General features: G+C 46.0%; 2 protein-coding genes across 4 annotated transcripts; one reads left to right on the forward strand and one right to left on the reverse strand.

Annotated features, from left to right (window-relative positions):
- The first annotated feature begins 2935 nt into the window (after positions 1-2935).
- Positions 2936-30859, forward strand: VWCE (von Willebrand factor C and EGF domains). 3 transcript variants are annotated; one of them, XM_074231359.1, is made up of 20 exons: positions 2936-3089; positions 8830-8924; positions 9072-9161; positions 10954-11082; positions 12820-12936; positions 15085-15201; positions 16902-17030; positions 20412-20875; positions 20951-21044; positions 22192-22274; positions 22905-22992; positions 23871-23956; positions 24227-24344; positions 24524-24609; positions 25501-25597; positions 27307-27389; positions 27685-27775; positions 28503-28585; positions 29172-29262; positions 29868-30859. In XM_074231359.1, exons 1-20 carry the CDS (start codon positions 2974-2976, stop codon positions 30482-30484), a joined length of 2874 nt encoding a protein of 957 aa, XP_074087460.1. In that variant the 5' UTR covers positions 2936-2973; the 3' UTR covers positions 30485-30859. The 3 variants fall into 3 exon arrangements, with proteins under 3 accessions (XP_074087460.1, XP_074087459.1, XP_074087458.1); XM_074231358.1 differs by lacking the exons at positions 2936-3089; positions 8830-8924; positions 9072-9161 and having other exon boundaries at positions 10583-11082; positions 24227-24589; XM_074231357.1 differs by lacking the exons at positions 2936-3089; positions 8830-8924; positions 9072-9161; positions 10954-11082 and having other exon boundaries at positions 11089-12936; positions 24227-24589.
- A 4788-nt stretch (positions 30860-35647) lies between these two features.
- On the reverse strand, positions 35648-42918 carry LOC141518945 (pepsin A-like). Its single transcript, XM_074231365.1, has 6 exons — positions 42549-42918; positions 40290-40489; positions 39695-39811; positions 36644-36788; positions 36423-36521; positions 35648-35930 (listed from the first exon to the last, which is right to left on the reverse strand). Exons 1-6 carry the CDS (start codon positions 42579-42581, stop codon positions 35793-35795), a joined length of 732 nt encoding a protein of 243 aa, XP_074087466.1. The 5' UTR covers positions 42582-42918; the 3' UTR covers positions 35648-35792.
- Positions 42919-61801: the final 18883 nt, after the last annotated feature.

The following is a 61801-nucleotide window of genomic DNA, read 5'->3' on the forward strand; positions in this document are numbered from 1 at the left end:
GGACCAACCCTCCTCCCAAGCTGGGGGAAATGCTTTGTCACTACTTTTTAAAATATGCCATTTGAGAACACAAATGCCTTTGCTGAAGAACTAACTGGATATAGGTGGTGTAGTGAACTCTGGTGAGAGGACCTGAGTTCAGTCCAGCCTCAGACACTTGCCACTTTCTAGCTGTATGACCTTGGCTAAGTCACGTAATGCTGATTGCCTCATATCCAGGGTCATCTCCAGTCGTCCTGATTCATATCTGGCCACTGGACCCGGATGGCTCTGGAGGAGAAAGTGAGGCCAGTGACTTAGCATAGCATCTCTCACTCAAATTCAATTCACTTGCTTGTCATGGCATCAACTCCCTGATGTCATGGTCTTCTAGAAGGAAGGACAAACATCCTCCTCATCACTGTAGAAAGTAAGCACCCTGAGGGCAGGGATAATTTTGCTTTGTCTTTGGACCCTCAACCAAAAGTACAATGAGGAACACTTTGTAGGAGCTTAATATTTACTAAAACTTTCTCCTCTGGAACCATCTGAATCCAGTGGCTCCAGAGGAGAGTGAGGCTGGTGACTTGGCACAACCCCCCCCCCAAAATTCAGTGACATCACTTCCCTGATTCCATGGCTTTCTTCAAGAATGAAGGACAGGGGCAGCTAGGTGGCACAGTGGATAGAGCACTGGCCCTGGAGTCAGGAGGACCTGAGTTCAAATCCAGCCTCAGACAATAATTACCTACCTGTGTGACCTTGGGCAAATCACTTACCCCATTGCCTTGCCAAAAAAAAAAAAGAATAAAGGACAATCATCAACTGGATCTACTGGTCGATTGTTAAGAGGGAAGCACACTGGAGTGGGGCAGCCACCATGGGGGTTACCTTTAGAACCCTTAAAATAATGGCAGTCATTGATGACAAGTAAGTTGGTTACTTAACTCTGAAGAGGGACCTTCCCCAGGTACTCTGCCCTCATTCTACCCCAGGCAGAGTAGTTTTTGGCCCCTGGCAAAAATAGTTTCAGAGGACAGTGGCCACCAGAAAGGAGTCCATGGTCCTAGAATCCATGGGAGGTCTAACCTAGTGAAAAGACTGAGGGAACATGGTGGTTGGAAGAGGAATTCACTTTGTTGTGTTGAGTCTACAGACCACAAGTACGGGCTAGCTCTAAGTTGCTTGGAAGCCAGTTTAAGCTTGAGGCTCCTTCCCAATTAGAGCTGTCCAAAGGGCAGAGTGCTGCCTTAGGAGGTGCAGCTCTTGGAGTGCAGGCTGGAGAGAACCCAAGGTGATGATGAGAATTCCTTCGCTGCTTTGGTTGGCCGACAGGTCCACTGAGGATGCCCCTTCCAACTCTGCAAGTCGGTGGGACGCCATGGTCTTTGGCTTCTTTCCAGCTCTAGGTAGATCAATGATGGAGGTTTTACCTGGGAAAGGGGAAAGACTGGAGAGTGGCCACATGGAAAAAAGGAGCCAGCTAAGGAGTATCCTGGGCTTGGAATCAAACTGTGCATCTCCTACTGTGTGACCCTGAGCTGCCGTTCATCCTGACCCCATTTGGGATGTTCTCAGTGGAGATATTGGAGCAATTTGCCGTTTAACTCTCCAACGCCTTTTTCCTCAACCAATGAGGAAAGAGAAGCAAACAGGGTGAAGTGACTGGCCCAAGGTCACACAGGTAGTAGGTGTCTCAGGTTGGATTTGAATACAGGAAGATGCCAGGCTCTCTGTGCGCTATGGCTTCTCCTAGCTGCCCTAGGAGACACGAGGCCATGAGCTGGTGCCAAAAAGCACTGTGGGCATGCTATCATTTAGTTCAATTCCCTTGTGTTACAAATGAGGAAACTGAGACCCAATAGCTTAGCCGAAGTCAACAACAGAGCCGGGGTGAAAGTGGGGACCCACCTCCCCATCGTGGGCTCTTTCCACTCTATCGGGGTCTAAGCCTCAGTTTCCTCCTCTCTGAATGGAGGCTAAACTGAACGATCCAAACCCCCCTAAGTTTCGGAGTGGCAGGTTCCGGCTCAGTGGAAGGCAGGACCTTCGGCCGAGCAGCCCTTGCCCAGCCATGGACTAGGCTGAGGTGTGAGGCAGTGAGCTGCCTGTCATTGGAAGGATGCAAGCAGAGTTGAGTCGAGCCCTTCCTACTGCTCCTCCCTCTCCCTGGGCTCCCCGGTGCCCGTCTAAGCCACCGCAGGGCACATTCTCTGGGCACGGGTGGGGGGCGGCGCTCCTGGATTTGCCTGGTCCCTGCTCCGACCGAAGGGGCAGCTTCCCGGAGGGGCCCCGCACCGTTACTCCGGACAAAGGCTCAGAGGGCTCTTCCTCCCGGTAGCCCGGGGTCCGGGTCCGAGGCGGCCGCGGCCTCGGGGGGGCGCCCCGGAGGTCTCGGGGGCCCCAGCTCCTTCACCTTCGGGGACAAAGAAGGCGCTGCCCAAAGGGGAGGGCGGGGTTTGGCCCCACGCGGCCGGCGGGGCCGGGGCCGGGAGAGGGGCGGGGATGGCAGAGGCCAGCTTGGCTCCCTCTCGGGGCCCCCCGGGGCGGGCTGGGGCCCAGGAAACGGGAGGCTCCCGGGGGGGGGGGGCGCCGAGCTCCCCACTCCCGGCGCCTCCCCGCCCCACGCGCCCTTGTGGCTTCAGCGCGCCCCCGGCCCCGGGTCCCGGCGGGGGCTCCTAGCCATCCCCCATCCCCCTCGGGGCGCCCCCCGCCCGAACTCCGGCGCCTGCCCTTTGTGCTCGGTGGCGCCCCCCGCCCCCCCGCGGGATCCTCCCCCTCGGCCTAGGCCAGCCCCCCGCGCGCCCCTCGGCTCCCGGCGCAGCCCCCGCGCCCGGGGGGCCCCCGAGGCGCGGGGCGGGCCAGAGGAGGGGCCAGGGGCCGGCCGGCCCGGCAGCGCTCCCCCAGCCTCCGCGGCCCCCCCAGGCGCCTAGCGAGGCAGGGGCGAAGGGAGGGCGCGGCGGAGCCGAGGGGAGCCCCGAGCCGAGGGGAGCCATGTGGGCAGGGCTGCTCCTGCGGGCCGCCGCCGCCGCCGCCGCCGCCGCCTGCCTCGCGCTGCCCCGGGGCTACGCGGGGGGCAGGAAGAAGCCGCTGCCCTTCGGGGCCGAGAGGTGAGGGGCCGGGGCGCCGGGGGGAGGGGGCGCGGGGCCGAGCCGGGGGATCGGGCCGCCTGGGCGGAGGGCGAGGACCCTGGGGTCCTGGCCGCCCCTTCAGGAGGGTGGCCACTGGGGTGCGGGCAGGCTGGATGGCAGGGGGAGGGCTCTGCTGTCTGGGCTCCCTGGGCGAGGGCGCTGGGGTCCAGAGGGTACTGGGGGCTGGGCAGGAGGGCAAGGGCGCTGGGGTCCAGAGGGTACTGGGGGCTGGGCAGGAGGGCAAGGGCGCTGGGGTCCAGAGGGTACTGGGGGCTGGGCAGGAGGGCAAGGGCGCTGGGGTCCAGAGGGTACTGGGGGCTGGGCAGGAGGGCAAGGGCGCTGGGGTCCAGAGGGTATTGGGGGCTGGGCAGGAGGGCAAGGGCGCTGGGGTCCAGAGGGTACTGGGGGCTGGGCAGAAGGGCAAGGGCGCTGGGGTCCAGAGGGTACTGGGGGCTGGGCAGGAGGGCAAGGGCACTGGGGTCCGGGCAGCCGCAGGGAGCCGGGGAGGGAGGCCGCTGGGGTCCGGGCAGGCTGCGCGGACCACGGAGAGCACTGCTCCCCTGGCATGGGACTTGGGGGTCAAAGGGTTGAGGGAGCCCAACGGCCCTCCTTCCCCACCTGGCCCCGTCTGCGCCGGCCCCCTGCCGTGGCTTCCCAGGCCGCGTGCTCTCCTGTCCTGGGCAGCCCTAGCAGCCTCTTCCCCTTGGATGGGAGGATGCCACTGGCAGCCCCTGGGCCACCCCAAGGACTACGGGGAGCTTAGGGGAGGTTGGGGGAGGGGGTCCAGCCCTGTCTCTGTCCCTGCCTGGGCCACGTGGCACTTCTGGGTCAGGTGGCCCGAAGAGCAAGCTGTGCCCCCCGCTTGTGCTTGTCCTGGCTGCCTGGGGCGCAGCCCTGGAAGCAGCCGCTTCTGTGGGAGGAGAAATGGCCCTGGGGCCTACCGGGCTCCAAGCCCATACTTGGGGACCCTGGACAAGTGACTTCCCTCAAACAAGCTGCAAACATTTTTCAGTTACTTCTGCACCAGGCTTCCAGAATAGGAGGGCGAGGGGCAAGGAGCTCTGGCCCCAGAGCCCCGGGGGCTGGCATGGATAGACGACTGCGGCTATAGCACAAGTAAACAGTTCAATATACCACGAGAGTTTCCTAACTGGCCCTATTGCCAACCCCCGGGAGGTGGGTGTTATGATCTCCAACTCACACTGGAGCAGCCGGAGGCAAATAGGTTAAATGACTGGCTCAGGAGCACACAGCACTGTTCTGAGACCCAGCTCTCCTCAGCCCCATGCCTCAGCTATACATCATTATGCACATGGGAGCTAATTTGGGAGCAGCAGGACTCAAACAGCTGGGCCAGGGGCAGAGCAGGAATGACTTCCCCTCTCCCCTCTCCGCCTTTGCCCAAGCTTGGAATTCATGCCCCCTGCACCTCGACCTTGGGCACTGGGTAGTTTCCTTCAAGGCTCATCCCTTGGATGGCTCTACAGGGCTTCTGTGTGTGTGTGTGTGCGTGTGCGTGTGTGTGTGTGTGCGCGCGCGCACGTGTGTGTGTGTGTAAATGTTGGTGGAAAGTCGCTGGGATGGTCCCTGGCAGTGTGGGGTGGGGACTGGTGTCCTTGATCTTCTAATCCTCACTGGAACCTCTCCGGGCAAAGCCTCTATTCTTTCTGGGGATAAGGAGGACCAAAGAGAGTTTAGAGGAGCTGTTCTCTCGCTTCTTTCTGGCTCCTTTTAATCCCCATCAGAATGGGAGCCCCTTGAGGGCAGGAACCGTTTGGTTCTGCTATCTGCAGTGCTTGCATCACGAAGAGCAGCTGTTTGGCTGCCGGGACGCCTGAGGGGCCTCTACGCCTCTTTAATAACGCAGAGGGGTGGGAGGCGGTTTCTCCCAGCAGCGCCTTCAAACACAAAGAGCCCAGCTTCTTTGGGAAAATCTTCTCTAAGGAGTCTACGTCCGGTCTCCAGGGAACTTCTCCTTTTTGCTCTCTCCTCTTCCTTCCTTCTTACCTTCCCTCCCTCCCTCCCTCCTTTCTCTCTCTCTCTCTCTCTCTCTCTCTCTCTCTCTCTCCTTTCTCTTATTCTTCCTCCCTTCCTTCCCTCTTTTATCTCTTGAGCTGATCCTGCCTTTTCCACTGGGCTTGCCTTGCCTTGCCTTGCCGGGCCTCCAAGGGTGGGATCCAGCCCACCCTTGCTAGCTTGTGCCTGTCGTGTGCGTGTGTTGCTAGCTCCTTGTGTGAGAACACTGTGTCAATCTGGGGGCTTCTGGCTGGGGGCCAGGGATCTCTCTCCTGCACTGTCCCCTCCTGGGCTGACGGCTTGCACCTGTGTTGTCTCCCGCACCGCCTCGGGCCCTTGGCTCCGTTTCAGGGCCTGCTGTCCACCTGTCTCTCAGCCAGTTTGTCGGCACGTCTCCGTGGGGATTTTCCACTCCCGCCTGCCCTGGCAGGATTTGATTGGCGAGATGAGCCTTTGAGTTGCATCTCCTCTGTGGCATCCCTCTGGCCGGTGTGCCCCCATCAGATAAGACATGTGTAGTCTGGCTGCCTGAAAAGACAGCTTCCCCACCAGCTGTCATCCTGGAGCTTGTTCCTGGGGGTAGGCGTGTTCTGGGGTGGAGAGCAAAGAACAGCGTTGCCAAGGACCCCTGGAGAAATTTGGGAGCTTCTCTTTGACTGGGGGTAGAGAGGGTAGAGAGGAGGCTCAGATGAATTCTCAAGGTTGCTTATCCACAGACCTTACATAGAAAAACTTGGTGGGGGGTTCAAATATCACTATTGAATCATCTTGAGTGACCCAGCCAGGTCACAGCCAGGTAATCATAGGAGCAGGAGGGGATTTCAGAAGTTACCTCATCCAATCCCTTCATTTTACAGATGAGGTAACTGAGGCAGGGAGGCCCAGTGTACCCAGGGAGTGAACTTCAGAGGCAAGAGTTGTACTTAGACCCTCTAACTCCAGAACCAGTATTCTTTTTATTCTACTAGACTCAGTTTCCTCCCCTGTAAAATGCACTAGATAAACTGAGGTCAACTCAAAATCTTTGACACTCTGAAAGGGGTGCCAGTGTGAAAATGTGCACAGAGGGAACTCTGATTTCTCTTCCTTTCCATTGGGTTTAGGACTATAAGGACTTTGGTACATTATCTAATAAAGTTGAATCATTTTTTAATAGCTGAGAGTACCCTAAGAGAGGCCCCTAAGAAATTCAGGGATTCTCCCCAAGGCTGTGCAGCATAGACCAGCTTCTGACTCTTCACTCTCATTCCCTGGATTTCCCTTTACTCCCATCCAGGGCTTCAACCAGCAATGCCCTCTTCTCTCCATGGATTACTTAATTCACAGGCTGCTCTCTTGCTTACAATTCCCTCCTTCATCTTCCTCCTTTTTCTTTGCCCCTTCTTTGCTTTTCCTCCCTCTCCTTTCTTCTTTCTCTTCTTCTCTTCCCCCCCACCTCATCCTCTCCCTTCCTAACACCCAAACTCAGTTTATTCTGAGAATCCACTTCCAAATCCAGTAGGAATTGTAAACTTGATAGATCGTCTCCTCAACCCCCTCCCTCTTTGTTTTGTGAAGGAGGAAATAGGTCAAGAGGATGGAAATGACTTTACCAAGGGCACACTACCTGTGGTAGAGCTGGGATTAGAGCCTTGATCTCCTTTCTTCTGGTTTTCCATTCCTTACTGGACAAGCATACAGGGAAACAGCCCTGGTTTCAACTTTAGGGGAGCAGGATTGAAAATCCAACTTTGCTGCTTCACTAGTTGTGTGTCCTTGGGCAAGTCCTTGCTTCAGAGTCTTCCTCATCAAAAGCGATAATGAGTTCTCATTCCCTGCTCACCAGGGGAGTTAGGAGTTGTTTGGAAAGGGTACGTGTGTGTGTGTGTGTGTGTGTGTGTGTGTGTGTGTGTGTGTGTGTTGAGGGTGTGGAGAAGGGGGTGCCCTGCTGTGCACATTCTTCGCTCATTGATGTCTCTCCAGGTTAGAAATATATTTCTGACTTCTCCTGAGTCTCCTCTTGGAAGCCATCCAGTCCCTAGCATGTCTTTTAAAAATGGGACTTCTGGTATGGGAAGCTCCCTCCATCAGCGCGGACTATCCCTGCCCTTTAACATATGATGTTCCATCTGGTCTTCCCAGATTGTGTCCAGGCTCTTCCTGGAGGCTGGAATGAACTCCCCTTTCATCCTTGCCTCTGAGAATCCTTGGCCTCCCAGATTGAGCTCGTCCACCATCTCTCATGGGTAGCCCATCACTTAGTGAACACACACTTAATAAGTGTGCAAGGCCGCGTGCTAAAGACAAGTAGAAGCCATCTTCCCAGGGGCAGGACCTCCATTCAAATGGGGAGATCCTCTTCAATGCTGCTATTTCCCCCAGGAGATTATTCCCAATTTATCTTGTATGTGTCTTGTTTCTACATGATCGTTCTCGCTCATTAGATTGGGGGGGGGGGGCTTTAAAAACTGCCCAGTGCACACAGAAGGTGATTAATAAATGCTTATTAACTATACTGTAGACATAACACCAAGACAACTATGTATGTATAGGATCTATACCACAGAAATGGAAAGCGGTCTCAGAGGGGAAATGTTGGCTATAAGGGCTGGGCTGGGCTGGGGAAGGATGGGAACCAGAAAAGGCAGGAGGAAGAGAGGATTGGAGCTGTCTTGAAGGAAGACTGGGAAACTGAGGAAGGAAAGCATTCCAAGGATGGATGACCACTACTGCAAAGGCATGGAGAGGGAGACAAGGACAGCTGGACGGCCAGTGGCCCCAGACTGCAAAGTCAGGTGTGAGAAAACTGGAAAAGTGGGGAAAAACCAAGTTGGGAAGATTACATTTGAGCCTAAGGAGATAGGGAGCCAATGTGGTTTATTGAGCTGGGGAGTAACATGGATGCACCTGCACTTTAGGAAAATCACTTTGGCATCTGAGGGGAAGACGAGGGCAGTAAGGAGAGATAGTTCCAATGAGAAGAATCAGGGACCCGAATTAAGGTCATGTGGGGTGTGATTGGAGAGAAGGGGATGGAGGCGAGAGATGTTTCAAAGTGCTTCTTCCCTCCTCAGATTACCTTGGCTGCTTGATTTTGGTATGGTGTACCCTCACTATACAGCTAGACAGTGCAGTGGATAGAACGCCAGCCCTGGAATCAGGAGAACCTCAGTTCAAATCTGGCCTCAGACACTTGATAGACCTTGGGCAAGTCACTCAACATTATCTCACATCCAGAGCCATTTTCAGTCATCCTGATCCATATCTGGCCACTGGACTCAGATGCCTCCAGAAGGAGAAACTGAGGCTGGTAACTTAGCACAGCTCCCCCCACCCCCACTCAAATCTAATTCACTTGCTTGTCATGGCATCACCTCCCTGTTGTTATGGTCTTCTTTAAGAAGGAAGGACAAGCATCCTTCATCCTCACTTTAGGTTGTAAGCATCCTGAGGGCAGGGATGGTTTTGCTTTATCTTTGAATCCTCAGCCAAAGTACAATGCAGAATACTTTGTAGAAACTTAATAAATATTTACTAAATTAAACTCTGAACCTGAGGTGCCCCAATATACAACCAAGATCCAACCTCTAAGCTAGATTCACCTCAAGGGGCCACCTTCTGGTGACTGGCCAGTTCACTGACTGGTTGATTGGTTTCCATTGTCCAGTTGACTTTGGTTTCTCCCTTGGTGTAGAGAATCCAAAACAATCTCTCTCTTTTCAAGACGCCGCCTAGGACCCCATGTTTGCCTCTCTGGGTTCGGAAGTGGATGCTGCCCTGGCTGGCTGCCCTCCCTAGGCAGTGGACAGTGTACCCTCCGTAAGTACCTTTGAACTTCTCCAAGTAATGGGGCTCTTGGACCTGCGGGGTGTGGGGTATGGGAATCAGAGGAGCTGCAATGGAGGATGGGCTGTCCAAAGGGTCCCCAGTCCTTTCTCATCTTCCCCCTCGGTCTCTCTCCCCTAGCCCTCTGCTCCTTTGGTTGTGGTAGCGGCTACTGCATCGCTCCCAATGTCTGCTCCTGCCGGGATGGAGAGCAAGGCATCACCTGCCCAGGTAACTGAGAGTGAGGGACCTGAGTTCAAATCTAGTATATGAGTGGAATGAGTCCTTGCTAACAATAGTGATCCTTCCCCAAATTAATGCACATTGTGTTTATTATAGGGAGAGGCATATTGTACAGAGGCATCCTTCTCATTCTCCTTTTCCAGAACCATTTCACTCTGTGACTGATTTGATAGGAAACAAGACTTCTGGTAATGGTCTAGATGGTGGCAGTCTCTTAACCGTTGAGTTTGGTTTCATGTCCTGTGTCAGCGAGGCCTCTCAGTGGTCCTACCTTGCTGGGCAAAGTACCAATATCTGGGATCGGGCATCAAGCTTGCCACAACAGGTTGTACCCTAAGCTACCTCTCGATAGGCTAATCTTTAGCCCAAGCTAGACCCTTCACTCAAAGGTTGGAGTGTTGACTTTATAGGCCTGGGGTGGGCACATGCTGAGCCAGTCAGGGCAGCCCTGGGCATTGGAGGCATCCTAGACCTGTTACTGCTCAATCTCAGGTGGCTGAACACCACTTCTCCCTGTAAGAAGTCCCTTCTCCCTTCTGGAGAACTCCCCGGAAAAGGAAACCAGATCATTTTTTTTTCAGCTTCAAGACTGTTCTCAGACTCAGCCAGCAAATAGTACATGATGATAGATTCTTTGGAAAACTTTTTTTATGTTTATTTTTTATTTTTTCTCAATTGCATATAAACAAGCATTTTAACATTTACTTTTTGCTTTAAAAATTTGAGTTTTAAATTCTCTCCTACTTTCTCTCCCCCTTTCCTTAAGAAAACAAGCAATTTGACATATATATATATATATATATATATATATATATATATACACATAATATGTAGAGAGCAGCTAAGTGGCCCATTGATTAGAGACTTACTTTCCTGAGTTCAAATCTGGTATGACCCTGGGCAAGTCCCTTCACCTGGTCAGTCTCAGTTTCCTCATCTGTAAAATGAGCTGAAGAAGGAAATGACAGATAACCAGTATCTTTGCCAAGATGTGACCCCAAATGGGGTCACAAAAAACAACTGAACAGAGACATAATGTATTGATATTGTCCATAGACAGTCATGCAAAGCATTTTATGAATATACTCTTCTCAGAGATATGGTGGGAGACAGGATATGGGTCTGGGAGGCTGCGGGTCTGATGACCTCCACAGGGATCTCACCAGAGCCATGATGTAGCTGCAAAGAAGGGACTGAAAGACCTGGTTTCGAGCCCTGGGTCCATTCTTTAAGAACTTAAAAGAAGACTTGAGCAAGTCATTGTGAGTTTTGGTTTCTTTCTCTGTAAAATAAAGTAAGAGTTTTTGCATTTCCAGGACTAGCATGAGGAAAGGACTTCTCAGTCAAGTATTACTACTTAAATGTATGTGATTATTATAACTGTAACTAAGGCTGGTCCATCAGGGCTTTGACCCAGGTGGGAAATTCAGAGACACTGTCTAGACATGTGTTTCCTTTTCTGCCTAGCTCCATCTCCTGCACCAACCTCCTTCAACAGTGCAATCATTTCTCCTTCAGGTGCTTAGAAACTTTAGGGTATTCCAGACCATACTTTGTTTCTCAGTGGCCCACCCTTTTGCTCAGCCTCCAGGAGTGTCCAGTCTTTCAACATCACAGAGACCTTATAGTCTTCTGGGGTGAACTTCCTCTCTATCATGGACATCTAACAGGAGATCCTCCTTGGTTTGCTGTCCCCACGATCCAAGGGGCTTGACCCTGGGGCAAAGATTGTCCTCTGGCTATTGATATCATTCTCATGTTATCAATGTTTTCATTTCAGAAGACCCTGGACCATGTGGTGAGTATGGCTGTGACTTGGCCTGTAACCATGGCGGCTGTCAAGAGGTAGCCAGAGTCTGCCCTGTGGGGTTCTCCATGATAGAAACAGCCATTGGCATCAAATGTACAGGTGAGAATGCTGGGAGAATGCCTTTCCAGGAGGCATGGGTATCTTTCTACCTGTATTGGGTCTCCAGGCAGAAAAACAGACATGCTTCTCACTCTCTGTGTGATTTGGGGCAAGACCCTTCCTAATTTGTGAGAGAGGGTTGGAGGAGATAAATCCCAGGATCTGTTCCATCTCTCGGTCCTAGTCCCTATGGTTCCTAAGTCCTGTTAAAAAGTCCAGAAGAGACTCATAGGAAGATGAGAAGGAGGGACAGTGCTGTAGATGCTTCCTGATTCTTCCTCTTTCCTCTCCTATGATCAGAGACTTACACCTCTAGCACTGGAAGAGATCTTGGAGGCCATCTGGTCTAAATTCTCTGTTTTACAGATGGGGAAACTGAGTTCCAGGGAGGTGGAGGGATTTGTTCAACATAAGAATTGTTAAATAATTGTTAATAAGAACATACAAATTGTTAAAATACTTCTGTGGTATTGGTGGGAGATCATTGGACCTGGAGTCAGAAGGGTCAGGTATGTGGCCCTGCTCTGCCCCTCACTCTGGTTATGATTTGGGGAAGCTCACTTTCCTTCTCTATGAAAGGAAAGGACTAGATGAGGTGACCTCTGAGCTCTTTCATAGCTCGGACATTTCATGACCAGACTTAGCCCTTCTTCGGATTCTGCGACTTTGGATCAGTTCTCTTGCGTCTTGACTTGGTTACACGATTCCTGCAGTTTTATGAGACCAAGTGTGTGACTTTCCATATGAGCATGTCCCTGACCTTGTATGAGCTTATTTTATTGGTGGGTGGGTGTTTTCCTTCGCCTGCCGTGTGGCTGGCCGTGTAGGCGTAGGAATGTCTGGGGGTTGGTTTCCGTGATGTAGTGGAAAGAGCGTTGGGCTGGCAGCTGGAGGAACTGTGGTCAGATCACAGCTGTACCACTTATTACCTGGGTATCCCTGGCAGAGTGACTTCACCTCATTTTACAGATGAGGAGGTAAGGCTTTCATTAAAATTGCAGATTTCCAGAGCTGGAAGGGGCCATGGGGGGGCCCAACCTGAGAAATACTGTCTACGACATTGTCAACAAGTGGTCGTCCAACCACGGTTTCCCAGGATGCCCTTTCTTCCCCCATTTTGTTCTTCTCTTGAGACCAAGTCTTCCATTTAGCCATCTTGAGCCTCAGTTTCCTCATCTGTAAAATGAAGGAATTGAACCAGATGGCCTCTGGGGTCCCTTCCAGCTCTGGGTCCTTGGTTTCCTGGTTACATTTCCCCAGTTAGGGTCAGTCTCGTGTTGTATGGAGCTTGCCGAGCATTTTGGAATTCACATTAGCCATTGCTCCAGGTCTTGTACCATGAATGGTTGAAAGATGAATCAAGGAACACTTATTAAGGACTGACTATGTATCTGTACTAAGTCCTGGTGCTAGAAATACCAAAGAGTGGTCCCTGCCCTCCAGGAGCTTACCTTCTAAGGGGATTGTCCTCTGCAAATTTGATGAGTGTTTCATTTATCTCTTTATCCAAGTCATGGATGAGAATGGGACCCGATGCAAGATCAAGGACAGGTACAGATCCCTGGGGCACTCCACTGGAGACCTTGGCTTTACTCAACCAGTCCAGAACCCACCTCACTCTGCCTCTAAGACCAGCTCTAAGTCCTTTGAGTCCAACATGGGCCAGTGTCATTATTGTGACTTGTCAGACATTTTTCCTAAAGGCCACAAGTTCCCCGTGTTGTTTTTCCTTCCCAGACATTGATGAATGCCTCAGCTCCTCCTGTGAGGGCCTCTGTGTGAACACAGAAGGAGGGTTTGTGTGTGATTGTGGACCCGGGATGCAACTTTCTGCTGACCGACATAGCTGCCAGGGTAAGCCCCCCAAAGAAGCAGCTGGGAACCTTGGGGGAGCCTGTGGAAATCAATCCAGGAGATTAAATGAGGGCTGAGATGAGGGCAAGAGAGAGGACAGTTTCCTCCCAGAAGCAAGGGCCATAAGCCAAGGGGAGCTTGAGGGGAGGCTCGACCCCTGAGGAGGGAAATGGGGCAACCAGAGTAAAAGGAGGCTCTGCTAGTGATAGAAGCTGGGGAGGAAGTCAAGGCACCAGATTTAGAGTCAAACCCAGAAGTCATCTTGTTTAACTAACCCATCAAGCAAGCAAGCAATGAACATTTATTAACTCAGACTATCTGCTGGGCTAAGACCTGGAGATACAAAGAGGCAAAAGATAGTTCCTGCCCTCAAGGAGTTTAGTCTAATGGGGCAAAAAAAAAAAAAAAGCCAAATATCTATGCAGAGCCAGCTGTATACAAAATAAATAGGAAGTTTTTAACAGAGGGAAGGCACTAGGATTAATAAGGGTTGGGGGATGCTTCTAGTAAAAGGTGGAAATTTAGTTAGGCCTTGGCTAAAGGAAGCACAGCAGGCAGAGAAGAGGAAGGAGACCATCCTAAGCATGGAAGACAGAGAGAAAACCCAAAGTTGAGAGATGGACACAGTCAGAGAGACCAGTGTTAGTGGGAAGTAAGATGTAAGAAGCCTGGAAAGGGAGGAGGGGGCAGGTGATGAAGGGCTTTGAATGGCAAAAAAGCATCTTGAAGCCTAGAGTTCGTGTGTGTGTGTGTGTGTGTGTGTGTGTGTGTGTGTGTGTGTGTGTGTGTGTGTGAGAGAGAGAGAGAGAGAGAAAGAGAGAGAGAGAGAGACAGAGAGACAGAGAGAGACAGAGAGAGAGACAGACAGACAGACAGACAGAGAGAAAGAGAGAGAGACAGAGACAGAGACAGAGACAGAGACAGAGAGACAGACAGAAAGAGAGAGAGAGAGAGACATGGACATGACTGGTCTCATGCTAAGGAAAATCACTTTGGTGACTGGATGTGAATGAATTGGAGTGGGCAGAGACTTGAAGCAGACAGACCCACCTGCAGGCTATTGCAGTAATCCAGGTGTGAGTTGATGAGGGTGTGCAACAGAACAGGGGCAGTGTCAGAGGAGAGAAAGGGGCATATTCCAGAGATGCTACAAAGGAGGAATCGGCTGGCCAGGATTCTGCGTCAGAGATGAGGAAGGAGAACAGGCTAAACACGGGACCCGGTCAGAGCAAAGACAGAGATGGGAGATGGAGCTGTGTGTGGAAGGAGCAGAAGGAAGGCCAGGTTGACCATAATATGGGGTACAGATGTATAATGAGGCTGGACAGATGGGAGTGTGTATTGAATCCTGAATGTTGGAGGCAGCCCCTGGAATTTGCTGAGTAGGAGAATAGGTCAGTCCTATACTTAATAAAAATTACCTCATTGAGGAAAGATTGGAGTAGGGGAGAGGTGATGGGGGTGAGGATGAGGATGAGATTTGTCCTTCATTCTTGAAGAAGACCGCAGCATGCGGGAGGTGCCTTGACATGCACATGAACTGGATTTGAGTGGGGACCTCCTCCTGAGCTATCTGGGTCCAGTGGCTAGAAATGGGTCTGGATGTCTGAAGCAGACCCTGGATGCAGGGGGAGACCCTGGTTTTTTTTTTAACAGCGAGGTGTTTCCCAGGTCTGACAGAAGCAACACTCATTCAGTATTTAAGGTTAGGTAAGAGGGAGATGAGAAAGACCAAGAATGAGGAGTGATGGGGTTACAGTGTTGGCTTTGGGAGTGGAAACTTAAATAGAATGGAAGCTCCTTGAGGGCAGGCATGTGTTCCTCTTTTGTCTTTGCATCCCCAAATGTTAGGCTGTGTGAACAGAAGGGGAACCAGGAATGTTTTAGCCTAGGTCAAAAGTAGCTAATGGGCAGGAAATCTGAGCCAATGGAGTTCTGATCTGTCTCCCTGGTTTGCCATGAAACCCAGTCACTCTTGCCCACTCCCAGCATGGACTGGCAGAGGACCCAAAGTGCATGGACTCCCTCAGAAGGGTACCCCCATCAGAGATCAGTGTCTTGGACAGAGTCCAGGCTGCCGGCCCTGGTTACATCTCCAAGCATTTGGATTGGATGTGCCTTTGACCGTCTCCTGCCTTTCCCTTCCAGACACCGATGAGTGCTTGGGGGTCCCTTGTCAGCAGAGCTGTAAGAACAGCATCGGCAGCTATAGGTGCTCTTGCCGAACGGGCTTCTACCTCCATGGTAACCGGCATTCCTGTATAGGTGAGGTTTGGTGGGGTCAAGGGGGGTTCGTCATAGCTCTCCTTGCTTTCTTCACTCTCGGCTTCTTCCTCTGGAGGGTGAATAGACAGACTTCTGGGGAGAGGGAAGAATAGAGCTTTTCTGTAAACTGGGGTCTCTGCTAACACTACCCTTTGGCCATACAAAGATAGGCAAACTCTGAAGGGGCTCCCAGGCCAATGGAGGATGGAGTGTAAGAGGGTGAGGATGGAAGGGGGCGTTGAATGCCCCTGTCCTCCTCCCCAATAAAGATGAGAAAAGAAAGCTAGGAGCAACCAAAGGACACTACGGCAAGCTATGTGGTAAAGTTGTTTGCCTAAGAAGAAAGAGCAAGGTAACCAGAGATTCCTATTTTCATGTACAATTCTCTGCGATTTTGCATTTATATAAAATTGGGGTTTATTAATTTTGGGGAAAAATGTGAATAAATAAATAGGAGCGAATTGAGCTGAATGACCCTTGAGGCCCCAAGTCTGTGGGTCAATGGCCTTCGATAACTTTGATTTCCTCCTTGGCCTTGATACATTCCCACGCTGCTCCTGGGCTCCCTCCTTGCTGGCTATGCTTGCCCTCCATGCTGATGAGCATCTCTTTTGAATTCAGAATCTAAAGAACTGTGAGCCAGGTGGTTTCTTTTTTTTGATGCAAAGAAACTCAGAGAGAGACCTAGTGGCCTTGAGCTCCATTCCATGACTCTAGAATGTGTCCAAGCTCCCCATGGAGACTGGGTCCCTTGTCCTTGAAAAGTGTCCGAGCCACTTTTCAGTCATGCCTGGGTGAATCCATGTTTCCAGTAACCTGGGAGTTTAGAAATTCTCCTCTGGGGATTGTTGGCATTGTCAGAGGGAAAAAACTGGGTGGCGCACTATCTAAAGGGTTAGACTGGGGCGGGGGTCAGGAAGAGGAGTTCGAATCCAGCCCCGGACACTTAGTGGCCGAGTGACCCTGGACAAGTCACTTAACTGCTGCCTGCCTTTGTAAAATGAGGGTCTTGATAGCATCTGCTTCACAGGCTGGTTAGTAGAATCCATCAAGATAGGGAAAGTACTCTTTCAATGTAAATATTGTCATTGTTATTTGACTTGCCCCCAGTCCCACAAACAGTACAGTCAAAGCTGGGATTTCAGACTCTGGTCCCATGTTCAGGGCTCTTCCCTCAGAACTGTGCTGCCTCTCCCAGTAGATGCATCTTCATGTCATGAGAAAAAGCACCATATCTAGAGCATGCCTATCATATGTTGCATGGCTGTTAGCTAATGTTAGCTTACGTTTTTATACTACACGCTCTGCACCAGATACTGCTAAGTCCTTTGCAATTATTAGCTCATTTGATCCTCACAACAAAACCTGGGAGGTAGGTCCTATTATTATCCCCATTTGACAGATGAGGAAACTGAGGCAGAGTTAAGTGACTTGGCCAGGGTCATAAAGTTAGTATCTGAGGATGGATTTAAACTCAGATCTTCTGGACTCCAGGCCTGACAGTCTCTCTATTGTACTCAGTCACTAAGATAAGAGTGTAGTTGAAGCTGTTTGGATAGAATCCAGCATCTTGGAGTGACTTGACCAGCAATGGTGAGGGTCCAGCCCAATACTGGCCATCTGGGGCAAGGAAGGGTACTAGGAACAGGGACTTCTACTTCTCCAGCCCATGTAGGGGTGCTTGGGGGGGTCTTCTGCAGATGTGAACGAATGTCGAAGACCCCCAGAGAGGCGCATCTGCCGTCACTCCTGCCATAATACCGTGGGGAGCTTCCGCTGCACCTGCCGGGCTGGCTTCCGACTCAGTGCAGACAGGGCATCCTGTGAAGGTAAGCATTCTTAGTCTTTGCTTCTTGCCCTTCTTTTTCTGAAGGCCTATTAGGTGAAAGGGTGATTAATTTTGTTCTGCTTGACCCCAGGACACAGAAGTAGACACTGGGTGGAAATTGTACCAAAGATTGAGGTTTGACCTAGGAAGGGCTCTATAAGTTTGAGGAAATCTCCTTGAAGGCTAGAACCCTTTCCTTTTTGTTTTTGTGTTCTTAGACCTAGCACAGTATCTGGTATACAGTAGACACTTAATAAATGCTTATGGATGGATGGATTGAATCAGAAGATCCAGAAATGGAATGAGTGCTTATGGAAGGATGGATAGATTGAATAAGCAGATACAGAAATGCAATGAATGGTCATGTATGTCTGTATGTATGGATGGATGTATGGATAGATGGATGGAATCAGAAGATCCAGAAATTCAATGACTGCCTATGGATGGACGGCTTGGATAAGGAGATTCAGAATTCATTCCATTTTTGGGTCTTCTAAGTTAACCCATCCGCCCATAAATATTGAATTTTAAGTACCTACTATGTGTCAGTCATTCTGCTTAGTCCTAGATTACATGTGTCAGATTCTTAACCTCTGCTCTGCGAATGTTTCAAAACACTCTCATTAAATGTAATTAAATAAAATGCTTTAAATTTTACAAATATTTTTAGGACTATATTCAATATCTACAAACTTCCCTTGTAATCTTATACATTTAAAAACATTCTGAGAAGGGGCCTACAAGCTTGTGTGTGATACATACAAAAGGGTGAGGAATCCTTACTCTCAAGGGATTATTGTTCATACACCGGTTGGGGACTCATTGGCTTTTGGGGTCCCTCTTGACTGTGAGGCTGGGTGGTTTAGAAAGTTCCAGGAGGAAGGGGACTTCATTTTTTCTAATCCCCTGTGCATTTGTCCTCTCCCTCCTTTCCTCATTTTCCCTCTTAATTTTTTTTTTTTGAGACAATGAGTATTGTGACTCACTCAGGAGCTAGTATGTATCTGAAGTCGAATTTGAACTCAGGTCCATCCTGATGCCAGGGGCAATGATCTATCCATTGTGGCACCACCCAGCTGCCCCTTTCCTTCTTATTTTGAAAATATTTCTATTCCATTTCTTCTCTTACCCCCTTTTCCTCATCCTTTCATTCCCTCTGTTCTTTCTTTATCCCCCCCTTTTTGTTGCAAGGCAAATGGGGTTAAGTGACTTGGCCAAGGCCACACAGCTAGGTCATTATTAAGCGTCTGAGGCCACATTTGAACTCAGGTACTCCTGACTCTAGGACCAGCGCTCTATCCACCGCACCCCCTAGCTGCCCCTATCCCTTTCTTTTAAAATGTTTCCCTTTTCTATTATGAATTTAAAGGTATCGACATAGAATAAAGAACAGAGGAGAGGATTATTTATAAAACCACGACTTTCTGTTACAGTGTTTTAAAAAAATATATAACAAATTTACATAGTAGCAAAATTGCCCTATTTGTTTGTACCCCTTTCTGAACTTTTCATTTTCTGTTTTTAAAAAATTAAAAAAGTTTTATTAATGATCTTTTCTTCAACTTTAGCTTTAAATACAGTCAGAATAAATGCTTACTGTTTCAACTTTTTAAAAGCTGCACCTCTCTTCTTCCCATTAACTCACTTTCTCCATCTCTCCTTTGTTCTCATCTACTTCCCCTTTCCCTGATTTCTACCCTCCTTGCTCCCTCCTTCTTTCCCCTCCCAAGGTGAGGGCAATGAGACATGAGACTCTTCTGGGAGGAGGTAGCTGCGGGGGTCGGTGGGAAGCCCAGGAAGGGGGCCAGGCTGCCTCCCCTCTCCTCCTCCTCCTGCCCTGCTTCTTGGTGTGCCAGCTCTAGATGCTGGATTGGGGGGAGTGTTCCTGAGGAGACCCAGGGGCTGGGGCCCATCTGGAGGAGACAGTTGGACAGGAAGAACTGGTGCTTTTGTTTCTTTGGATCAATCCCTGAACTGACCTTTTTATGGGCAAAATCAGTTAGGAAGGTAGGCAGGATAGCAAAGGGCCGGGTCTAGAGACCATGCTGTTTGAGGATTGGCCGGAAGAAATGGAGATATTTTTCAATAAGTCAACAAAATTTTTGTTAAGCACCTACTTTGTGATAGATTTAAAAGGGGGAAGGGACCTTAGAGAAAACTGAGTTAGTGCCTCCCCACCTTCTCATTTTACAGATGGGAAGAGTGAGGCACAGAGAAGCTAAGTAATTTGCTTAGGTACATATAACTAGTAACTGGTAGGGGTGAGATTTGAACTCAGATTTTCCTGGCTCTACATCCATCACTTTCTCCTCTGCACCACCTGGAAGCCTCTTCTAGAAAAGGCAACAATCCCATCTCGTAAAAAGCTTCCATTCTAAGGGTGAGAGATGACCCTCAAATTTTTTGTTTGTTTGTTTTGCAAGGCAATAGGGTTAAGTGACTTGCCCAAGGTCACACAGCTAGGTAATTAGAAAGTGTCTGAGGCCAGATTTGAACTCAGGTCCTCCTGAATCCAGGGCCAGTGCTCTATCCACTGTACCACCTAGCTGCCCCTCAAATTTTTCATAGAAGACTCAGGACAGACAGGGTTATGGTCCTGTGGCAGTTCTGATAAAGCCTTGGGAAAAGAAGTAGCCGCAATGGGGAGTGCCATGTTGGAGACTTCTCTTGTCCTGGATGCCACAGCTTAGGAAAGACTTTGATGAGATTGAGAGCATCCAGAAGAGGGCGCCCGGGATGGGGACGATGGACTTTGTGGCCACCATATTGGTGAACATTCCAACAGACTCTTCTGTGGACTTCATGGACCCCTTTATGGGGAAGCCTATAGATCCCTTCTTGGAATGATGTCTTTGAGAACAGAAAATAAAGGAAAAAAAATAAATTTTTTAAAAAAGGAAACCAATTACACAGGAATAGTTATCAAAAATTAAAAAGAAAAGACAAGCTGATGGACCCTGGTTTAAGAATTCCTAGCTTGAAGACATACAGAGGCTTTTCTTAGACAGGAGAAATCTTAGGGAACATAGTGATATTTCACTGATTTGAAGCTTTCCCACATGGAAGAGGGGTTAAGTTGGCTCTAGGAGGTCATGTGAGGAAATAGTGTGTGTGTGTGGGGGGGGATTTTTTAAAAAACAGAAAATGAAATTTAGACCCAGAAAAAGTCCCTCACTCTCAGAACTCTCACCAAGTATAATGGATAGTCTTGGGCTGGGGTCCCCTTGTTGGGGATCTAAGTAACTAAGTAGACCTCTGGTTGGGTATGGGTTCATAAATGGCTCTTCTAGCTGAAATTTGGAGATTCTGTGAGGTCATTTCTGCTCTCCTGGAGCCTCAGTTCACCTCGGGGGAGCTGGCTCCCTGATGCTCTTTTTTTCAGCATTTCCAAAGGCTGTGCTTGCTCCATCCGCCATCCTCCAGTCTCTCCAGCACCCCCCAAAGATGCTGTTACTCTTCCCAGAACCTGGTCTGCCTGCCCTCCCTCCTGGCCACAAGCCTCCATCCCGGTCACCCGGCCTCCCACCAGTAACGCAAACGACTCTCTTGACAACCTCAGTAATGCTCATCTCCTCCATCTCTGCCCGCTCCCCGATAACCCCGGCTCCAACGACCACCCCATCTCCCAGTTCCTCCTCCCAGGGAAGGATGGTGAAGCCATCTTTACTGGCAGGTCTACTGCCCCCTTCGCTCTTGTATGGTGAGGCAGTGAGGACTCCTTCCCCTCCCAGGGGCCCCTCGACCCCTCAGCCTTCACCAGCACCTTCCCCTTGCTGGCACCAAGGAATCACCCATGAGCATGGGAGCCATTGGACCGAGTCTGTCTGCTTACACTGTGGGTGCCAGGTGGGTGAGGGCAGCTGGGGCCCTGACATCTTTCTGTGCCTATGACTTGACGGTAACTGGTATTCTCTGTTGCAGGAGGGCCAGGTGACCTGTGACACAGTGAGGTGTAAAGCCTCCTGTTCTCACCCACTCCCCTCCCGAGATGGTGGGTGCTGCCCTGATTGTTCAGGTGAGGACAGCCCAAAGGGATGCTGCCTTTTGGGGGGGCTAGTCTTCCCCTCCCCCCACAGCTGATCCTGTCTCCCTCTTTGAGGGAGGGCATTGAGGTAGGAAACAGGACTGACCAAATTTTAGCTGTGTGACCCTGGACAGGTCCCTTAACTTGCTCTAGCCTTAATCTCTTCATCTTTAAAATGGCCATAAGACTAGGTCACAAGGCTATTGTGAGGGTCAGGTGGAACGCCCTTACAAAACATTGTGAATCTGAAGGCCGATGTCACACCAGCTATCAGCAATGGCCTTGTCTAGCTTTGAGAGTCAGAGAATTGCGGGGTGCACAGCCATCTGCTCCAACCCTTTACCCCCAAACAAAGAGAAGGCTTTAGAGCCAAGCATCGGGGTCACTTGTCAGGAAGACCTGGGTTCAAATCCAGCCTCAGATACTTCTCAGCTATGTGACCCTGGGCCAATTACTGATCCTCTGCCTGTTTTCTCCCAGTGGCCTGGCTCTTGTTTTCTTTCCGTTGCATCTCACGGCCTCCCATTTGGCCAGTATGAATGGCTATTATTGTGGCCGTTTTAAAGATGAAGAGGCTGAGGCTTGAACAGGTTAAGGTCTCAACATCCACTTTGCAGATGGGGAAAGTGAGGTTCACAGAAGGGGTGAGGTCCCAAGATCCCCCAGTCTTCCTGGCTCCAGGGCCAGCTCTCCCTGCACTGCAGCTGAGTAACTTGAGGCCATAGGAGAGGAGGAATGGGGGCACAGCTGTGACTAGGACACTTGTCTTGGATTCACCTCCAAGAGAAGGGGTTGTCTATGTCCTGAGGCCTCGGAGTGGCCTTGCTTGTGTTCTTCATTAGCCTGGGATGGAAGTGCCTCTTCTTCCCTGCCTTGGGGAAAGAGGGCCGTGGGCAGCCTCTGAAGGAGGTCCCTTCTGGTGCCAGCATGGCCAACCCTTGGGGGATGTGGCTTAATGAGTTCCACATTGGTTCACGGATGATTCTTTCCAAGTTTCTGAGTCTGTTTTTGCTTTGGTCCAAGTCTCAGTTGCTGGCAGGGGTCCCCTCTTCCTCTATCGGGTTTATCAGGGTCTTTCCCATTTCCCCCTCTGCGGCAGACTACCCCTGGAGGCTCCATGTCCTCCTTGTCTCTCCAGGTTGTTTCTACGATGGCCTTCCCAGAGCGGAAGGGGACGTGTTCTCCCCTCACAATGAGAACTGCACTGTCTGTGTCTGTCTTGTAAGTCTGTCCCCTTTCAAAATCCAGCCCCCAAGGTCTTAGCTCTCTGGGGAGTCTGAGCAGGTACAGACCAGTGAAGGGGGGGGGGGGCATGAGCTGGCTCAGCCTAGGTGAGCTCGCCATTTTGCTATGGCTCCAGGATGGAGACCCACCAAGGTACAGATAGGCTCACCGGGAGGAGAGCTCCTCCTTCTAGGGGCAGGCAGGAAAGGGTTAACCAGCAAACACAATCCATCTGCCTAGGAAGGGGGGAAGAAGATCCTGGAGGAACCAGCCAATGAGGCTGATTTCTCTCCAGACAAAATATTTGCCAATGTGAGGAAGGGAGTCAGTCTGAGTGGAAATACTGGGGGCATGATGGACCCGTAACCCTAGCTGAGGCTATTGGGATGGTTTCCTGTTGAGTGGTCAGCTCCCTTTCTGGCTGAGTTGGGGCAGGGGGCAGTTGGCACAATGACATTTGCTAATAAATGGATTTGGGGGAAACTTGATTAATGGGCATGTCCACCATCATGGATCTTGATTATATGAAGATTCCAGTTGGTTGAGAGATAGGACAGAGAAGTAGGGGGCTTGAAAATCCCTGCGCCCATTTCTCACCCAAGCCCCTCCTTTTCTGGCCTCTCTCAGGCCGGGAACGTGTCTTGTATTGCCCCCGAATGTCCGCCCGGGCCTTGCCTCACCCCTTCACAGTCCGACTGCTGCCCTTGCGTTCCAGGTAAGTGTCTTTGACTTCTTTGGGCTCTCTCGGCCCTCAGCCAATCCAGGCCACAAATATGTTCCAATCTGAAGATAGAATTCTGGAGAATGATTTGGTGTATATTTAAAAAGGGCCAGCTGCTAGGCTGGGGTTGGAGGGAGCAGCACCCGGACGGAGTGGGCTATCCCCTCCCCCACTGATAGGGCATTCAAAACTTTTTTTTTAAACTCTATTTTCCTTTCTGTGATGTGGTAAACAGCTGGTGTGACCTTAGCCGTCGGACAGGATCCATTTACTACTTGGAGGGGGCCCTGATCTCATGAGAAAGGCAGCCCCCAAGACTGGGCAGGGCTAGTTCTCCATTGGAGAATCTGTGACCTTGGATAAGTCACTTCCTCTGTTGTACCACGGAAACTGGAATGAATGGAGAAAAAGCCATTTGAATTTGACTCCTTATTCCAGATAGGCCATCATGCAACTCTCACCGCCTCAGTTTCCCCATCTGTAAAATGGAAATACTTCTCTTTATGCTGCCTCTCTCTCTCCTGGAAGGCATTTTGCAAAACCTAAAGCACAATATAAATGTGAGCTTGTGGTATTCTTAGTCTCGTTTTGATGATGCATCTGGGCTGTTTCCCCTTATTTCTAGCTAGCCAGGGGTCTTCCCGGGTTTTCCATCAAGGTTGGCTTCTGCATACAGTTTTTTCCCCCTGCCAATTTCTATGTGCAAGCTGAAAAACTAAATTCTTCAGGATGGAAACTGAAGTGGTGAGGGGCAGAGGAATCCTCCCATAAGTCTAGCTGGCTGGCAGGGGCCGTGCCCTCGCATGGTGCCCCATCTTTCCTCTTCCTGAGCTGCCATCACACAGAACTGTTGGCATCTTTCTCCTTTGCAGTAAGATGCTATTTCCATGGCCGATTCTACCCGGAGGGGGCTGAGTTCAGCGGGGATGGGGACGAATGCACCACCTGTGTCTGCCAGGTAGGGAGGTGGCTGGGCCTGGGTCTGCTTCCTAACTAGGTGCTTCTAGGAGAAGGTGGGTGATCAAGACCATGTAAGGCATGGGGACCTTGAGATAGCTCCTCCCATCTCTCTCACTCGCCCCACAAATCCATATTATTTGGGGGGGGGTCAAGGCAGAGGGTGAAGGATGGAGGTTTCAGAGTCTGGCCCTCAGTTTTAGAAAAGGCTATGGGAGGAACTATTGGAGCCTCCATCTTACTGACCTACCATCCTGTGACTCCCTTTCAGAATGGGGAGGTTCAGTGTTCCTTCACGCCTTGCCCAGAGTTGGACTGTCCAAGAGAGGAATGGCAGTTGGGGCCAGGCCAGTGCTGCTTCACCTGCCGAGAGCCCACACCAGTGTCAGGTGACAATGGCTCAGAGATCCTCCCTCTCTCCATCCCTCCCTCCCTCCCAACAAAGACCTTGGGAAACCAACCAGGCCTGAATCCAAGAATCTCAAGGTTGGCCGGGACCTTGATTCCTTCCCTTCCCCCCATTCATTCCCTCACCCTGGGTGTCTTTTGCTTCTCTCCTTGTGGGCAGGCTGCTCTCTGGATGACAATGGAATTGAGTTTCCCATTGGACAGATCTGGTCCCCTGGTGATCCCTGTGAGTTATGCATTTGCCAGGTGAATGACAACCTGTTCTACCTCACTCAGCTTTACCTGTTCTCCCCGACTTGGTTCAGAGATGGAAAGTCTTCTGCTCCTGCCTCCAGAGTCCTTGTTACCTAGGGCTAAGCTCTTCAGTCTCCTCTCTTATTAGCTTATGTGTAGCTGTCCATTCCCTTTTTTGAACAATAGGTTAGGACCTAAGGCATTCTGGAAAATCAAATCTGGGGAAATAAAGGTTGGCCATATACCTAAACACTTCTATTGGATGAGAAGCCACATGGTGTTGGACCTGGCCCTCAGGAAGATGTGGGTTCCAGTCTTTCCCTTGACACCTTTTGACTAGTGACTTGACCTTCCTGAGCTTCAGTTTCCTCATCTCTAAAATGAAGGGGTTGAACTAGATGGTCTCAGGGTCCCTTTGAGCTGGGATCTCCTGAGAGGAGAGACACCCCCCCCTTACGGTACATGCGTCCCAAGTCATTATTAGTGAACTGAGTCCACAAACTTTGGTGCCATTTTGCCCAAACCATTGGTTAACACTCTTCTAATTCTCACCATTCTTCAGTAAAGCTTGCTTTCCTATGGAAACAATTTTTCCCATGTGTAAAAGGAGGACTCTGAGGTTTGGGGTGAAGGGTCCTCCAGGGGAAAACCAAGGGCACCAAGGCTGGTGAGGAATCGGGCTCAGCATCTGGTTCAACAGTCTGCTTGCTGAGGGTGGTTCTGGGATGTCACTTTGGTATGGGGCAGTTTTGTTCTTCCCTGGGTTGACTGGTCCAGCTTGGATGGGTGATCTCTGGCTTTGGGGCAGGGTGAGCCCCTAAGGAGCTGATGGAGTGGTTAGAAGGCCAGGCCTGGCTCCAGGCAGCACCTCAGGGGTTTCTGTCAAGTGCCTCCTTCCTTCAGGCAGATGGTTCTGTGAGCTGCGAGAGGACGGACTGCGTGGAGACCTGCCCTCACCCCATTCGCATCCCAGGACAGTGCTGCCCCGACTGCTCAGCGGGTAAGGAAGGAGGGACTTCCTTCCAGAGGCCCCTCCAGAGAAGGAGAACCTAACTCACGGAGGCAGGATTATGATAGAGCTGGGAGGGACTTTAGAGGACATCCATCCAGGCAGCATGGATCATATTAATCACATTGTGAAAGAAGAATCAAATTGAAAAGGGGAAAAATTAGAGGGAAAAACATAATATATGACAATTTTTAAAAACTGAAGATAGTAAGCTTCGATCTGCCTTCAAACTCCATGGTTCCTTCTCTGGATATGGATGGTTCTCTCCATCACAAGACTTTAGGAATTGTCCTTGATTATTGTCCTGCTGAGTTGAACTAGTCCATCATAGCTGATCATCACCTCATATTATTGTTAGGGTGTACAGTGTTCTTCTGGCTCTGTTCCCTTCACTCAGCATCAGTTTACACAAGTCTTTCCAGGCTTTTCTCAAGTCCCGACCCTCATGATTTCTTATAGAACAACAGTGTTCCATAACGCACATTTACTACAATTTGTTCAGCCATTCCCCAATTGTTGGGCATCCCCATTCTTTGCCAATACTAAAATTGTTGCTATAAATATTTTGTGCATGTGGGTTTTTTACCCTTTCTTGAGATCTCTTTGAGATACAGACCTTGGAGCATTTGCCGGATCAAAGGGTATGCACAGTTGCATTGTCCTTTTAAGGATTCTTTTTTAATTGATTACAGATCCTTTAAACTAGTTTGTCAAAGAACAGAATTTGAAAGCAAATCTGGACAAGTCCTCTTCCCCCTCTGGCCTCATTTTTCTCATCTGTAAATGAGGGGTTTGGCCTAAGTGATCTCCAAGGTCCCATACAGCCTCCATGTTACATGATTCATTCAGTCCAACTTGTCATAATTGAGTGTTGGCGGCGTCTTGGATTGGTGCTCCTCCGTTTGAAATTTAGACAGCATCCTGACATGGACAGTGGTCTCTGAGCTCACTGGGTTGAGGAATCAGGACTTGGACATTGTTCATGAGCCATGTGATCAGTTAAATAAAATCCAGTTGCAAAATGTCCAGTGCTGATAATAAAACTCGGGGGTGATCAGGAGTGGGCGAATGTCTCCCAGGTGGAGTCTTGAGCAAAGCTACACAATAGAGCCTTGAAGGCCCCACCAGTGGGCTCTAGAGAGAGAGAGAGAGAAGGGTAGAGGGCCAGGGGACCACCAGGGGGGTGGTCAGAGTTCCATGATTTTCATGGAAAATGCCTCCTCCACAAAAGGATCCTGGCCTGGTAGTATCCACTTAGGGGAAAGAAGAGGGTTATTCCACTGGGCTCTAGACTCATACTCTTAGAAGCCCCAGCTTCCTTCAAAGTGCTTCATCCCTGATTCTGCCCATCCTCCCTTAAGTCATCATACTCTCCCTCTGGAACTTCCCACGTATTGCTTTGGGTAGACGAGTCCACAACACTCTGGTCCTATAGAATGGAAGCTTCTTGTGGTCAGGAAGCATTTCCTTCATGTCCTTTGTCCTCCAACGTCACGTCCATCATAGGTGTGTGTCAAGTGTGGGTAAAACAGAACTGTGTTTAATTGATTTGATAAACTAAGTGAAAAACAGAGACCTAGACTGAACCCCAAGGATGTAACCTGTGGGGCCCCAGGTGGCTCCAGGGCCCAGATCTGTAACAATGAGCCACCCAGAAGGTCACCTTGGTCCTGCCTTTTTGTCTCCCCTCCCCCCCACAGGCTGCACCTACACAGGAAGAATATTCTACAACAACGAAACCTTTCCTTCTGTGATGGATCCTTGTCTAAGCTGCATCTGTTTGGTATGATGTAATGGGAGGGAGCTGCCCTTCCACCTTTAGACCCTGAACTGGAGGATGCGACTTATGGACTAGCATCAGTGTTGGCCCCCGCAGATACACATTCAGAATCTCCCCTCTCCCACGGGAAATGGCCACAGACCTGTCTTTAATTCGTGGTCCAAGTCAGCGCTATGCGTACCTATGACCCAGCTTTCTGAGCTGTAAAATGGGTAAAGGGGAGGGTCCCTGGGCTCCTTTTCAGCTCTCACCCTACAACTCCTCCTAGAAAACCCTTCTGTGTGTCTGTGTCCTACAGCTGGGCTCTGTGGCCTGCTCTCCCGTGGACTGTCTCATTTCCTGTACCTACCCATTCCACCCCGAAGGAGAGTGCTGCCCTGTCTGCCAAGGTGAGTGGGCAGCCCCACCAGGCCCCTCACCTACAACAGTGGGAATACTGGAGAGACCAAAAGGGAGCTAGCCCTACCCTCAGGGGGTTTACATTCTACTGGGAGAAATACCATATACATATGGGAGGAAATATATAATTCTCTCTCTGTGTATGCGTGTGTGTCTGATACGTTGTTGTTCAGTTATGAGCTCTATGAGAGCTTCATACCCTTTATACCCCACTGGCCACAGGGTTTTCCTGACAAAGAGGCCGGAATGAATTGTCACTTCCTTCTCCAGTAGATTGAGGCAAACAGAAGTTAAGTGTCACATAGCTACCAAGTATTGAAGTCACATTTGAACCCAGGTCTTCTGGATATCTAGGTTGACTTTCAGTCTATCATGTTATTGGGCTTCTTAAAATACATACAGACTGAAGATGGTAATTTTGGGGGGCACTAGAAATTAGGGGAGCACTATCAAGAAATGCCTCTTCTGAGAAGTGGCATTTGAGATGATCTTTGGAGAACGTTTGGTAATCTAAGAGGCAGAGGTCAGGAGGAATGCATTTTAGACAACGGGGCACAGCCTAGGCAAAGGCCTGGAGGTGGGGGATGGCCAATCCATGGCAAGTGTGAATAGAAACAATGCCCATAACCTGCTGAAAAGGCAGACTGGAGCCTGATGGGGAAGGGATGAGAATGCTCCGTGGCTCCAGGCTGAGCTGCTTCCTCTCTCCCTCTGCAGATTGTAACTACGAAGGAAGGAAGGTGGGCAATGGGCAGGTGTTCTTGCTGGAGAATGAGCCCTGTACTCGGTGTATCTGCCAGGTGAAAGAGGCCCGGCCAGGGGCGGAGGACCTGCTGGGGACATCCCTGGCCCTTCCCTCCTTTCTTAGACATCTTTCTGTCCCTCCACCCTCCCCAACCCCACTCATTCCCTTCTTTTGGAGTCCCAGAATGAAGAGAAATGATTAAAATAGGCCATAGATTTTAGAGCAGAATGGCCCTTAGAAGAACCCCTCATTTTACAGATGAGGAAATGGAGGCCTACAGAGAGGAGGCAACTTGCCCAAGGTGGTTCAGTGGTTAGGGCACCGGATTTGGAATAAGGAAGACATGAGTTTCGATGCTGCCTCTGATGCTAAATGAGAGGGATCAGCTCCAAATCTTTCCAGCTCTAAATCCATGCTACTTTGGTGCAAGATTTGAACCCAAGTCTTCTGACTTGAGAGCCAGTGTATTTTGCATTGGACTGCCTGGTCTCGCTGCTGCCCTCTCCCTCCACTGCCTTCTCCTGGGCTGGGTCTCTTACTTGCTCCCCATGGAAATATTTCTCTTGGTGACCTGAGGGCAGAGGTCCTGAAGGGCATTGCTCTGGGCAAGGCGGCTCACCGTTTCTTTCCTGCTTACTCAGCTTGGGGAAGTGAGCTGTGAGAAGGTCACCTGCCAGCCAGCCTGCGCCGACCCCAGTCCAGCTTCGAGAGACTGTTGCACCTTCTGCCAAGGTGAGATGCTCGCCCTGGGCCTCTGCATCATCTTCCTGCCTCTTCTGGGAGTCCAAGATAAGTCAAAACAGGCAGGAACCCCAGGGGACAGCCTTTCCCCTCCCATTTTACAGATATGGAAACTGAGACTCAAGGCAGGGAAGTGACTTGTTCGAGGGCATGCCAGGTAGAAATGATAGAGCTGGGATTTAAGGTGAGGCTTGTTTGACTCCAAAACCAACTCCATCATTTTACTCAGGCCACCCAGCCAACAAGAATTTATTAAATGCTTGAGGAACCAAAGGAAGACAAAGCAAAAATCCTAATAACTAACATTAGTATAATGCCTTAAGGTTTTATACTAATCCAAGGAGGGTGCTATGAATATGCCTATTTTTTTACAAATAGAGAAACTGAGGCTGGCAGAGATTAGGTGAGCTGCCAGTGGTCACCTAAGAGGTAGGTCTTTGTGTCTCCAGGTGCTATGCTGGCTCCACTGTCCCCAACTGCCTCCAACCCAGGTTCTGCTCCCAGGGAGTCAACACAGCCAGGTTGAGGCCTGCTCAGAGGATTGGGGGGAGCACCGGGCTAGTATTGACTTTGTTTCCCTTCCCTCAAATCTTCAGGGGTCCTGCTGCCTGTGGAAGGGAAGCCCGAGCTCTCTCTGCCTAAAGCCAGCCAGAGCTCTGGACAAGCAGTCGGGATCCCCCAAAACTGCAGCATCTGCCCTGGAGTCCCCCAGGCTGATGCCCGGAGCCTGCGGCTTCTGTCAAGAAAGAACACATTGACGGTGGAGACTTCAGCCATGGAGCCTCCAAAGCCAGAGCCCCCCCGCCTGCCCCGGCAGCGGACAAGAACTTTTCAGGGTGCTTGTTCTTCACCGGGAGCCTCGTGTCTCCATCAGTTTACCCCGGGAACCTCTCATCTACCTCCTGTCTCCCCAGAGGTTCCTCCATCTCTTCCCGCTATTGCTGAGACTTCTCTCCCATTGGCCAGGGGCCCAGGGACCCTCCCTGCCCAGGCAGCACCTGAGGGGCTTTTGCCACCCATCATCCAAGTGACAAGACTTTCTGGGCCTGGTGAGAGCAGGCCGGATCCTTCAGAGTCCCCCACAGTCAGTTCAGTGCTTCCTGCATCTTCCCCCAACATTGCTAGACTCTCTTCCTCTCCTACAGTTTCTCCCAGTCCTCCCTGGCAGAAACCTCCAGAGAATCCCTCCCCTGAGGGAGAGCAGAGGGAATAATGGGGTCTGGTGTGGAGGACTGGGCCAGGAAGCCCATGATGGGAGGGAGAGGAGGGAGAGAGAGACAGACAGAGACAGACACAGACACAGACACAGACACAGACACAGACACAGACAGACAGAGAGAGACAGACAGAGACAGAGAAAGAGGGGGGGACATTGAGGAGAGAGAGAGATAGAAAAGAGATTGAGAGAGAGAGAGAGTGATGTGTATATATATATATGTATGTATATACACATATGTATATGTATGTATATATATACATATATATACACACATACAGATACATTTATATGTATGGGGAGAGAAAGCCCGAGGCAGACAGAGAGAGAGAGAGAGAGAGAGAGAGAGAGAAGAGATTGAGAGAGCCTGAGAGAGAGTGATATATATATATATATATACTCACATACATATGTATATGTATGTATATATACATATATATATATATATATATACACATATACATATACATTTATATGTATGGAGAGAGAGAGCCTGAGGAAGACAGAGAGAGAGAGACAGAGACAGAGACTGAGAGAGACAGAGAGAGAGAGAGACAGAGACTGAGAGAGACAGAGAGACAGAGACTGAGAGAGACAGAGATAGAGAGAGACAGACTGAGAGAGAGACAGAGAGCCAGACAGCGAGAGAGAGAGAGAGAGAGAGAGAGAGAGAGACAGAGACACAGAGAGAGACACAGAGAGAGAGAGAGAGAGAGAGAGAGAGAGAGAGAGAGAGAGAGAGAGAGAGAGAGAAGGGTTATGTGAATATGTGAGTAGCTCCAGATAAAGGAAAAAAGAGACAGAGAGTGAGAGACAAACATATATGTATAAATATATAGAGAGAGACAGAGATGAGGGGAGAGAGAGAGAGAGAGAGAGAGAGAGAGAGAGAGAGAGAGAGAGAGAGAGAGAGAGAGATTGAGATTCCTGGTGAATGGGATGGGGAAAGTCTTACTCCCACTAGGTTTCCACCTGCTCCAATGGTGCCAAGTCCATGCTCTACAGGAATTGAAAATTGGATGAACTCCTCCATCCTGCCTATCCTTCAGACAATCCAGAGCCCAGGCAGATGGTGGAGGGAAGCAGATCACAGCCTCCACCACCTTATCGGATCATCTTCCCAACCTCTTCTCTGTTTCTCCTGGGGAAGCCCAGGAATTTGAGAAGAGTTGGGGAGGTACTGGAGCTGGACCAGGTGTGGAGTGGCTTCAGAGACTTCCCTGATGCCTCATTCTTAGCCTGAGGTCTCTCAATTAAAGGTTTCTCAATTACCCCAAGCTTGCCCTACTTCATTCCTGATTCTCTCTCCTTCAGCCCCCTCTCCGCCCATGATTGGAGCCTCAAATAGCCAGAGACCAGGGAGAGTTTAGAGGGGATCCATAGCTACATTCGAGAGATAGGAGTAAAAATGGAATCTTTGAATGGTTTGCCTTAAGGGATTCCTGGATAAAAAACTCCCAATCACCAATGCAGGTTGGTGTCTCTTCTCCAAATTATTTTCTGAAAAGAATTGGCTAGAGAATTGAGAAGTTCAGGAAATTGTCCAGAGTCAGACTATTCTGGAAGAAATAAAGTCCCATATTCATCTCTGCCTTCTAGTCTGGGAGAAAACCCCTTCGCTTAATTGGAGGGAACTACCCCCTCCAACCCAGTCCAGCAGCCAATCTCTTGTGTACTCTGACCTGTGGGATCCTTAGAAAGGACCAGGAGCTCCTTGAAAGGAGAGGGTGCTTCATTCCTTGGCATTTGTGTTCCCATGGTCTGGGCAAGAGTGTCTCGTATACAGTAGGTGCTTAATAAATAATTGTGGCTTGATTGGCTACTGTGTTTTGAATAGAAGTTACTTGGATTCACTTTCAACCAATCCAACAAGCATTAAGCATCTACTCTATGCCAGTGGGAAGATTCAAGGACCAAAATTAATTTTTTTGGTTTTTTTTGGCAAGGCTAAGTGACTTGCCCAAGGTCACACAGCTAGGTAATTATTAAGTGTCTGAGACCAAATTTGAACTCAGGTCCTCCTGACTCCAGGGCCAGTGTTCTATCCACTGTGCCACCTAGCTGCCCCTTGACCAAAATTAAGTGGTTCTTGCCCTCCAGAGGCTTACATTCTTTAGCAGGTAAATCTATATAAAAGATATGCATTTAAGTAAATACAACAACACTGAAAAGTAATTTGGTGACTGGAGGAGGCCATAACCACCAAAAGCATCAGCAAAGGTCTCTAGTTGAGTTTTGAAGGAATGAGGGATTTCAAGAGATGGAGAACATTCCAGTTTGGGGAGGGACAAGGAGTATGTGAAGAGAATGGAAGGCCCAGAGAGATCTGCCTTTCACTGGGTGGATTGATATTTCCAAGCATTGAACATTTTAGGAGATTTGTTTTAGGGTTGAGAAATGTGAACTTTGGAAGGAATGACTTGTGAGGCACAGCAGGGTTTGACTGTTAGCCAAGTAGGCCAATCATTTTTATCGCTAAGGGCTTTGAAAGGTCTCCTCAACCTCTCCCACAAAATGGTTGAAACCCATCTCATCTTACTGAGCTGCCAGAGCCCACTTTGGGCATATTGTGGTGTCTCAGATGGGCATAGCACAGAACTTTGCCTGATGACTCCCACCCCCACCCCCTTTCTTATTTGCATTTGGAGGTTGGGATCAGGTTCTTTCTTGTCTAGGCTTGGCAAGAATTCAGAAAAAAATGAGCAGGAGCTAATGTCACTATTATTTGTCCTCCTCAGACCTCATCTGCAATATTGCGTTTACCCCAGTTGGGAAAATCTGGTGATACACCAGAATGAATATGGAGAAGGGCAGTGAGATTTGAAGGGCAGGATTTGAACTCTGGTTTTCCTGACTCCAATCCCATTCTTTATCTGCTAGGCCATGTTGTTCCATTTGGTTGTGAAATATTTTGGGGGGAGGCATTTGACAAGCTGTGAATGTGGCTGCTCTAGGGAAAATGGGAAGGTAAGCCCACATCACAAAACCTGGTCACCAGAGATGGGGACAATGAAGAGCAGAATCATTGGAGCCAAATAGCTGATGTGTTGTGACAAGGAAGAGAAATCAGACTTGTGCTGCAAAGCTCCAGAAGGCGAGGCCGTGTTTCAAGGAGACAAACGACTAGATGTAAGAAAGAGCTTCCTCCCAGTCACTGTTATTCAGTCGTGGCTGATCCTCCATGAGAGCAATTTGTCATTGTCTTCTCCAACTCATTTTACAGAAAAGGAAACTGAGTCCAAGAGGGTGAAGGGTCTAAGGGTCTGAGTCTGGATTTGAACCCAGGTCTTCCTGACTCCAGACCTCAAGCTCTGTGTATTATGGGGCTCACTAATACCCAGGTCCTACCAATCAGAGCTATACAAGGCGACTGCCCTGGGAGATGGTGGGATCATTCTTCACTGGAGATTCTCAGGCAGAGGTTGAATAGTCATCCAGTATGTCAAAGATTATTTCTTCCTTCCTTCCTTCCTTCCTTCCTTCCTTCCTTCCTTCCTTCCTTCCTTCCTTCCTTCCTTCCTTCCTTTCTCTCTCTTTCTTTCCTTCTCTTTCTCTCCCTTCTTTCTCTCCTCTTCTTTCTCTTTTTCTCTCTCTTCATTTCTTCCTTCCTTCTTCCTTCCTTCTCCTCTTCTTTCCTTCCTTCTTCCTTCCTTCCTTCCTTCTTCCTTCCTTCCTTCTTTCTTTCTTTCTTTCTTTCTTTCTTTCTTTGTCTTTCCTTCTTCCTTCCTTCCTTCCTTCCTTCCTTCCTTTCTTTCTTTCTTTCTTTCTTTCTTTCTTTCTTTCTTTCTTTCTTTCTTTCCTTCTCTTTCCCTTCCTTCCTTCTCTCCTCTTTTCTCTCTTTTTCTCTCTCTTCATTTCTTCTTTCTTCCTTCCTTCCTTCTCCTCTTCTTTCCTTCCTTCCTTCTTCCTTCCTTTTCTTTCTTTCTTTCTTTCTTTCTTTCTTTCTCTCTCTTCTTCCCTTCCTTCCTTCTCTCCTCTTCTCTCTCTTTTTCTCTCTCTTCATTTCTTCCTTCCTTCTCCTCTTCTTTCCTTCCTTCTTCCTTCTCTTTCTTTCTTTCTTTCTTTCCTTCCTTCCTTCCTTCCTTCTCTTCTCTCTCTCTTTCTCTCCCTTCCTTCCTTCTCTTCTTTCCTTCCTTCCTTCTTCCTTCTCTTTCTTTCTTTCTTTCTTTCTTTCTTTCTTTCTTTCTTTCTTTCTTTCTTCCTTCCTTCTCTTCTCTCTCTTTCTTTCTCTTCCTTCCTTCCTTCCTTCCTTCCTTCCTTCCTTCCTTCCTTCCTTCCTTCCTTTCTTCCTTCCTTCCTTTCTTTTCCAACTGAGTTAAATTCAGTGGCCTCTGAGGTCCCTTCTAACACTGAGATTCCTGTGGTTATACACTAGAATTTCCCCTACATTTGACTAATGATTAATCATATTTATATACCACTTTAAAGTTTGCCTTTCCATCTTCTCTCAATTGTTCCTCCCAACAGCGCTGGAGGTAGATGCTATATTTATACCTGCTTTATAGATGAGAAAATTCAAGCTGAGAAAGGTAAAGTAACTTGCCCAGGGTCACACAGTTATGTAACTAAGGAGCGTATAACTCCCGCCTTCCTGACTCCAACCCCAGTGCTTTATCTCCTAGGCCACATTGTTCCATTTGGCTGCAAAATATGTTGGGGAGAGGCATGTATTGGCAAGCTGTAAATGCTGCTCTGGGGAAGATGGGAAGATGGATCAAGAAAGCCTAGGGGCATTTTGGAGCCCAATAGAGGCAAAGCCCATTTTGTTATTTCCCTCATTCCTTATCTGGGAGTCCCCACTATCAGAATCACAAGATGTGTAACCAGATGTTCATAGGTGACTATGTAAGAGAGAAAAGGGGTTAGAATCATTGAGCCTAGAAGGGATCTTCAGAGACCAGGTGGTCCAAATCTCCCATTGCCTCTGGAGGGAAGGACTGAAGTCAGAGAGATTTAGTGACTTGACCAATATCACATACACAGTAAGTAGTAGAACTGGACTGCATGCCTTGGTCCTTTTAACTCCAAATCTAGGCTTCTTTTGATTTCATTACCCTTTATTCGTCACCCTAGTCTCCCATTTCCCATACCCTAAGTATTTTAACCCAATTGTGTGGTAGAGATATAAGGATGAAAGAACTGCAACTCCATGGACTCATTTGTTTTATTAACATTCAGGGTTCTTCATCCAACCCACCATCCCAGCAGAGGAGTATTTTAGAGAACTCTAAATATTGGGAACTTGAAAGGACCCGGGCATGATCTCTTCTGGCAAAGCACCCCCAAACCCTTAAGGTGCCAACTCTCATTTGGCCAGGTTCGCAAGGCCAATTCGGTTGTTTCCTCTGTCAAATATGGTAAAGTAATGGCGTATGAAGACATCCCCAAGGATCCACTGGCTTAACTCTATTGTTGAGAAACCACTGTAACAGTTTTCTTTGTCCTGGGGAAGGAGGGATGAGAGAAAATTCATAGCTGGGATGCATGATGGGTGATAAAGGAAAGACACCAGTTCTCCAAGTATCAGAAAGACAACAATCAAGAGCTCTCAGAGAGCTTTAATCAGTTAAATAGTCAACTAACCAATTAACTATTGACCTCAAAGAGTTTATAGGTTCATTGGTCTAAAGCTGGATGGGACCTTTGAGGACACTGAGTCCAAACTCATCATTTTGCAAATGAAGAAAGTGGGACCCAAAGAAGTTGAGGGTCTTGTCCCAGGATCATATTGTTAGTAAATATCCAAGGCAGAATTAAAACCCAGGTTTTCCTACTCTACTATTTTACATCTCTTAAAACTTTATGTTCTACTGGGTGAAAGGGCCAAAATGTACAGAAGCAAGTAAATGCAGTTGGGAATGGAACAGAGAGAACCCACGATAACATTGACAGCCCATTATGGGTTCTGGGGTTGACTTGTCTTTGGCTTCCTTACCTTTCTAATGTAGGTTTCAGCAGGGACAGGGAAGTCCATGCCATTGATGCTGAACATGATTGATGACAGATTATTGATGGAGGAACAGTTGACTGCCATCTGAGATGGGAAGGAGACCAGGCGAGACAGAGAAGAATTACATACATTTCACTTTCCTACTAAAGACCAATCTAGAATGGGACACTCAGGACCTGATTTAGAAGGCATCATCACTCTCTTACCTCACCAGAGTCATTCTCAATTGCTCCTATGGCAGCATGGATGCTGGCGATTCCATTGGCAGGGCCAATTACCAGTGAGGTCCCAGTGTCCACGATAGCTTGGCAGCCCCCTTTGCAAGCGATCTCAGTTCCATTCATGGTAACGCTGAAACACACACACACAAACACACACACATACACATGTCAGATTGACTAAAAAACTTCAGAAACTTACTTCTGGACTGGCCCTAGACAAACTTAGAAGTTGGAGATTATCTGTTGTGATTTCAAGACTGAGGGAATGGTCCCTTAATAATTCTCCATCTCTCCATATTGAGTGATGCTTGAGATGGCACAGAAGCACAGAGCTTCAGAGTAGCCACCGAGCCCCAAGTACTTGGCTAAGAATCCTTCCAGCACACTAATCCAGTAGCTACTCAACTTTTCCTTCAGAACCTCTATAGAGGAAGAAGTGAAGGCCCCCCGAGGCAGCCCCTTTCATTGTTGGACTGTCCCAATGGCTAGTTCCGATTTTTCTTACATCTACTCTAAATTTCGTCCTTTGGGAGTTCAATCTATCACTTCTCCTTCTTACTGCTGGAGTGAAGACCATCAGGCTCAACTCATCTTGACAGAACTCTTCAGATACTCAAAGGCAGCAACCACACCCCATTGAGATTCCTCCAAGTCAAAGCCTCCATGGCCTTTACTCTTTATAGGGCGTGAACCTAAGGCCTGTCGGCTACCTCTGGTAACTTCCTTGGGACATTCCAGTTCAGCAGTGTAGGGCTCCCAGAACTAGGCATTATCCTGTTTCTACTTTCAGATAGTGATACCCAAAGTATAATTTGCTCCTTTTTTAGAGAAGTACTGCCTTTAGGGCAGGATGAGGGAAGGTTCTGAGAGAAGAGCATTGGAGGTGGGGAAAGTGACAGAATTATAGAATCCTACATCTGACCCCAGAGGCCATCTAGATCAGCCCCTTCAATTTACATGCCCAGGCAGAGAAAGTGATTTACCCAAGGTCACCCAAAGAATTCTGGACCTATACCTGAAAGGGACTTCAGAGGCCTGAGAGCCATCACCAATCAACTATTTGAGGCCAGGGAAATAAAGGGACTAATCTAAGTCTACCAAACTAATGTGTGTCAGAGGTGGTGATTTGAACCACATGCATATCATGTAATTTGTCATAACAGTCCAAGAGGGTAGAGACAGTGAATATCTCCTACAAATTCTATACATTGCCTAGCCCCTAAAACAATGCTCTACACAGGACCAACCATAAGGGACCTCAGAGACCATGAGTCCAGTCTCAACATTTTACAGAGGAGGAAACTGAGACCCAAGGAAGTTAAATGACTTGCCTAAAATTCCAGGATTATGTAAGTCTAAGTAATCTGAATTTGAACTCAAGTCCTCTGAATTTACTACTGCCCACAGTGGGATAGGAAATGGGACAACACAAGGAAGGGCCCTTCTGAGGGTACTAGACCTGGAGAAGGCCAGAGAACCAGCCTGACCCATTTCATAGTTTTGCATAGATTATAAACATTCCCCAAATGACCCGCAAAAGGACATGGATGACTCTTCATGACCTCACATATCCTCATGAAACGGCTTTCACATTTTTGAGATGTGTTGCTCTCCAACCCAGTGTTCCCCAAATGTCTAGAGCCGTGGAACACCCTGGAGTTGGCGATTTAGATACTAATGGAATCCATAAATACAGCAGTGGGCTCTACCTATGAAGAAACATAAGGACAAAGGAGAATTAAGGGTATTTGGGAGGAAGCCAAAGACAATTCAGCCTAGCATCATGGATTTAGAGCTAGGCAGGACTTTAGAGGTCATTTGGTTCAACCTCCCTCACTTTTTTTTTTGACAGATTAAGAAACTGAGAACCAGAGAGGAAGAGATGCCCAGTACAATTTGTAAATAGTAAAAATCATCATTTGAACTCAGTTTATCTGACACCACGTTTTTTTTTTTGCTTACTCTTCTTCGTGATGCTTCTTAAATCTATTTTTATATAGGAAAATGACCTCATAATATACACTAGTGACCCTGACAAGTCATTTAACACTCTCAGGGTCCCAAGCAGCTCTCTAAGCCTAGAGGTTGCAGGGAGGGCCTGATTTATCTCGGTAGATCTACTTTTCTCACTAGCTCTGTTATCTAAAGGAGATCAGAGGTCTGACCTCCTTTTCCCTCCTCCACAATCTCCAGCAGCACACTAGAGCAGATTGATGTTAAGTGTTTGTTGAATGAAGGAATGAACAATGAACCTGTTCCATTCGACTCTGGCTAATGTCCTTTCTCAAATCTGCCAGGCCATAGCTTGAAAAACCATTTACTCTTTCTCTGGCAAGAGACCTCACCCTGGAGTTAGAGGATCTGGGTTCCAATATGACCACTGCTATTTGTTGTGTGACCTTGGTAAGTCATCTACTTCTCTGAGCCCTAATCTTTCCTCATCTTCAAAAGTTAGGAGATTAGACTGAGATCCACGTCCTTTGATCTGATGAGCCTCCATGTGGGGCATGTGCTTCTCCAACTGGACAGGACTTGGCTCTACTGACTTTGTTGTTGTTTAGCCATTTTCAGTTATATCTGATTCTTTATGACCCTATTTAGGGTTTTCTTGGCAAAGATACTGGAGTGGTTTACCATTTCCTTCTCCAGGTCATTTTACAGATGAGAAAACCGAGACAAGGAGGGTTAAGTGATTTACCTAAGGTCCCACAGTTAGTATGTACCTGAGGCTGAATTTGAACTCTTGCTTTTTCCTGGTTTAGTGCCAGTGTGTTCCAATTGGCCTTCTGGTCAATCTCCCTCTTCAGAGTATTTCTATTTCTCCCTTCCCCATACTGAGTCTCCCCATTTCGTTGGGTGGTTGGCAGGCTAGGTTAGAAAATAATCATCTCTTCTACTCTCAAAGCTCTCATACTCACTCCTCTATGGAACTTGATTCCTAGGTCAGGATCACTGAGCTTGTATTTCCCTCTGGGACCCTACCACTTCAGTTGGTTTTAAGAATGGCCAAGCATGCAGAATGAGGTCAGGGCTTACCTTGTCATTGTGATCTGCCAGTAGTCCTGGGAAGACAGAGGGATCCAACTGATATTTCCAGTGTAGTAAGAGGAGTCAATTCCCCCTAACATCATAACACTGCTGTTTGTGCTATCACTACATGAAAAAGAGAAGGCAAGAATTAATTTAAGAAGCTTTTGGAGGACTTAGAATATGTTGCTGTTGTTTGTCCTTGAAGAAGCCTATGACATAAGGCAGGTGATGCCATGACATGCAGATGAATTAGATTTGAGTGAGGGATGCTGTGCTAACAACCTTACTTTTACCTCTGGAGCTATATTGGTCCAGTGGCCAGATATGGATCAGGATGACTGAAGATGGCCCTGGATGGGAGGCAGTCAAGTTTTAGTGACTTACCCATGGTGATACAACTAGTCTAGATTTGAACTCAGATCTCCCTGACTCCAGGCCTAGCACTCTATTCATTGTGCCACCTGGCTGCCATAAGTGTTGCTGTTGGGACACTCAACTTCCAAGAACCTTTTTCCATCAGCTCCATCCTAGGCTGGCCCTGTCTAGGGGATCATGTGCCTAAGATCTTTCAGTGGGAGGGTTTTTTCCCACCCAGACTTACGAGCTCAGATAGAAAGCAAAGATGTTCTCAGAAATCAAACCCTGACTCCATATGTTGTCAAAGACAGGGGTAGCTCCAGATGCAGAAATTGTGGGGTATGCCATCCCCAGGATCCCATCAAAGGGACTTTGAATCAGGACGATGCTTCTCTCAGTCATACTCAGCCCAAAGATCTGGTTGGTGTCTACAATATCTGCAATCTTAGGAAAGAGAGAGAAAAGACAGAATTTCCTGGGATGTGCTGGTTGACAGTAGTTTTGCTTTTTTGAAGTGTTTTCACAAAGATGTCCAAAAAACCTTTGTGCAGGTTTAAATTTTATTAGCTTTAAAGTTTTACTAAGACTTTTGGAATATCCTCTGTATATATGTTTCATATAAACATATTATTACATGTATATGTATAGATTATATACTTAATAATAAAACATTTCACTAAACAAAGAAATAGAAGCTAGCATATGCAATTATAAAGTGTTCAGAAAAAATTTTAAAGAAACATGTATTAAATCTGACATTTGTGCTTCTTTTTTCAAGATGGCTGTCCTCCAGGGGTGACTCAGTTAAGGGTCCGAGCAAGCTCAGGGATGTTCTTAGACCAGGAGATGTAGATGGACCATCTTGAGGAAGAGCAAATAGGAGTCCCAGACCCTGTATTTCCCATTGTCTCCAAGACTTGGCTGGTGTTACTCTGTGGTGTGAGGAGTCAGGAAAGAGAGACACCACCAATGGAGTGGTTCAAAGAAATTCCCTGAAGTTCTAAGTTGTGGTGCAGTGGAAAGACTGCTTTGGAATTTGAAGATCTGAGTCACAAACTTCCTGTTACTATTTGTGTGAAAATGCAGGCAATTTTCTTCCCCCCTGACCTCAGTTTCCTCATCTTTTCTCATGAGATGGCTGGATTTGATGAACTTGGAGATCCTTTCCAGATCCAAAGCAATGGTCCCATGACCACTCTGCTCCATCACTGAGGCACCATAAAGAGGACTGGGACCCCTGCTTGCTAACAAAGCCCTCTCTCCCCATCCTCCCAATCATCCACTCCTTTGCACTAAATTCACTAACACTACACAGGTCATCTCTTTTCCTTAGTTTCCCTTTCAAGGATGTCCATGATATTTATTGTTGCCAGATAGCAGAAGCTTTTATTCAGCATATTCTCATGGAATGAGATGATTGCATTCATTTTCTTTCTTTGTCTTTTTCTCTTTCTTTCCTTGCTACTTTGCTTCTTCCTTCCTTTTTTGTTTATTTTTTCTCTTTTCTTTACTTCCTTCCCTTTTCTTTCTTCCTTCCTATTTCCTTTCTTCCTTCCTTCCCTTTTCTTCCTCCCTTCCTTCTCTCTCTCTCTCTCTCTCTCTCTCTCTCTCTCTCTCTCTCTCTCTCTCTCTCTCTCTCTCTCCCTCTCTCTCCTGTCCTTCTGTCTTTCTTTCTGTCTCTCTGTCTCTTTTTTTTTTCTTTCTTGCTTTCCTGTCTTCAAGTCCAGTATTCCAGCCACTGTTTCACTCAGCTACCCCAGAGATGATGTCATTCAATGCTCTCCTTTTACAAAATAGGAAGCAGTTACACAGAGGCAGGAAGCAGCAGACCCAGAGTCTGACCCAAACTCTCTTCACCCTTCTGCCTTTCTCTCTCATGGACTCATCAATCTACAACTGGATTGGACTCGAGAGCTCATCCAAGGTCCTTCATTTTACAGAAGAAAAAACTGAGGTTAAGTGAGCTGGAATAATTTGGGAGACAGCAGGATCTTCCTCTCTACTGTGCTGCCCCCTCCCTCCCTTATAAAAAAAAGGCACCAGCAATAATGCAGCTTAGCTTTAGACCTTACAGGTCTCTATTTTATAGATGAGGACACTGGGGCCCAGAGAAATGAAGTGACTTTCCCATTGTTGAACCCTGGATTCCTAATTTTCGTTGGGCATGACGAATGGGTTATTTACTCCCAAGTTCCTAAAACCAATTGGGTATTATAGTGGTTAGAGTGTTGTCCCTGTGGTTGAAATCTCCATTCAAATCTTGCCTCTCACACTTAGAAGCTGTGTAATTCTGGGAAAAGTCACTTTTGCTCTCAGCCTCAGTTTTTTCATTTGTAAAATGGGAATGATAATAATAGTCCCTATCTCAGAGGGTTATTTCCATGTCAAATGAACTAACATATATTGGTGAACTTTAGTGGTATATAAATTCTAATTCTAATTATTATGATAAACTACTCCTCAAAACAGAGAAATTATGGGCAGTAAACTGTGATCAGGTTACCTGCACGGTGTCATAGCCAAGGATGCCTGTCATGCTGCCAGTGCCATAGGTAATGGAGATGGTCTCGTTGGTGGCATTGTAGGTGGAGGACAACTTAGGATCAAAGCGACGGTGGATTTCTAGGAAAGTCAATGGTTAACATTGCGGGTGTTAGAAAACCCCAGAAAGTACAGGGGCATTGATCAATGACCCTTCCTGCAGGGACAGCAGCCTTCATTTTTGGAGAACACTGAAGGTTAGGAAGTATTTCCTGCCATGAAGCCTAGACTGGCCACTTTTCACTCCATTGTACGGTGTGTGTGCTCTGTCTGCAGCCTGGCAGAAGAAAACTAATCCTTTCTCCACATTCTGGCCCTCACCAAACACATGATCCTGGGAGGTGGGAGGTTCCTGCTTCCTGTGTGGGACCAAGGACAATTGGGAATGTTGATTGAGCAATCACTGATTGGAGAAACATAGGTTTTGAGCAGACCTTAGAGGCCTCTCATCCAAGCCTTTCATTTAACAGTTGAAGAAGAAATGAGCTAGTGAAGTTGATTGATTGACTTGCTAAAGGTAATAGAAATAGGGGAAGGTAAAAGTAATAGGAGCAGGATTCGAACCCTCATCTTCCTGGCCTCAAGTCGAATACTCTGTTGGCTACACAGTTGGATTGGTTGATTTTCTCTGATCTCCAGGGATCCAGTTTCATTCTGAGCTCCTTTCCCATTCTGGAATCAAGATAGTAATTTGGTGTTTCTTGAACCATCTGAGTTTTCAAGATGACTCTACCAGGGTCTTACAGAACTGGTGATATTGATTTGGAGTAGGTGGCAAGCCAGTTGGCCTGGATGGGTGACTTACTACAGGCAGGGCTGTGACACAGGACAGAGGGCACCCAGAGGTTGGAGGAGCCGGTATCAAAGATGACAGTGAACTCTTGAGGGGGAGTCCCGATGCCAATGGTGCCATAGTATTCAACCTGCCAGATGCAGAGAAGGAAGCTCCTTAGTCCCACCCCACATTTCTGCAGCCCTGAAGGTGATAAGGATAAAATACTGAACATGGAAGAAATGATGAAAATCCTCCTTGACCTTGCATTCAATCCTATCTCTGTCAGTTACTAGTTGTGGGACCTTGACCCGGAGGTTTTGCTCTGGGATCCCTCCTGTCCTGAATGGAGAGTGTCCCACAGGGTCAGCTTGACCTAGGCTTGCTCCCACAATGCTTCACTGCCACTCCCAGCCCTCCTTTTCTGTTCTGGAACCATCATCAAATGAGCCCTATCCTTGTTCATGGAAAGAGTGCGCCAATCTACTGCCTCTACCAAGGCTCTGTTCACTGTCCCTGTAATTTTCCAAATCAAAACACCCCCCTTATATTAGAATGTAAGCTCATTTTCTCCTCCCTCCCTCCCTCCCTCCCTGCCTCCCTGCCTTCTTAACTTCTTGGCACCTTCATTTCCTCATCTGTAAAATGAAGAATAAGAACACTTGAAACCTCCTCACAAGTAGTAAACGGGATGCTAAATATAAAGTATTTGAAGCATTAGCGGAGTTATGATGATCATTTCACAATTTCCACCACCTTGCCTTTGTCCATTCAGTTCTCTGCATGTCTCTTTCTCTTCCTCCAATTCACAGTTATCAATCTCTGAGGCTCCGTTCCACCCCAACCCTCACCAGGAAGCCTTTGTAAATGATTTTTAAAAATGTTTTTTTATTATTTAAGGCAATAGGGTTAAGTGACTTACCCAAGGTCACAGAGTTAGGCAATTATTAAGTATCTGAGGTCACATATGAACGCAGGTCTTCCTGACTCTATCCACTGAGCCACCCACTGCCCCCTCCTTTGTAAATGTTACTGGACCAGAAACGATCACTCCTTTCACAGTCCTTTCTAGTGCCTACCAGCCCAAATTAGCGTCCACACTACCCAAGTTGGCCATACACAGAATAGAAGATAGGAAGCGCTTTAAGATTTCAGAATGTTTTACACACATTCACTGACTTGACCAGGAAAGTACAACAAGGATTATAACTTCCATTTTATAGATAAGGAAACAGAGGCACAGTGGGCTTAAATGAGTTGCCCAAGGTGTCATGGTGAGTTAAGTACCTGAGGAGTGGTTTCTGGTTTTTGGTTCATTCATTTCAATCAGGTCTCTACGACTCCACTTGGAGTTTTCTTGGCAGAGATATTGGAGTGGTTTGTCATTTCCTTCTCTAGCACATTTGACAGATGAGAAAACTGAGGCAAACAGGGTGAAGCGATTTGGCTAAGTCATAATTAAGTGTTTAAGGCAGGATTTGAAGTCAGGTCTTCCTGATGCCATGATCAATTTTCTTTTCTTTTCTTTTTAAAAAGAATTTAAATATTTTATTTATTTATTTTTTCCAAATACTTTCAATGGTGTTTTTCACCAATCATTTTCTTGGCAAGATTTTGAATTACCTTCCCTGCCCCCCAGAAGGCAATCTAATATAGATTCTACATGTATAACCATGCTAAACATAGATTCATATTTGTTATGTTTCGAGAAAAGAATCGTCTAAACAGAAAAAAATTAGGAAAAAAGTGATATAATATATAAGACAACTTTTAAAAATTGACAATAGTAAGTTTTGGCAAGACCAGGCTTCTATCCATCATACTCTTTACCATGCTTTCTCTTGGGAGATTGTACAAGAGCCCAATAAGACCCTTTCAGAGCCTCCTCAGTTTCCTCATCAGTGAAATGGGGATCATGCTGCTTATAATATTGATTTTTCAGGATAATTGTGAAGCTCTAATGAGATAGAAAGTTATGTAAATGTCCTCCATGATCATTGTGCTTCTGCTTCTAAGTCAAATAGGCTAAGACCATTGACCCTTACCCATCACCTCTCCCCAGTGACTTGGTTTGGACAGAACCCTGGAGTATCATCCTGGAAATCCACTTACATCCAGGTAGTTCACTAGCGGTTCCCTGGAGATCACACTCGTCTTGTTTTTAGGGAAATACTTGGCTGCGAGGTTCAAGGGATATTTCTCCAGGAACTCCTTCAGTAGACCCTGCTCTCTCAGTTGATTTCTCCAGGATATTTCTCTCTTCAGGGGGATCCTGAGGATGAAGAATACTAAGATGACAAGGAGGCAGGAGAAAACATCTAGCAGGAGGGAAGGTGAGCATGAAGGGATAGGAGTCTAGAGAAGAGAGAAATCAGTGATGAGAGAAAAGAGATTTTTTTCTCTCCTGCAAGGCACTTGATCTCTATGCATTAGATGGTTCTCTAAGACTCTAAATTGCAAAGGGGAGAGAATCTGCATGGAAAAATGTAGTTTCCTCACTCATCTGGGAGTCCCCTAGACCAATGACATAACAGATTCAATCCTTATCACCTGTCCCTGTGTATCTGTTGTATTATTCTTCTGTCTCATCCATCTTGCCTTCTTAAGAGACCTCAATTTGTTTTCTTCATCCCTCAGGTGGGATGAAAAGATTTCCTTCAATCCCTGACTCTTTCTTTACTGTCCCTAATCTCCATCATTTGGAATTCCTTCTTTAGTGGCGTGTTATTGGTAGCCTTGTTCATTCGGGAGCTCTCTTGGTATTTCTGACATGAATGTTGAGTTGACTCCCATTGGAGCAATTTGTTCCCTGCCCTTTCCACATATACTCAGTTTCATAACAAGTGAGAGGAGAAGGAAAAGCAGTAAGAACAAAAAAACCAGAGGATTGAAAGATCACACCAATACACCCTTAGGAAGCCTTCTTGCCCCTGCCTAAGAAATTAGGTCCCAAGCTTCTCTACTCACTTCACGATGCATTTGGAAAGAGTCACCAGACTGAGGAGCAGGAACCACCTCATGTTTCTAGTTTGTAGACCAGCCAGGGAAGGATACAACCAAGTTCAAGAAAAGAAGGAATAAATGGCACTGAGTCCTTATATATAATATACCTTGAGTCCTCTGAAATTAGCCTGAAAATTTGGTTGGCTAGTAGCAGTTGGGCTTCTGATAAGATCTTTCCGTGTATCTTTAACATATTTTGAAGAATATCTTAGTGGTAGACCTTCCTGATATAGCCCCTTCTTGAACGCCCTGGGTCAGAAATGGGGGCAGAGAGGAATGTGTGCAACTTGATTCTATCTGTGTCTTTAACCACAGGTTTTAGAGTGTCAGGACCAGATGGATTAAAGGCAACCCTGCAAGTGGTAATAGGTGGGATCCCCCAAAAAGCAAAGCTGAAGTAAGCATTCCCCCTTATAAGCTCATCTGAGGCCAGTAGAATGAAAACTTCCCGGAGCAGGGATCATTTTGAGACATGATGCCTCGTGTGGAGCAGAGGTTTAATTATTGTTTATTAAATTGACCTGAATCCATATAAGACTGTACAAATAAGACGGTGTGGTTAAAGAACTTGGTAAATCATAAAGGTGGAAAGTAGCATGGCAGTTCTCCAACATTTCTCCTTGATGCAACTTTCTTTGTTCTGTGTTCTGAGGTCCCACCAGATCTGGCATTCTACCTTCTATTTTGTGGAATCTCACCCAATTTTGAAATTCTTTATTCTCTATCCCAAGCTTCCTTCCATCTCTACCATTTTGTAGTCTATATTTTAAGATCCTTCTTTCCCTAACTTTCTATGTCCAAAGGTTCCTCTCAGTTCTGACATTCTGTGTTCTCTGTTCGAGGGAACCTTTCTCCCAACTCTGAAATGCTCTATTCTATATTTCAAATTTCCTTCTACCTCTAACAATCTGTGTCCTATGTTCTAAGGTCCTTTCTAGTCCTAACATTTTACGATCCAAGGTTCTTTCTAGCTCTGACGTTCTGTGATTTATACTTTAAGGTTCTTCTAGCCCCAGCTTTCCATGTTCTAAGGTCCCTCTTAACTATGACTATGTACTAGCACTTTTCCAACTCTGAATTTCTCTATTCTCTATTCTGAGATTCCTTATATATTGCTAACATTCTATGTTCCACATTCTATTGTCCTTTCTAGTTCTAACATTCAATGATCAAAGATGCCTCCCAGCTCTGACATACGATAGTCTATGTTCTTGAGTCCCCCCCCAGTTCTGAAATTCTGTATTGTGTGTTCTAAGGTTCCTTCCAGCTCTGTCATTCTCTGTTCCAAGGGATTCTGACACCCCAGTATTGTGTGCTCTGTATTCTAATATCCCTTCTAACTCTAACATTCTGTGATGAAAGATTCATAATCTTGGCCCTGAATCTTGTGGGAATCATTTTACAAGAGAATAAGGAAGAACAGTAGGATGGAATAGTTGATGTGCTCGTCTTCTAGGTTATGGCGAATGAACTAAGGCATCAAATTGAGTCCTCTTGGACTCATCGAGGTGACACCTATCATCCTTGCCGAATTCCTTGATGAATGCCCATCCAGAGTTCTGGCAATTTCCATAGTTCAAGTTTGATGTTCTCTCCTGGTGTTCCTCCTAATCTCTTCAGCCTTCATGTGGGGTGACCCTGCTCTCTCTTCACCTAGGCTGAAATTCTAGGTTCTAAGGTTTTCTAAATTTTAATAGCTGTCAATATATATTAATATTTCAACATTTAATTCTATGGGTCTCTTACAACTCCAAAGCCATGATCCTGTGGTCCCATGTTATTACTGTGTTACTCATTTATTTCTACGGACTCTAACTTGACCTATCTTATTTCCTCTAAAAGGATCGACGAGTAGAAATTGCAGCTAAGTGTTGGTAGAAACCTAACGATGGCAGCCATCCTAAAGGACAATGGGTGGCCCAAGAAGTGGTAGAATCATCCTGTCCTTCATTTTTCTCATATAAAATGATTCCCACAAGATCTAGGCCCAAGGCTATGAATTCCATAGCAGAACAAAGCTTCAGTGACTTACATGACAAGAAGAAATTGCAGTTTCTATGGATTGTACCTTTTAAAGGAGATAAGTTGGAGTTGATAACAATAAACTAAGAACACAGATAGCAACCCACATTCCCACGGGGCAACTCCAATGGGGTAGGATCAGGCAAGGAAGGAGGCTGAGTTGACCTCAGTGGTGGTTAGCTTTCTTGGGTTGGGGCATTGAGTTGAGCCTTAAACAATGCCCTGGAATGAAGTCTGATGGGAAGGTTGATAGCTGGAGTGAAGGCCCTGAGGTGGGGAAGATCTGTTGAAACCAAAGCTATATGTAGAAATGGAATATATAATTAAAGTGGCCAGGGAACATAGGGTCAGTTGGGGAGCAAGAAGGCAATAAAATAGACCTTAAGGTGGTATTTGCTGAACAAGAGTTGGGAATATTGTGGTTTGAAAAAATGAATGGGAAATGGTCCAGACTGAAACTCCAAGGTTACATTAGACAAGGTAGATATTGGTGAGTTATTTTTCAGTGATGAATGACTCCCTGTGACCCCATTTGGAGTTTTCTGGGCAGAGATACTGGAGTGATTTGCCATTTCCTTCTCCAGCTCATTTTACTGATGACGAAACTGAAGCAAACAGGGTACAGTTGACTCACCCAAAGTCACATAGCTAACTCAGGGAATTAAGTCTTTCTGGTTATAAACCCCATGCTCTATCCATTTGCAGCTCAGCTACCTTAAAACTAGAGAGTGATTGGAAAAGATACATACTGGTGGTCTTTTATCCCTTCCTTGGTAGGGCTTAAAACTTCCTGAAAATAGGAGTTATTTCATTCTTTCTATCTTATCTGCAGCATCTACCGCAATACCGCTACATAGTAGGTGCTTAATTAATATTTATTAAACAATTGGTCAATATAGATCTTGTCCAATGTAATCTGACTCAGTTTCCTTATCAAAATCATCCTTCAACTTCTCATTCTTGTTTATCCCACGAATACCATTTGCTAAATCTTATTTTTCCTACCTCCCATGACATTTGTTCTCTAACTTCACAGGTGCCATCTTTGTTCAGATCTTTATCATCTCTTGTCCAGATGATTGCAATGGTTTCCCACTTGGTTCCATCTTCCACACAGTTGAGCTGTCAAAAGTGGTTTTCCTAAAGGCAGGCCTGACCATGTCACCCCTCAACTTCGAGTGTATCCCAATTCCTTTCAGGATTGAATTTGAACTGCATTGACACTTGAGGTACTTGCCAACCAGGGAAAGTACCTTTTCAGGTTTGTTATGCATCACGCCACTCATATATTCTACAATGCAACCAAACTCATCTTTCTTCCATTCCCCATAGAAGACTCCATCTCTTCTCTTTTGCCTTTGTTCTGGTTGTCTCCCAGGCCCAGAATGGGCTCTTTTCTCATCTCTGCCCCTTAGAGTCCTTGGCTCCAGATTGGCTTGGATAGAAAATATGTGAAGAGGAGTAAGGAGAAGAAAGCCTGAATGTTGGGCTGGAGCAAGTTTGAGTAGGATTTTCTTTTCTTTTCTTTTTTTTAAAAATCTATTTATTTATTTATTTTGAATTTTACAATTTTTCCCCTAATCTTACTTCCCTCCCCCATCCCCCACAGAAAGCAATCTGTCAGTCTTTACATTGTTTCCATGGTCTACATTGATCTAAGTTGAATGTGATGAGAGAGAAATCATATCCTTAAGGAAGAAAAATAAAGTATAAGAGATAGCAAAATTATATAATAAGATAATGGGTTTTTAAAAAAATTAAAGATAATAGTCTTTGGTCTTTGTTCAAACTTTGGGTAGGATTTTCAATGGAAAACAGAGGAGCTTGCAGAGGAAACCCATCTAAGAAAGGCAATGACAGGGTCACTCAATTGGACTGTTTTGTTCATTTGAGATTGGAAAGGGGAGATCAGATGGGAGGCTCACCAAGAATTCAAGTGAAAGGAGATAAAGTCCTGGGCTAGAGAGGGAGGGAGGGCTATGTGAATGGCGGGAGGAGATAAATGAGAGAAACATTGAATAAGCAGTCATGGCAACTGTTTAGCTCTCTGGGATGAGAGAGAGGGGAATGTTGGAGCTCTCTTTGAAGTTGTTCATCTGAGTGACTGGAAGTATGATGGTGCCTTCCACAAGATACTGGAAAGTTGGGAGGAGGGAGGGTTTAGTGGGAGAGAGAGTCCATTCTGTTCTGGCCAAATTAGCCACTGAAAGTTGCTCTAATGGCAGCCACAGCGAGATTGGGAAACCTTGAGTTTGGACTTCATAGGATCTCGGGCTCAAGGATACTGAGTTGGAAGGGCTCCTAGAAGACCAGCCAGGATAAGAGATGAAATTCTAATGTTGAAGTGAGCATGAGTATTCCCTGGCTCATTTCCCCAGGTCTCTCAAAGGAGGGCAGTTCCTCTAAGGCAGGGACATCATTTCCTAGAGTTTCAGATCTTGGATCATAGACCCAGAGCTGGAAGAGACCTTGAAAGCCATGCAGACTAACTCCTTTATTTTATATTTGAGGAAACTGAGGTAGAGAGATTAAGAAACCTGGTCAGCATCACACAGCTAGTAAGGATCAGAAATAGAATTTGAATTCTTCTGGAATCCATACCAAGCTTGATGGTGATATTTGTTCAGTGTTCTTTTTTTATTTGTTTGTTTGTTTTTCTTCTCTCTGTTCCCCTTCACATGTTTGGTTTTTAGTTTTTGGTTTTTGCAAGGTAATGGGGTTAAGTGACTTGCCCCAGGTCACATAGCTAGGTCATTATTAAGTGTCTGAGGCCAGACTCCAGGACTGGTGCTCTATCCACTGTGCCCACCTAGCTGCCCCTTTGTTCTTTGTTCTTGAAGAAGACCCTGAGATCAGGGAGGTGATGCCATGACAAGCACATGAATTGGATTTGAGTGATGGGATAGTATGCCAAGTCACCAGCCTCCCTTTCCCCTCCACAGTCATCTGGGTCCAGGTTGACTGGAGATGGCTCTGGATGCTGGGCAACCAGAGTTAAGTGACTTTCCCAAGGTCACACAGCCAGGAAGTTTCATGTGTCTGAGGTTAGATTTGAACTTGGGTCTTCCTGACTCCAGGACCAGTGCTCTATCCACTGTACCACCTCATTGCCTTCCTAGGAGAGCAATAGGAATTTAGAGAGCACTGGATCTCAAGCCACTTTGGGGATATCTCCAAACCTCTGCTTCTCACCAGAATCCCCTGGACTCTTCCGGTGACTTTTGACCTTAACATTACTTCTGAGTCATTCTCACATCATACACCAACACTTTTCCCCATGTGTCATCTTCTCTTACTTGAACATGAGATTCTCAGGAGCAGGGAATATCTTTCTCTTGTACTTGCATTCCCAGAACTTAGCACAGGGCCTAACATAGGGTAACTGTTTAATACTTTTTCATTCATTCATTCATTCATTCATTTGTTCATTCATTCATTTAAGGATTCAGTTGGAGAGAGACCAGGAATCATCATTTACTGATCAAGAACTCTCCAAGTTGAGTCCATAGGCTGCTCTGCAGCTGATGCCCCCAAAGCATTTCCATTAAGGTTCCCTCCCTCCCCCTACTTTGGGCAGCAAACTTTCCACAACATTGAGGACATATTTTCCATTCTCTCATCATAGGTCTCTTGGTCTTTCCCCTTGAGAGGGAAACATGTTGGGTCATTTTTATGAAAAGTTCACTCCTCCTGACCCTTTCCCATCATGGCTCTGTGCCCATGGCCCTCCCTCCAACTTGGAGTCACCCCAAGAATGGAGCCTCACAGGCTTTCCTTTGGAGAGGGGGGATTGGATGATTACCCAGGACTGCTTTGGATGGATGCAGATGAATTGGAGAATTAGAAGCTACATTTAATAATAAAAATCAAAGCCTGAAAAGAAAGGTTTGCCAGCAGAGACAGTGTGCATAGTTCTAGAGGCAGAACACTTGTGTTTAAAACCTGCCTTAGACATTTATGCATGACCTTGGGTATGTCACTAGCCTTTTCTCTACTTCAGTTTTATCATCTGTAAAATGGGTATAATAAAAGTACCAATAGTGGTGGTGATGGAAAAAAATCTCAAAGTGCTATATATTTGTTTTTGTTCAGTCTTTTTAAAGCCATGTCTGAAATCTTTGCATCCCCATTCTAGGATCTGGAAATAAAAGAATTTTTGGAGGTCATCTAGTTCAGTCCTCTCAAATGAGGAAATGGATGTTCAGAATGGAGAAGTCCAGAATCACATTTAGAGTTTTCTTGGCAAAGATACTGGAGTGCTTTGCCATTTTCTTCTCCATTTTTAGATGAGGAAATTGAGGCAAACGGGGTTAAGTGACTTGCCCAGAGTCACAAGGCTAGTGAGACCAGATTTGAACTCATGAAGATGAATCATTCTGATTCCAAGTCCAGGGTTATATATACTCTCATGGCCCCTAGCTGCTCAGAGGGCTCTAGAACTTAGCAATTATTATTCAAGGTGACATTCAACCTACAAATTTATTTTTGTTTGTGGAATAGGAAAGGGGAGAGGGAAAAAATCTAAATCAGAAGATTTGGAACAAAGGGACTTTGATCCCCATTCTGTAAATTACTCTGAGACCATAAACAAGTGACTTTTCCTCTCTGTGACTCGCTTTCTCCATCTGTAAAATGGTTTCTTTTAGCTCCAAGAGTTGGTCAGTCAACAAACATTTATTAAGTACCTATCATGCATCAGAGCCTGAAACAAGTGCCAAGAACATCAGTGGTCGAAAGAGCCTGACTTTGGAATGAGAAGACCTCATGTTAAAAAGGTTGACCTCCTATGTGAATCTGGACTTCTCTGTTCTGAGCCTCCATTTCCTCATTTGTAAAATGAGAGGACTGGTCTAGATGACCTCTGATGATCCTTTTATTTTCTTATCCTATGAAGGGGATGTGAGGCAACAAGGAGTCATGGGAAACACCCTAGTTTGGAATAGAGGGTCTTGAGTTCTGGTTCTATCTCAGCTCCTGATTCCTAATGATACTCAGTTCCCCTCAGCTATAAAATGAGGGGGCAGATGAAGATTCCCAAAGTGCCTCTTGGTTCTAAATGTTCTGAATTGCATAAGCCCAGAGCAAGATCTCATCCCTACACATGAACTGTCCGTGGCCCATGGTCAAAGAGAGGAGGTCAGTGGTCTGGGTAGATGAGTCCTCTGGGAAGATCCTGGCCCAGATAGGGCTATGACCTCTTCTTGGCTAAACAATATGGAAAAACAACCCGAAAAAAGTAAACCCCAAAGCACAGAAGTCCATCCCCCAGAGAGATAGGGGAATATCCTAGCAGGGAAAAGCTCTAGGAGGAGGTAATCGGAGTGATTGAGGAAGGCTGCACTAGTTCCAGAAGGGAGTCCTCTGAGAGACTTTCACTGCCAGACAGGAAGGATAAGAGGAGACTAAGCTTGAAGGTCAGTGAAGGCCAACTGGTATTTTCCAGTTAATGAAGGGCAAGGTCAGCATGAGTCAACAGTGTGACCTAGCAGCTAGAAAAGCTAAAAGGAGACTGCAATGAATGAGGCAAAGCATCTGCAATGAGGGAGGTGACAATTGTGCTGTAGGAGATCCTGGTCAGCACATATTTGGGGCCCCATGTTCAATTCTGAGTAGGGCTTTGTAAGAAGGACATGAGCAACTGGAGAGCATCAAGGGAAAAGGAGCCAAGATGATGGAGGGTCTGAGACCAGGCTATATAAAGACTGGTTGGAGGAAACGGGGATGTTTAATACAGGAGAAGACTTAGGGAGGAACTCAAAAGAACTTTAGAAGTTGTTCAGTCTCATGCCCTCATTTTTCAATTTTATTTTTCTTGGATTAAATTTTCCTTTGACTTCAACTGACAGCCACAAAGGACAAACAAATGAATATGAACCCAAGAAAGAGAGTACTAGAGAAATGCTCAGCTTGATCAAAGACAGAAATAAAATCACCATTCCCAAACAAGACCAGTGGTAGAATAAACAGAACAAAACCAAAGCTTGTAACCAATGGATGTGTGATCTCATCGCTTTGTGTGCCTCACTCCTCCATTTGGGCCAATCCCAATCCATCAAGGTCTGACTCTTTTGTCTGACTCCCACCCAGGCTCCATGAACATGGAGCATGTGTTGGGGGATTTCATGGCAGCCTCTTGACATTGAGAGTACACCAACAAAGCAGCAGGGCTGACCAGTCCATCCATCAACACTTATCAGATGCCTGTCTGTGTCTGGCACCTGTTAAGTGATGGGCATACAAAAAGAGGCAAGAGACAGTCCCTGCCCAGGAGGAGCTTACAATCTAATGGAATCATCTTAGCTTTTACTCTCTCTTCAAAATAGTGCTTCCTATTTTTGGACCATTCATTTCTTTGAAGACATCCATTATAAATCCTATTCTAAGACATTCCTTTCAAGGAATTAGGTTGTAGCCTGCTCATACCCACTATGCCCATCTCCAATGTCCCTTGGGTGAAACTCTACTTCATTTCTGGGGCATTCTACAGCAATTTGGCAATCATAGCCATAGAGCATGACTGGAAGAATATTGAGACTAAAAATGTGAGCCATTATTTCAGGAAAAAATCTGGGGTCACTAATCATAAGAACTCTCCAATCTCCCAAGACCAGTCAGCTCACTATCCTCCGCCTATTGGCTCTGGGCCTAGTTTGTCATCTATTAGTCCCGTATGTCCATGATTAAATGAAAAAAAAAAAACAAATGAATACACACACATATCAATGTGTATGTGTGTTTGTTTGTTGAAATGAAGGGAGGTGTTAACATGAGTGACATGTCCCACATACATAGGGTTGTGCTGAAGCCAGCTTGTAGTGGTTTGTGATAGCTAATTGTTCATTTTTCAGGGTGGGCATTTATATCTCAAACATCCACAAATGTTACTCATCAGGACTAGACTCATCAATTGGTCGATTAAATTAAAATTAAGAAATGGATGAAGAAAATGTTAATAAATGCTGATTAAACTCAAAGGTGTGTTGTATGGTTTCAGAGAGCTGATTGTTAAATTTCTATCTACCCACTCTTGCCTACTGATCACTTCTTGGAGCATAGCCAGTTACTTCCTGTCTGGTGCATCTCCACCATGTGGGGAAGGGGATGGTGCCATATTCAATCATGATGACAGAGTTCCTTAATTGGCTGTTGGGCCAAAAGAACTGATGACTCAAGAGTTATACAAAACAAATTACTGAATTTGGGGGAGTTTTTTTTTTTATGTGAAATGTGTGAACTATTTTAAAGCTAGGTAATTATTAAGTGTCTGAGGCCGGATTTGAACTCAGGTACTCCTGACTCCAGGGCCGGTGCTCTAGCCACTGCACCACCTAACCACCCCTAGCCCATTGAATTTCCAGTGTCCATATGACCTTGTGAGTTTTGAAAGTTCTAAAGCTCTGAAGCTGTGATGGTGACATGACAGTGGCTAAAGTATTTAATAGCAGGTTGTCTACCAGTGGCTGATGACAGGGAGGGTGCCTGCACCAGGAGCAGAGAGACACGTTGAGGTAAGACAGATAAAGAAAAGCAAGACACCAAGAGAGGAGGCTGATCCGGGGAGTGTCTAGTAAAATGTCACATTTAAGGGAAACTGTGAGGACTCTGGCTAGGGAGAAAGGACTTTAGAACTAAGAAGTATGTATCAAGTGGCCCCTAGACACATACCTCAAAACCATTGTACTCTTAAGTTTGAACCCACTCTTCTCATGCATTTGTGAAAGCACACGACTCAGGTTTTGGGGGAAATAGTTTACACTAAATTTTTTTCTAAACTAGGGGTTGGCAAAAAATACCCTGAAGGTCAAATTCAGACTGCCACCTATTTTTGTATGAGTTAAGAATGGTTTTTGCATTTTGCAAAATTTTGTACAAGTTACATTTTTTAATTTGGGGGGGGTTTTTTGCAAGGCAATGGAGTTGACTTGCAAGATTACACAGCTGAGTAATTATTAAGTGAATGAGACCACATTTGAATTCAGGTTCTCCTGACTCCAGGGCTGGTGCTCTATCCACTGTACCACCTAGCTGCCCTGGTTACTTTTTTTTTTTTTTAGCTTTTGCAAGGTAAATGGGGTTAAGTGGCTTGCCCAAGGCCACATGGCTAGGTAATTATTAAGTGTCTGAGACAGGATCTGAACCCAGGTACTCCTGACTCCAGGGCCGGTGCTTTATCCACTATGCCACCTAGCTGCCCCTGCCCTGGTTACTTTTTATAAAAGCCAGTCTTAGCTCTTGTTTAGTTGTTTCAGTCATGCCCAACTCTCCATGGCTCCATTTGGAATTTTCTTGTCAGAGAGCATTTACAAATGAGGAAACCGAAGCAGAGAGCGTTAGGCAACTTGTCAAGGGTCATACTACTACTATTAAGTATCGGAGACCAGATTTAAACTCAGGTTTTTCTGACTCCAGGCCTGGGACCCCATCCATTGAACCATTTAGCTATCCCAAGTTGTCCAAAGTCATTTTAAACTCAACAGATCCAAACTGAGCTCATTATCTTTGTCCCCAACCACTACACTCTTTTTATCTTCCTTATAATTGCTAATGGCACCACCCACCTCTAAGTCACCCAGACTCATGACCTAATTGTCCACTTCTTACTCTTCCCTTGTACCAATCTATTGCCAAACCCTGTTGATTTTATCTTCATCATCTCTCTCCTGTATGCTCCATTCTGTCCTGACACTGCCACCACCCTGGTAAAGACTGTCATCACTTTCCAATTGTCATAGCCATTGGGTAGCCAACCTTCTGGTGGACCTCTTTGTTTCAAGGCTCTTCCTATGGCCTTGTATGGGATAGCCAGAGCTAGGAATGTGACTGTGAGTCTTACATGAAGGGAAACTACCTGAAGTAAAATAAACAACAAAAGAAGCTCCAACTCTCCCTTGAGAATGCTTGCAGGTGACCCTTGTCCATTCTGGCTCTAAGATAAATGCCTGACCCAACCTGGCATTGATACAGGAATCAGTAATGTTACATTGTCCTGCTGCTCCCCAAGATGATTGACCTCTCTGTGAATCAACCCCTTTAAACAACTCAATCAACTGAATTAATCTTATTAAATTACCAAGCTGGTATGAGTCTTTTGTTCTTTGGTAGCTCAGTTTTCTCTCAGAAGGTACAAAGCCCTATAATTGGCATAATTAGGAGAGAACGGATCCATCCCCTTACATTTTGTAGCTGGCAGGATGGTCTGTCCCCTTACAACCCTCCATTCAGTTATCAGAATGATCTAAAAGCTCAACTCTGCCCATGTCACTCCCTTATTCAGTTAATCCCAGTGGCTCCCATATCCCCAAAGGTAAAACTTAAAATTCTCTGTTTGGCTTTTAAAACCCTTTCCAACCTGGCCCTTTTCTATATTTCCAATCTTCTTACACCTTGCTCCCTTCCACAAACTCTATAATTCAGTGACCTTGCTGTTCTTTGCACAAGACTCTCCATCTGAGTCAGAACTCTGCATTTTTACTGACTATCTCTTGGCCTGGGAAGTTCTCCCTCATCTTCACTTTCAGACTTTCCTGCCTTCCCTCAAATCCCAGATAAAATCCTTGCTTTTAAATTCCTATTAATATTAGTGTTTTTCCCTCTATTTATCTATTTCTCCAGTTTCTGCTCACTTCATTTTGCATCAGTTCAGGTAAGTTTTCCCAGATTTTTCTGAAGTCATCTTGCTTGTCTTTTCTTACAGCACAATAATATCCTTTTTTTTAAAGGTTTTTTTTTTTTGCAAGGCAATGGGGTTAAGTGGCTTGCCCAAGGCCACACAGCTAGGTAATTAATAAGTGTCTGAAGCTGGATTTGAACTCAGGTACTCTTGCTCTATCCACTGCACCACCTAGCTGCCCCTTACAATAATATACGGTTACAATTATATATCACAATTTCCCATTTGATTGGGCATCCCCTCAATTTCCATTTTTCAGTCACCACTGAAAGAGCTGCTATAAATATTTTTGTACAATAGGTCCTTTTGCCATTTTTAAAAATTTGGGGGGGATATAGATTTAGCAGTGGTATTATTGACTCAAAGGGTATGCACAGTTTTACTGCCCTTTGAGTATAGTTCCAAACTGCTATTCAGAATGGTCGGATCAGTTCACAACTCTACCAACAGTGCATTAATGTCCCTTCAACATTTATTATTCTCCTTTTTTGTCATATTAGCCAGTCTGATAGTGTGAAGCCATACCTCAGAGTTGTTTTAGTTTATGTTTCTCTAATCAAGAGATTGAGAATATTTTTCATTTGACTTTATCAACAAAGATAGCTTTGTTTCTTTATTAGAAAACATATCTTTGACCATTTATTAATTGGGGAATGACTTGTATCCTTATAAATTTGATTTAGGTCTCTATATATATTTGAGAAATGAGGCCTTTATAAAAAATATTGGCTATAAAAATTGTTTCCTTACTTTCCTTCTAACTTCGTTTGCATTGGTTTTTTTGTGCAGAAACTTTTTAAATTTTATATAATCAAACTTTTTCTAATTTACATTTTGTAAAGCTTTCTATTTCTCGTTTGACCCTAAATTCTTCTGTTATGTATAGATCTGACAGGTAAACTATTTCATGCTTCCCTAAAAATTTAAGACATAATTAGCACAATAGATAATCTAATCAATAAGGAACCTATATTTTTATTTCGATATTTTGTTGTTTAGTCATTTTTCAGTCATGTATGACTCTTCATGACCCCATTTTAAGATATTCTTGGCAAAGATAGTAGAATTATTTGCCATTTCCCTCTCTGTTCATTTTATAGGTGAAGAATTGAGGCAAATAGATTAAGTGACTTGCCCAGGGTCATAAGGCTAGTAAGTGTCTGAGGCTAGATCTGAACCTAGGTCTTTCTGACCTGACATGGCACTCCATCCATGTGCCAACCTTTTGCCCATATATTTCCAGATAGATTTATTTTTAACGAATATATTTAGATACATCATGTTTTGATGCAGTGGTTGCTACAACCTTTCCCTCAGCTGTAGAATCTTCTCTTTATAAAAAGTTAAGCAAAATCATATGATCTTGGAATGTACCTGAGTTCTTGTGCAAACCTAGAAAAATCTACCCCAAATGTTCACATGGTCTATTTGTGCCCTACCTTGTGGAGGAAGGAGCCTTCTGAACTTGTACTGGTTTGACCATTGTAACTTGTCTCTATCATAGTGATATCATTTCGAACCTCTTTGAGCACAAAGGACAACAACCACCTAGAGGAAGGAAGCGTCTCTTAACACCAATCCTTCAGATCCAACCTGGGATGTTGCATTTGGGCTTTTTCCAAAATTCGTTTTTAATAGAATTTGTCAGTCACATCTTTTTATTACAAATTAGTTATTAATTATTACAAATAGTTCCCCGGGGATTACTTAGGTTCTGGGGTCCTCAGAACCCTGAGAAACCAACAGGATTAGCTAGTTTATGGAATCCAATGTTACTCTAGGGGTTTCCATTGGTTTGTGAGAATGTGACTGTACAGAAGATGACAAACCATCTCAGGGATCCCCTAGATATTTAAAATAGAGCCTATTAAATTCTGGTGCCCTGGCTGAGTGATTTTAATGGGTTCAATTGACTTGTTGACTTGTGGATGAATGAACTGCTCCTCTCTGTCTCTGTCTCTTCTATATAAATAAACATTACATATAATATATATTCAGGCACACACACACACACACACACACACACACACACACACACACACACACAATGTTAGCTGATAATATTTGGGGCTTACTTCCAGAATGTGAATCTGGTTTTCTTCACTTACACGATTAGAGTCATTAAGTATATACAGTTTTCCTGCATTTGCCTTTTTGGCTCTGTAACAGTTTCTCTAACTTACCTAATTTTTCTGATTTAGTTAGTTCATATTAACTAATGTTTATGTTCTAACCTTAAGATTTGCAAAAGCAATTTATAAATATCTAATTTTATTCCCACCACAACCCTAGGGATTATTATCATACTCATTTTACAGATGATGAGGTCAAGTGATTTGCTTTAGTACATACATGTGATGTCTGCCATCAAACTCAAATCTTTCTGACTCCCATTGCAGCATGTTATTCTCTTTGCTGCCTAGTTCCCAATTCCTTAATCAATGGGTACAAAGTTTGTTACCAGCTTATTGCTGATGCAGTTTGGAGCACTGGTGATGTGTTAGGGTTCAAATAGTGAAAGGATTTCACAGTGATTCACAACTCAAGGTGATGAGGGATAGGTAAGTTTTATATTGCTACTACTATCAATGCCCCCGCCCCCAAATGTTAAAACATGCTCTGTCTATGTGGGAACTTTCCATCATCTACATTCTTGGATATGTAATCCCAGGAGTGAGCTCTCTGGATCAAAGGCTAGGAATATTCTTGTAACTTTTATTGAACAAATTCCTATTACTTTCTAGAATAGTGGAACCAATGTGAATGACTCTAGTAGGATGACGATTTCCTTCACCTCCACCAATCTGGGCATTTTACCTTTTTTGCTAGCTTGACAGCCTCAGGCAGAACCTCAGCTATATTCATTTGAATTTCTCTTTTTTTGCTGTACTTTTTTACAGTGGTTGCGGATGATTTGGGGTTATTCAAGAAATGCTTACTGACATATATTCACAGACATGAGAATAATTATGAATAGCTATGCCTATTGAAGAATGGCTTTTATTTTTATTCATTTTTGTTCATTCCTTTTAGATTTTAGATGTCAGATTTTTATTAGAGATGTTGATGCAAATATTTTTTCTTTTTATTCTGAATGCATTTGGCTTTGTTTTTGTAAAAGTTTTTAATTTTTATAGAATTAAAATTTATTTTTGTCTCTTACTTTTTCCTTTATGATGATTAAAAATAAGTGATTGAGAAAACAAAAATAACTACTGACCTATATGTCTACTTTCACATCTCTATAAAAACCTATATGTCAGCTAGGTGGCGCAGTGGATAGAGCACTGGCCCTTGAATCAGGAGCACCTGAGTTCAAATCTGGCCTCAGACATTTAATAATTCCCTAGCTGTGTAACCTTGGGCAAGTCACTTAATCTCATTGCCATAAATAAATAAAATTTAAAAAACCTACATTGCTAAGGGCATCCTTGAGAATGACATGAGAACAGAAAACCTTTTGAAAAAAGTTGGGAAAAATCATGTGTGTACAGTTACACAACTGACTGAAATGTTCAGAGGATATAAGATCTCATTCTACTTAATTGTTTTTGGCTCCAGAAAGGCATTTGATTTGAAAGGGTCAATGACACCTTTAAGATTCTCTCTCAACAAGTTATCTCTCATGGATAGCAGTGATAAGGATAGTGTGGTGATGAACATTGCTCAACCATCCATATTTACCCCTTACCCTATTATTAACTCATCATGAAGATGGAGTTCCTGGGACAAAGACTCCTTCTCTCTA

This window comes from Macrotis lagotis, chromosome 3, assembly GCF_037893015.1.
Source record: "Macrotis lagotis isolate mMagLag1 chromosome 3, bilby.v1.9.chrom.fasta, whole genome shotgun sequence".
NCBI classification, from domain to species: Eukaryota; Metazoa; Chordata; class Mammalia; order Peramelemorphia; family Peramelidae; genus Macrotis; species Macrotis lagotis.

Excerpts from the sequence above, each read along its gene's own strand:
- LOC141518945 (XM_074231365.1), bottom strand. The coding sequence starts at position 42,581 with ATGACAGGCATCCTTGGCTATGACACCGTGCAG. Across the intron at positions 39,812-40,289 it reads TTTGCTTTCTATCTGAGCTC|TGATAGCACAAACAGCAGTG; the intron begins GTAAGTCTGGGT and ends TTTTTCATGTAG. Across the intron at positions 35,931-36,422 it reads CTGAAACCTACATTAGAAAG|GACAAAGAAAACTGTTACAG; the intron begins GTAAGGAAGCCA and ends CTCCTTCCCCAG.
- VWCE (XM_074231359.1), top strand. The coding sequence starts at position 2,974 with ATGTGGGCAGGGCTGCTCCTGCGGGCCGCCGCCGCCGCCGCCGCCGCC. Across the intron at positions 23,957-24,226 it reads GCACCACCTGTGTCTGCCAG|AATGGGGAGGTTCAGTGTTC; the intron begins GTAGGGAGGTGG and ends ACTCCCTTTCAG. Across the intron at positions 24,345-24,523 it reads AGAGCCCACACCAGTGTCAG|GCTGCTCTCTGGATGACAAT; the intron begins GTGACAATGGCT and ends CCTTGTGGGCAG.